The sequence below is a fragment of the Pteropus medius genome, unplaced genomic scaffold (genome assembly GCF_902729225.1).
Source record: "Pteropus medius unplaced genomic scaffold, Ma_sr-lr_union100, whole genome shotgun sequence".
NCBI lineage: Eukaryota > Metazoa > Chordata > Mammalia > Chiroptera > Pteropodidae > Pteropus > Pteropus medius.
In genome coordinates this window covers 25,232,022-25,303,958 of record NW_024349801.1, presented here as the reverse complement: position 1 = coordinate 25,303,958, position 71,937 = coordinate 25,232,022, and the positions used below count along the sequence as shown (strand labels likewise).

Below are 71,937 nucleotides of genomic sequence, written 5' to 3'. Positions count from 1 at the left end.
GAGGGCTCCTGATCTAGATGATATATGAGACTGAATCTAATTAAGGCCTCTATATAAACTTTTAAGATTCTGGCAAGTGGTTGCAGAGATCCACTTGTCTTGTGGCTGGCCAAGAGGAGCCTCGTATGTAAGTTCCCCTGCTTATTAAGTCTGCCACCTACCAATCTGGAATGATCTTTCTTCAGTCTCTCCTTGCCCTCCACTTGAGGGGGGCCAGTTACAGATTTCACCTGGGAAGTTCTGGAGTTTATGAACCAACATCTATTCAAGTCCTTTGCCCATTTTTAATTTGGGTTATCATTTTATTATTGAGTTGTAAGAGTTCTTTATATATTCTGGATACAAATCCCTTATTATATATATATTCGTAAGTATTTTCTTCCGTTCTATGGGTTGTCTTTCACTTTCTCGATGGCATTGTTTGAAACACGAAAGTATTTTAATTTCGATGTCCAATTTTTCTATTTTTCTTTTGTTTGTTGTGGTTTTGGTTTTGTAGTTAAGAAGTCTTTGCCAAATTAAAATCATGAAGATTTAGTGCTATATTTTATTTTAAGACTTTTATAGTTTTAATGTTTACATTTAGGTCTGTGATTCATTTTGAGTTAATTTTTGTATATAGTGTGATGTAGGAGTACAAATTTTTTTTTTTTTTTTGCATGTGGATTCCAGTTGTTCCAGTACTATTTGTTGAAAAGATTATTCTTTCTTCCATTGACTTGTCTTAGCAGGAATAACAACTTTATTTTTCTGATCATGTATTCTTATAAAAAATTAGACAGCATATAAATAAATAATATAAAAATAAAAGGCCCTTAGAGTGCAACCTCTAAAGATAATAACTGTTAATAGTGTAAATGAGTGTTTTTTTTTACAGTAGAAAAGAAAAATTTTATTAGAAGAGAAAATACACTTCCAGATGTGGAAGCAGACCTGAGCAAGAGAAGCGGGGCTCAAAAGGCCGCAAATGAGTGTTTTGAATAATTGATCTCTAAGAGACTTTCAAGACCCATGAGTATACAAATCTTTATTAGGTACAAATTATTTCCAGAAATACTATCTAGCATAAATTCCTATTTGAATTCTTATTTAAATACTATTTAGCATAAATTCCTATTTAGGAATGATTCCCTGAAGTACTCAAATGAAAGGCCTAGTGGCCCAGTGCTATATCATCCTGTTATCACTATATAACAGGAGAATCCACTTGAAGCTATTTATATTTTTATTAAAATATACAGACCTTTCCTAGAGTATCTATCTGTTTTTTTCTGTTTACCTTGCATTCTGCATTATGCCAAAGCAGACATGCTCATGAATGCTACTTGGACTCACACTCTCTACACTGGAGAGGGCATCACATTTCAGTAGCAGTATAAAGGAATGGCTAAGAGCACAGAGTCATGCTGTCTTGGTTTAAATTCCAATTACAGAGCTCATAGTGTGATCTTGGACCAGTTACTTAACCTGTCTGTGGTAAATGGGGATCATAGTGCCAAAATTACAGAGAAATATGAGGATTAAGGAGGGAGTACAGGCAAAGCACTTAAGAAAACACCTAGCACTTAGTTTGTGCTTAGTAAAAAAGCTATATGGTTTTATTATTATAATTACTAGCATATTCTGGTTCCTGTCACAAAATAGATGATGCATGATTGTCAAGTTAGTACTTTCTAAACTCAAATTGGGGTTATTGGTCATGGGGGAATTAGGTAGACTTAGGGAGTTCTATATTGTCTCCTATAAGACACAGAGAGTTTATGGCAGCTCCATTCCCCTGCTCTCCCAAAGAATTGGAAGAGACAAGAATCCATGAATAGCTGAAGGGAAAAAATGTATTTATCCAAAAAAAAATTATATAGTTGAGGCTTTGAACAAAAGCAGCTTTTTAAAAGCTTAATTGACAGAAATAGTTTATTTGGAGTAGTTTTTTCAGTGAACAGCATCAATGTAATAACTTTTATTTTTTCCCAAGGAAAAACTTTTCCCTTTTTTGGGAAAGATATATAGTAGAAATATTAATTATTTACCTTAAATATATCAATTACCTTAAAGGTAAGTGGACTAAATGCTTCAATTAAAAGACCACTATTGACAGTTTGGGTTTTAAAAATAATTATATATTGCTTGTAAAAGATATTTTTAAAATATATATTTATGTATTTTATACATATACACATATATGTATATAGGCATATTATCTAGAATATAAAGATCTTGAAATATTGAAAGTTAAAGAATGGAAAATGACATAGCATGCAAACACTAACCAAAAGAAAACTAGTGTAGTTATATTAATATCAGACAAAGTAAACTCTAAAGCAAAAGCATTACTAGAGATAAAGAGGAATATTTGGCAATGGTAAAAGTTATGTTCACCAGGATATATACAACTCTAAATCTGTGCTCACCTAATAACTGAGCCTCAAAATAGGTAAATCAAAAATTTACAGAACTAAAATGAGAAACAGGCAAATACAGAATCATAGTGAGAGATTTTCAATCTACCTTTCTCAGTAATTTGTAGAAAACAAACCAAAGCATTAAGGATATAGATTTGAAATACACAGTAATGAAGTTGACTTAATTGACACATACAAAACATCACATCCAAAAATTACAGTTGTTAATTTTTTTTAAATATGCATGGAACATTTAAACAATTTCATTATGTTCTGGATAATTATTGCTACATTACAAATTACCCTTAAATGTAGAGCTTAAAATAGCAACTTATTATTTCTCAAGGTTCTGTGGGTTGACGGCTCAGACGGGTGGTTTTCACTTGAGGTCTTCTATGTGACTTCAGTCAGAAACAGCTGGAACTACAGTCTAGATCTAAAGTCTTGACTAGATATCTAAGCTGGCTCCTTTAGTCACATGTTCTGACACCTTGGTGCTCTTTGGTCTTATTTTCTTTTCTCAAGATATCTCATCTTCTAGGATCTTTCCATATGGCTTAAGTCTCTCACAGCATGGTAGTCACACTTTTTACATGGTGGCCATCTTCCAAGAAGCTAGAAGCAAAAGGGGCCACGCCAGCTATTTATTTTTTCTTGGTTAGTTACAGGGCTGCCAAGATTCAAGGAGATGGAAACATAGGCTCCCCCTCTTGATGGGAAAGTGGCATAATCACTTAGCAAAGATCATGTGGCATTGCAGATATTGTGGCCATCTTTGGAAAATGTAATCTGCTACAGTCTTTGGAAAATATAACTGTTACAGACTGTATACTGAACCAGAAAGCAAATCTCAACGATTTCAAAAAATTGAAATATTCAAAGTATGTTCTCTGACCACAGTGCAATTAAGCAAGAAATCTATAAAAAACAATAACTAGAAAACCCTCATATTTGAATATTAAAGAGATACATTTCTAAATAACCCATGCATTAAAAAAAATCACAATGGAAATTAGAAAATATTTTAAACTAAATGGTAATAAAATATAAAAGCTGTGGGATGCAGCCAAAGCCATGCTTTAGGAAATTGTATAGTGTTAGATACATACTTTAGACAAGAATAATGGCTAAAAATCAATGAGCTAAGCATCCATCTCAAGAAGCTAGAAAAAAATAACCAAAAAACTCCCAGAGGAAATAGATGGAAGGAAATAATATAGATAAGAAGAGAAATTCATGAAATAGGAAACGAACTTAGAAAGGAACAACAAATCAGGAAAATGTTTCTTTGAAAAGATTAATAAAATTGATACATATTGGCAAGATTGCTCAAGAAAAAGAGAAAAAAGTATATATTACCAGTATCAGAAATTAAAAAGTGGAATACATCATAGATCCCACAGATATTAACAAAATTATAAAATAAAATTTTGACCAAATTTACGCCAATAAGTTTGAAGAGCTAAATGAACTATCCAAATTCCTAGGAAGTAATTTTTACTAAAACTGACACATACACAAAAGAAGAAATCTGAATAGTCCTATAACTATAAAAAATAATGAGTTTATGATATAAAAAACTTTCTTGTAGCTCCATGAGTTACTTACTAGCTTTGTGATCTTGGCAAGCTATGTAACCTGTTTTCCCATCTGAGAAATAAAGATAGTATGTAATATAATGTCATAGGTAATATTGTGAGGATTAAATGAGATAATGCTTGTAAAAAGTGCTTTGCACAAAGCCTAGCAGTTGTCACATGCTCAATGTATACTGGCCACTATGAATATCCTTTATAGCTCTGGATATATGTCACTGAGTGCAAAACCTATGTTCATCAGGTGCCCTTGTATGCGTGCTCTGAAAGGTAAAATACCTGGTCTGTCTTTTATCTGAAGTAAAAGTACTCAGGAGCAATAGATGTATCTGAAATTTAAAAATAAAATGGAAAGTAAATAACTCTTGTACTTAAATCAGATTCTCTCTGCTTTCATTTTATATACCTGCCTCAATGTGTCTTGGAGTTTTTCCCACTGCTGTGAGAGCAACTTTTGTCTGTATCCAGAACTACTTACATACCTTCAGGCATTAATTCTGGTTTTAGTGGCATAGAAAACGCTATCATGACTTATAATGTAGACTCCAACTGAGTTAATTGCTGTTTCCATTCTCCTTCCATCTCCTGACCCAGGGCTAATTTCCCAGGCTGGTGTCTGATTCCCTGCTGTAACTTCTCCTTTGATTTCCGGAGTATGCAGTACTGGCTAGCCAGAATATCACCCACATCTCCTGCATAAAGTAAAGTTCTTTTCAGCTTACCCGATCTCTTCTCAACCTTTCTTTGTCACTCTGGGGCTTTGCTCAAATCTGGTTGTGTAACATTCTTTAGGAGATTTCTGCTTCCTTGATCAGAGAGCTCTTCAATTCTCCAGTCCCCGCTTTTGCAGTTACGAATGTGACACAGACTTCCCTCACCTCTTCCTGGAATTCCCAACTTTGCTTTGGTGAGCTCTTCTTTTCAGTATTGCCCTTAAAAAATTAATTTTTCAATTACAGTTGACATTCAATATTATTTTATATTAGTTTCAGGTATACAGCATAGTGATTAGACATTTACATAATTAGTGTAGTACCCACCTGGCACCATATGCATTTATTACAATATTATTAATTATATTCCCTATGCTGTACTTCACATCCCTATGACTATTCTGAAACTACCAATGTGTACTTCTTACCCTCTTCACCTTTTCAACCAACCTCCCAACCCACTCCCATCTAGCAACCATATCTATGGTTCTCCGTATCTATGAATCTGTTCCTGTTTTGTTTGTTCATTTTGTTCTTTAGATTCCACATATAAATGAGATCATATGGTATTTGTCTTTCTCTGACTTATTTCACTTAGCATAATACCCTCTAAGTCCATCCATGTTGTTGCAAATGGTAAGATTTCTAGCACTGCCTTCTTAAAAAAGGGTACCTGCCAGTTTTCAGGCCTCTAATGGGGATTTGTTCCTCTGCTACCCTGTTGAGATTTCTTCCACCTTGCTCTTATCTTTGGTGTGGGTTTCATTTCCTTGTCCTAGTTAGTCTCTTCACCACACCTCCTCTGTACTGTGTTTCTTCCTCGTTCGTCAGATTTTTAAAACTTGTTTCTTTCCCTCCCTTCCCACCTGTCCTACTGTCAAGCATCATCTCAAAGGATAAGTCTGAATGAAGCCTCTTTTGTAAGTCCCTCTTCTTGCCCCATCTCCTCATAGAACTCTTTATTCCACTTACAGCACTCAGATTACTCAATTATTTATTACACAACAATTATTTGTGTACACCTATAAAGTCTCCTACTAGATATTTAGGGACTTGAGAGCAAGAATATTTCTTACTCATCTTTGCAGCCCCCCTCAGGACCCAGCATAATACCTGGAACACAGGAGTTTTTTTTAGAAACTATTTGTTGAATTCATGAGCTTAGGAACCCAGAGGATAAAGGCAAGTATTTTTTTTCAGTTTCCAGGATGAGACCAACAGTGCCCTGATTGCCTTTACTCTTTATTAGGAAATGGGTTGTATGGACCTGGAGGTGCCAGATAAAACAAAGCTTTCCATAATACATGTTCATCGATCCTGTAAGAGTTGTCTCATTCATTCATTCATTCATTCATTTATTCATTCATTCATTCTTTCATTCAATAAACATTTACTGGTCACTAAGTGCTAAACCTACTGCAGAGAGAGATGACAGAGAGTAGGACAAATGTCAGTAAGGCATTAGTAACCTAGTTTGGGAGTGTGAAACATAAACATCTGACTGTAAGGCACAGTGAAATAGGTGCTGTAATACAGAAAAAAAACAAAATTCTCTGAGAGCACTAGTCCTGATTCCAGGAGGGGAAAGAAGAGGGATACTGGAATAGCTGAGAAAGTTTCAGAAGAACAACTTCGTTCTTTTGGCTGGTGCAGAGTCAGGCCGCAGATAGGAATCTTGGTTTTCTCCTTTCTGCATTACTCCATGACTCAGGCCACAGGCACAAATGTGACAGGGAGCTGGTTTGTTTTCTGTGTTTCTTTCAAGCAGCTTCCTCGAAGACACAAGCAGCTTCTGAATGGCAAATCCAGGAGTATTCTCCTGCCTCCCTTATGATCCATTTAAAAATGAGATGAAACTACCAGATGGATTCATTTAGTTTTAATTAAGCTCTTTTACAAGAAATATGGATTAATAGACTAGCTCAAGTAATGAGAGTTTATTTTAAGATGGCATGTGGCTTAAGGAAGATAGGCAAACCACAGGAATCCAAGAACAGGAACTCTTGAATCCCAGATGGCTCTAGGAATCTCAGTGGCAGAAGTTAATACACCTTCATTGTACTATCCTGCCATTTATGTGACTCACCTATTCAGACTTTCCTTGTTGTGGGAGTTCCCCACTTCTCCCTGCTTCCTCAGCATCCATGCTATATCTTTTCTTTACCTCACTACTTTTGCATATTCATAGTTTCTGTTTCCTTATAACTTAGCCCTGCTCAAGAACTGCAACTCGCTTCAGGCCCTACCTCTTCTTCCCCTTTTACAGCTTTTTAACTTCATTTCCTGCCCCTCATTGCCTGATTCCCATTTTCCATTTTAGGTTTTAGAGAGAAATCTGCTGCTACCTTACTTTTTAGGCAGAACTTTGTTCACTAAGCTGCCTCATTAGTATCGGGTCAGCCTATGGATCTGGCTAACTTTGGCGCATCAAGCACCTATACATGGTCCAATCAACTGTGGACCAACTTGGCTGCTTAAGTTCCTTCTCAGCAGGAGTTTTAAGCATGCCGTGCACTATGATTGCCATATCCAGGACACTTTCCCTTATATCATCTCATTTGAATCCTTATGCCAATACTAACAATAGATATTCTATTTTCTACAGATGAAGAAACTGGGGAACATAGCGGTTATCCAAGGCAAAGCCAGTGTGCAATAAATAGCAAATCTGTCATCAGAAATCACTATGCAGCAGCTTCACTGAAGCTGTTAAGTGAATTCCATGTTAAGTAAATTCTCTTGAAACAAAATTACAAGGTAGAGAGATGTCAGAAGTAGGACAGCACTGCTACTGCTCCCTATTCTTCCCACAACTACATAAAGGAAAGGATTTCCTAGGAGAACATCATGGTTGATGAATGTGTGTGTGTGTGTGTGTGTGTGTGTGTGTGGTGTGTGAGAGAGAGAGAGAGAGAGAGAGAGAAGCTGTCCCTGTGGGTTCGAACCAGGGATATTACTTAGAATGAAGCCTGATAGATGAAGTCTATGACAGATCTATCTTGTACCATAACCCACTTTAATGTAAATACAGATCTATTAACCTAACTTAATATAAAAACCCAGATTTACAAAACAAGTCAATGAAAATATAAGTTTCTTTTCCCTGTTGCAACTTCTTTCCATCTTACTCTGTACCCTGGGTTATAGGATTGGTGTGGGGGTGGTTTGAGGAAAAGCTTCTAGACTTAAGCCTCTTTAGGTTCCTCCCTGTCTCAGAATAAAGTAAGTCAGGAAGATTTTACACTTGTAGGTACATTGTGTGTGTGGCGGAGCTAACTAAGGGTCGTAGATTTGTAAGTGTCTACTTACTAATACACCTCTCTGTGCTTAATGAAAAGATGGGAAAAGGTGAGAGCTAGGTGAAGAAACATACTGGAAGCCTTTAGAATAATGCCTGACTGTGTTAGTTTACTATGGCTGCTATAATAAATTACCACAAATTTAGTATCTTAAAACAACACACATTTGGAAGTGAGGTCATCAAGAGAGCATAGTAAGTAACCCCAGCCTCCATCCCCTCCCCAAAGATCAACAATTTGACAGCTATCCACCAATAAAAACAGCTCTGGAGAGCTCTGGGGTCCACTTAAGAAACTTCAGCAACACAGTTGAACAAAAAACTTGAGAATAACTGCACGAAAGGGAAGAAAGTCAGCCTTATTTTGCCTGCATCAACCCATCCTTTAGGCCAGCATAGCTCAACACCAAGAGGAAACTCCCCAGCTAGAAAGAGTTCTGTGGAGAGCGGATTGTAAACCGAGGGTCTACAAGGGCAACCAAGGGTTACCTTGTCTCCACAAACTCCTTCTGAGAGCAAGAAAGTATAAATGTAGCCTCAAGCAGGCAAACAAGCTGAAGGTCCTGATAAGATATGGCTTGGGAAAAGTAAAAGAAACAGTGTTGTTATGCCTAAGGGAAATTGCTTATGCCAACTATTATGTTCTTGTCTAAAAGCAGCTTGCAAAAATAAAACTGCGCCTCTGCTCCACCTTCAGTGGACAGTGGACCTCCTGATCCCAGCTTTCTGTCTTTTTTCTTTCCTACATCTCCCACTGTTCCCACTCAGGTATATTTTCCAGAGCTGCACTGGATGTAACGAGATTTACCACTTGCGGGATGCGGCAGACTTCCCCTCACCAGGAAGGAAAGAGTGGGGTGAGCAACCAGGTTCCCCGGCTTTTGGGGGCAGTGCACAAATGACCTGCTTTGGTTTTACCACACCCAGAGACTGGCAATGCTGAGATGTATAGAGATAGATAGGAACAAGGAAGAAAAGCAGGGTCTCCCAGTAGCAGTCATGCAGTAGGAGCAACTGCAATTCCCAGTAACCTCCTCTGCAGATGACCCTAACAGTTTTCACCGCTGAAGAAACCATCAGCCAGCACAGTTGTTGTGGACTCCCTTCAGGTCACTGGCTTTCCTCCCACAGCTAGTTGCTTTTGCTGACACCAGCCTCCTGAGTCCCATCCCTCACCCTGCAGAACCCAGGAACTGTACTTATAGCCAGCCCAGTTCTATGTAGCTGTGTGAGTGCAAGATGCTACCCCAGACTCCTGTGGCTGACTCCAACCACTGTACCTGTGCTTGGGGTTAGCCCCTCTACCTGTGCACTTGCATGTCACTGGCCTGATGCCTGCCACCAGACTTCACTACTGTGAGCATTTGTGTGGGGACACTATGCAGCCATGAGAGAACACAACAGCTTTGGACTCTGCACCTGCTTGTGGACCTGGATCAGTCTCTGTCTTCTGTCACTGGCCTACGTCACTGTGCTCATCTACAGCTAGCTCCTCCAGCTGTGCACCTGTACCCCTTGGCCTGACTCCTGTCAATGGCCTCCACTGCCATGCGCCCATGGTGAAACCCCGCAACCATGATAGTGCACACTGAGAGCCAGGGCCCCCACAACTGCAAGTGCGTACGCATTTGTCCCTAGCCCTTGCTGCCTGCCCTAGACCCCACCACTACATGTATGTTTGTAACCAGTCCCTGCAGCTGGGCATGTGCATAACACCAGCTCCAGTCACCATTGCTGATTGCCATGGTCCCTAGCTGCTGGACCAGAGGTGTTGCTGAGGACCTCAACAGCCTTTGAAGCCTCTGTAGATGCCCCATAGCACTTGCCAAGGACCATTGTCAACAATGTGGACTCCCAACAGCATGAGCTGAAGAGTCACCATGACCCCTGGACCTTGTGCTGCCAAAGGATGTTCATCACCACTATACCTCCCTTACGAGAAATGCTAAAAGGGAGTTCTTCAAGCTGAAACAAAAAGATGCTAACTAGTAACATGAAAACATATGAAAAGAAACAACATACTGGTCAAGAGAAGTAGTCAGATTCAGAATACTCTAATGTTGTAATATGGTGGTGTGTTAACCACTAACTCTAATAGAGAGATTGAAAGAATAAAGTATTAGAAATAACTATAACTATAATAATTTGTTAATGAATATGCGTTAAAAAGATGTAAAGTGTATATCAAAAGCACAATGTGTGTGTAGGGTGAATAAAAGTGTAAAGTTTTTGTATGCCATTGAAGTTATCAACTTGAAATAGACTATAATATCTATAAGATGTTTCAAGTAAGTCTCATATTAATCACAAAACAAGAGCATATAGTAGATACACACAAGATAAAGAGAAGGGAATCATAATATGCCACTATAGGAAATTAACAATTCACAAAAGAAGACAGCAGGTCAGGAAAAAATGAACAAAGGAACTACAAAACAGCCAGAAGACAAGGAACAAGAGAGCAATAGTAAGTCCTCGCCTATCAATTACTTTAAGTGTAAATGGGTTAAATGTTCCAATCGAAAGGCATAGAGTGCCTGAATGGATAAAAATAAAACAAGACTCAACTATAAGAGACTCATTTCAGTTTCAAGGTGACATGTAAGCTCAAAGTGAAGGGACAGAAAAAGACATTCCATACAAGCGAAAAAGAGAGTAGGGGTAGGTATACTTAAATATCAGACAAAATAGACTTTAAGTCAAGAACTGTAACAAGAGACAATGAAGTTTATTATTGTAAATATACACGCACTCATCGTTGGAGCACCTAAATATATTAAGTAAATACTAAAGATCTGAAGGAAGTAATAGACAACAATACAACAACAGTAATGAACTTCAAAACCCCACTTTTAATAATGGATAGATAGATCATCCAGACAGAAAATCAATAAGGAAACGTTAGACTTGATTAAATAAGTCAGAGAAAGACAAATACTGTATGATCTCACTTAAATGTGAAATTTAAAAACATTAAATTCATAGAAATGGTGGCTACCTAGGGCCGAGGGGTGGGAGAAAGGGAACGATAGTGGTCAAAGGGTACAAACTTTCCGTTATACAAAGAATAAGTTCCAAGGATCTAATGCACAACATAGTGACTATAGTTAATACTGTATTGAATACTTGAAAGTTGCTATGAGAGTAGAACTTAATGTTTTTCCCCTTACGACAACAAAACGGTAACTGTGTGACCTGAAGGATGTAACCCACCTTATTGTGGTAAACATCTGACAATATATATGTGTATCAGATCATCCCATTGTATACTTTAAACTTACACAATGTTATATGTCGATTATATCTCAATAAAGCTGGAAACAACAACAATGCACATTTATTCTCTTACAGTTCTAGAGGATGGAAATTTGAAATATTTCAGCAGGCCAAAATTAAGGTGTCTACAAGGCCACATTCCCTCCTGAGCTTCTAGAGAAGAATATGTTTCCTTGTGTTTTCCAGCATCTAGAGCTGCATTCTTTGGTGGCATCTTTCTCCATCTTGAAAGCCAGCAGTGTAGCATCTTGCTTCAGTCATCACATTGCCTTCTTCCGTAGTAAAGTTTCCCTCTGCCTCCCTCTTATAAAGACACTTATGATCACATTTAGGATCCACCAATTTAATCCAGGATAATCTTCCCATCTCGAGATTTTTAATTTAATTACATCTGTAAAGTCATATAAGTTAATATTACCATATAAGTTAACATTCATAGGTTTAAGGGATTAGCACCTGGAATCTTTGGGGCCATTATGCAGCCTGCCACATTGGCTAAAGTAAATGCTTAGGAAACATTAGCTATTATTATTACTGTACTAAGCATTTCATTGTATTATCTAATTTAATCCTCACTAAAACCCTCTGAGGTAGAAACTATATTTATCTCTACCTTACAGAGAAGAGATTTGATAGCTTAAGCAGTAGTATATAATCAGATGGTAAATGGGATTCCAACTCAAGAGACCAATTCCAGAGCCCATGCTCTTAGCGCCTAGTACAGACTGGCTTTAGGGAGCACACCTGTTACTTCCCTTGTGGTAATAGTGAAGCTCCATTTTACTTTTCTATTTGACTCATTTGAGTTGATGTATGTTTTCTTGGGGAGGGGAGGTCCTTCCCCACAGATTGTCATCTCTTTCAGGACTGGGAGCATGTCATGCACTTCCCTTATGGTTTGGTGCTCCGCGCGTACTGAAAATGAATCAATGTTGTTGATTTAACTGTCGAAGCTAAAGACCATAAAGATAATTAAGTGCAAACAATATGGGTAAACAGAACAGAATCTACATCCAACTCTTAGAGGATGACATAGTGAGAAGGGTGAGTTGAGCAAGAGAAGTTTAGTTTCACCTTCTAAAGGTCAGTTGGTCTATTGGTCTGGGACATGTAGAGAGTAGAACCACTACTCTTGAGGAAAACATCTTATTTTGTTCCATGAAGAATAAATAGTGCTTTGTTAATGCAGCATGTTCCAGTCTTTCTGGCATGATGGGACTGTGGTTAAACCCAATATACCAAGTGGATGGGTAGGAGATGGACATCATTCAACAGGAGAAAGTTAAACCAGGAAATAAACTGTGAGGAGAGGTATCCACAAGGTTAAAGTGATAAGCTTTCTGGGTGATGGCGGGGAAAAGCTGTGCGAGGGAAAATAAAGGTGATGGAAGTATGTGATGGTGGTACTGCCTTCTTGGGAAATAATGAAACATGATAGAAGAGAAGAAAAGAAGAAAACAGAGGCTCAGAACTAGTCAAGAAGAAGGTGTTTGACTAATACAAGATTTTCTCTAAAACATGAAAGAACCAGAAGTGCTCATATAAAAATTAAACTGTCTCATAATGAACATATTTTTCTTCAGAAGGGGTAAGTACTGTATTTGATAAGACTGAGAAATCATCATCACAGCCTTGTCTTTGATGAATTGTGTAGCAGCCACCAGAGAAACCTGAATCACCAAAGCCTCATTTTCTTTCCTTATTGACACACAACCTAACTAGATTAGGGTGGTAGGAAAGGATGGGGATTACAATAAGTAACCAAGTATCCTCACTAGCATCTCTGAGGCACTAGGGAAGGTGAAAGGACCAAGGTCCTGGATTGAGGGCTTTTAGATTTCCACCCATCCAGCACTAAGGGAATAGAATGGATGTGCTGTTGGTGCATCTTGTGAGCAAACCTGTGTAGAAGTCACCCCATCCTAGAAGTTTGCCCAGGACGAAAGCAGGAGGTATGTGTGTTGGCGGTGGGGGAGAGATGGAGGGGTGGGTTGCTAGAAAAGCACAGGCTGATGATGCCCTGCTTTGGTTGGTCTGATTCTTCCATGTCTGTATCGGGATGTCTCCATTGTAAGGACTAGCTCCTCATGACCTTAGACCAGAGAATTGTCTTTCCAGGATGACTTTGGAGACCAAGTATCCTTTCTGCAAGCACATATTTTCTTCCTACGCTACTATGGAATTAATTAGGTTTATACCTAAGCTAATCTAGTCCTGTCCAATCCATATTTTCCTGAGATGACAATATATCCATGTCACTTTAATTTGATCTGGATGTTCCTGAGACTGATCTATTACACATTCACAAATAATCCCTTTGGCTGCATCATTTCTACTGGTGTCTGATCTCATCCCTTTTATTTGAGTCTTATTGATTTTATTCTAAATGTGAGGATACTTTGGGGTGTCAGCTCAGCATATTGACCATATAAATACTGTCTTATTAATTCCACAAATGAACATTCTGGAGTAGCTAGTGTCATTCTCATTTTAAAGCTGAAAAGTTGACAGTAAGGCTTGTCTGAACTTAATAGCTGGTAAATTGGTAAAGTAGTGGTTCCATCCCAGATCAGTCTGATTTCAAAGTTCAGCTTCTTCTTACATAATACTGACGTGACTATGAAAATTCAAGCTTCCGAACTGACATTTCAGTTGAGAATTTACTATTATATTTTCTGATGATGCCATCAGAAAATACAACAAGCTTTCAAACCTAACTGCATATCAACTCATGTTATTGAACTTTGAAAAACCACACATGTTTTAAATGTATTACTGTAATTAGATTTGCTAATATTTTGTTTAAAATTTCTGTATCTATATTGATGAGAGAGATTGGCTTGTAATTTTCTTTTCTTATAATGTCCTTGTCTGGTTTGGGTGTATTGGTTATGCTGATCTCATAAAACAAGTTAGGAAAAAAAATATATATATGTATATGTATGTATATATATATATAAATACATATATATGTGTATATATATATATATATACATACATATACATATATATATATATATTTTTTTTAGATGAGGCAACCCTTGGTTGACCTCACAGATTGCAAGGAACTTGTCAGCTTACAATCCTTTATTTTTTATTTTTTATGCCTACAGCACTTGATCTTCCTAGGTGGTCTCCCTAAATTTTTTTTACTGCCTTGAGTTTAGATGTTATCTGTACTATCTGTACCATTTGTACTTTACAGAGATTTTCTTTTTGATCTAATATAGAGTCAGTTTTTGTGAATTATTTATGGATATTTAAAAGAAAGTGTATTCTCTTTTTAGAATGCCAAGTTTTATCTAATTATTAATCATGCAATTTAGACCTTCTATGTCTTTAAGACACCTATTATAGCAATCTCCCCTTGTCCACAGTTTCACTTCCCACAGTTTCTTACCCCTGTCCTCCGGGGAGCTGAATGCTGAATCAATTACCAGTAGCCAGTGATTTAATCAGTCATGACTACGTAATGAAGCCTCCGTAAAACCCCAAAAGGACAGGGTTTGAAGAGCTTCCTGGTTGGTGAACAAGTGGAGGTACTAGGAGAGTGGCATGCTTAGAAAGGGCACGGAAGCGCCACATCCTTTCCTACATACTTGTGATGTGTCCCTTCGTCTGGGAATACTTACTTACTTTCTGGCCCAGTAACATCTACCAGGTTCATCTTGTACTTTTCCTGTCCCAGCTTTAGATTAAGTAATTTCTTCAAGGAAACCTAGTTCCTTTTCCTGGAGAATGGTATTTAGAAACCAAGATTTGAGTGCTAGATATTCTCTTTGCTATCAGGTATAGCAAAGAGAATATGTTCCTAAGCTCTTTCAGTAGACAGAGTATATGTGAATACATACAGATATTTATGCCTATATTTATTTGTATGTCTATCTATATTGAAAACCACAAGTTTACACTGATCTCTTCTTCAATTTTATGCAACACCATTCGGGCTTCATTCTGTTTTTTTCTCTTTCCATATTTGTATCTCCCTTTTCCAACAATGAGAAACCCCTATCCCCTCACTCTTCATATATTCACTTATTTTATCAATCCCCCTATATGTACCAATCTCCTATCTCTATTGTTGCCTTCTCATCTAAACAAATGTTGTCCCCAGCTTACCCAGGTGCCTACACCCCACACTGGCCCTTCCCTGTGGTTATCCTCTTCATCATACTCAGTCTCCTTCACCTTACACCCACCCATATGGATGCCTCCTCACCCTTCAAAGGCTTTGACACCCCCTATTACTACCACTGCCCTGTGAGGATGCACCTCTCATCCCACTCAGGTTCTCACACCTCAGTTGCCCCACCCCAACTCCCACATTGGCCCTCTCCTTTCCCTTAGTGTGGAATGCCTCCACACTGGATGCTCTCTACAATTTTATGGCAGACTGTTCAATCACAAATTTTACTTGCTCCTCGGCAATATATTTCTGGTGAATGTTCTTTGTCTGCATTTCTTTTCCTCTTCTTTTCTTTCTTTTCTTTTTTTTCTGTATCATGTTTGTACCGTTCCTGTTCTGGTCTTTTATTGATAACTAATTTCTAAATGAGGTAAATTATTCCTGAACCAGCTATTTGCAGACATAACACGAAGGGAAGAGGACAGAACTGAGTTGGAGGCTAACAGGAATCTCCCCCATAACCCAGGATGTCTATAAAGAGCTCTCTTAGCTCCTACTTCTCCCGGACATAAAGGTAGGCAGCTATCGGGCTGTTTATGACACAATCTACCTGCTCCTCTCCATTGCCTCCTGCAAGTAGGGCTTGTCAATGGGATTCTTATTCAATCCTATCTTCCTTGATTCTCAGAACCAAATCAATTCTGGAAGCTTCCACCACTCAACTTTTTCCCTAGGATATTTAGCCACAAGAATTTTCGCTACATTTCTTTTTGCATACTTACATATCCAAAAATGTGAAACACTAGAAGACCTATGTACACCCCTGGGTTGAGTCCTTTTGTTCGCCGTATCCCTGCCACACTACTGACTTTTAATGATGGTCTTCACCCCTCTAGGATTCCGTGTGTGGTTCCTTCAGCCTGGCACATACTCTCTCCCCCTTGTCTCACTGCTGTGACTACTCAAAACTTTCAAGTACAGTTTATACATCCCTTCCCTCGCTTTTAAGCTGGACAGGGTTCCCTTGTTACACAGTTTCATGGTATCCTTACCTTTTTTTTATAGCTCTTATCATAATTATATTTGTCATTAAATCACTTATTCAATGGCTTCCTCTCCCTGGAATAGGGATTGTATCTGTTTTGTTCATTGCATCCCCAACACCTTGTACCTGGCATGTCATAGATACTTATTATGTATTTGCTAAATGAATGGATGAATGATCCCAACCTAACATGTCTCCTCATACCTTTATACCAAAACTCTTTTCCATGATCACCAATGACCTCCTTGTTGCTAAATCCACTAGATACTTTTTGATTTCCATCAGTACTCAATAGTTGGCTGCCTTTTTTCTTAAAACACTGTCTTTTCATGTTATGCCTTCACTTATTCTCCTCATCTTTTGCAGGTTTCTCTTCCTTTTCCTGGTCCTTTTAATGTTGGATGCTCAGAGCTTAGATCTGAGGCGTCTCCTTTTTCATTCTACACTCTCTCTTTAGATCATTTCATTCTCTCTTGTTGCTTTAAATACAGTTTATATACCAATGATTTCCAAATTTAGTCTAGACTTTTCAAGCTTAGACTTTGCCAGATCCTTATATCAAACACACCCTTATATCACTTGGTCATTTTGCTTACCACATAGGCATCTAGAAGGTGGCATATCCAAAATTACTTGCCTGACCTTTCCTCCTAATCTACTTCTGTTCCCTCAGTGCTGCTCATATCAGATAATAGCATTTCATCCATTCAGCTAATCACATCAGAAATTGGGGAGTTAACATTTCCACTATCTTCTCCATTCCTATAAGCCAATCCAATCCCTTATCAAGTCCCTTGGTATTTATCTTGGGATTTATCTCTGAAATAAATCTTGAATCTATCCACTTTACTCCGTCTCCACTCTCACCACTCATCCATGTGCAAGTCACCATCCTCAGCTGGCACGTAGCAGTATCCTTTAACTGCTCCATTTGCTTTCATTCTTCTGAGCCATCAGAACTGCTACTGCTACCACCAGGTGCCTCTCTCCCCTGGATAGATTTAGACTGAAATTGCTGTTCTCTGACTCCCTTTTTCTAACCCTTCTTAACACTTTCTTGAGATTTGTTAATGGCATACATGTTATTTGTCCCTTAGAGGAGTCCATTAATCTCATCCGTTGCATATGGATTTTACTCTTTTAACTCTCACTGTTAACCTTATTTTCAAGATCTGCAAAAAATTTCATGGTTGTTTTGTTTGTTTGTTTGCTTTTGTTTATTTATTTCTTTTGTTGTAAATATCCAGGTTTGAGTAACCGAATAGTTAATGACTAAATGGAGAAATCTAGAAAACAAGATTTTACAACTGGAGTATAGCCTTCCTGGCTGGAAACCGGCCCCTCCCTTCGGGGCCTACTATCTTATCTCTTTACCTCCAAAGTTCCACAGGGCTTCAGCCTTCCCTAGTGTGGCCCATCTCTTTATGGAATGTATTTTCAATAAATCTTACTTTTTCTCAAAAAAAAAAAAAAAAAAGATTTTGCAACTGTTCTGACATTCGGAACACCAAGGCCTTGTGTCACACTGACTTTTCTTGTTAGTACAGACCTGAAGTAACCCAGTATCTGTGATAAGATGTTTCCTGGGCTAAAATCTCCCTTCTTCTAGATATGTGACCCCAGAGGGGTAGGCATCCTGTGAATTAATTTCTAAATTTTAAATAAGTTTTCACAGCAGAAATTTAGCAACAATTTATTGAAGTTGTAGTCAGTGGAGAGAGTCCCTCAAAGTGCTGTGCTGTTTGGGAATGTCAGGCAGGAACCCAGAGAAGCTTTGCCAAGCAGGCCACCAGCAAAGGCAAAGCCAGCATTTTATCCCTTATTCAGTAAAATGCCTAGAAAAATCTGTTCCTCACCACTGTGAATGCTGGTCTCTGTTAGGAGAGTATGTAGAAATGTCACAAGTTAAATATTATAATAACAACTTACTTTTTTATTAAAAAAAAAAATTCAGTTTCTTAAGAATCCTATTAACTCACCCTTTTAGTGAGGGGCCTGGAGGGAGGGGCCTGTATGAATTTAGGCCTGTCCAGAGGGCAGCTCTCTCACCTTAGAGTAAAACTTCACTGTTACTGAGGGGAGAGACACTTGAAGGAAAAATTTGGGCAGAGGTCCTGCTTCTATCATAAGCAGCAGAGCCGATTAAGGGAAAAAGAGGTTCACAGATTACATTTCACAACTTCTTTATACTAATGCTCCACTAATTCATTCATTCACTACTACTTTGCTGGATGCTGGGGACACAGGGCCAACATGGACGCTGCATCAGCGTAGCGCCTGCTCCTCAAAGTGTAGACAGTGCTCCACTGGCATCTTTTGCATTCCCAATGCTAATAATACAGACACTCAGGTCTCTCCTCAAACCTAGATTTACCCTATTAGCATCTCAGTGCTGTCCTGAGAATCAGCCCCACATTGCTAATCCCTATTCTTTTGCAGCTAAAGTTCGAGAACCCTGGTCTGGTGGTTGTTGCCTCTGCAAGCTGCTTTCAAGGCAGCGATGTTTGCTCGGCTGTGAGGCGGACAGAAACGCTGTGTGACAGATGAAGGAGGCGGACCTGCCTTGCCTACCCCTAGGGCTCGCGCCCGGGTGGGAGCGGGTCAGCCCCGCCCCGCCCCGCCCGGCTGGCAGGGAGGGGAAGCCCCGCCCCCGGGCGGGTGCGCGCCGCCTAGCCCAAGCTGGGCCTCCAGTCTTTAACTCTGCTCCTTCGGAGGGGAAGCCACCAGACCACCACACGTCTTGCAGACTGCAGCTTCTTCCCGGGAACGAAGCGTGACATGGCGGCGGCCAAGCCCGAGAACCTCTCCCTGGTGGTACACGGACCCGGGGACCTGCGCCTGGTAAAACGGGAAGAGGGGTTGGGGAGCCTAGTGCCACCCCACTGGCCGCGGTGCCCCCTGGGCAGTTCCAGCCCTGCTCCAGACCCCGCACCTCGCGGAGTCTGGCCACTCACATCCTAGATGATTACCATGTTGGGGGCAGGGGGCGAATGTCTTTTGTCGTTTGGTGCCAAGGTGCTAAGGGCAGGGTTCTTGTCGCATGCCTCCCGGAACCTAGTCTAAGGCCGGCACGTGGCTGGCGCCCAGGAAGGTTTCAAGCGGAATGGTCGAAGCGTTCTCCTTGCTTTTCCAGCCGCTGATTTGTAGTCCAGTCTCTGTCATGGCACTTTTCAGAAGAGATACCAGCGAGGCTGCTTGATTTAGGCCATGACCTGAACTTCTCTCCAAAGACAGTGCAGGGCAGAAAGAGGGGCCAGAGATTTAAAAGCTGTAAAACTCGTATTTAATTTCTCTTACTCGGGGCTGATAAAACCTCCCTTGCAGGATTATTATGATCAGGAGAGCACCCAGCACTTAATAGGTACTCAGAAAGTGCCCGCTCCTTCCTCCTTTCCTTCCGGCACATGCCACCATCACCAGGATTCCTGGCGTTCCCTGTGCTTGTGCCAGACTTCTGGATCTTAGGAGTCTCCATCTCTATAAAGCTTTCCTCCTTACCTCCCTTAGTCCACATCTGGTTCACTTTTCCAGCCTTTTTCCTTTCTGATCCTGCTCCCCTGCCCCTTTAAGAGCATTATGTATGTGTCTCCTTCACCCTAGACTTTGCCCCTCTCTGCTCCCTGGCTCCTGAGGCCAAGTTTAGTAAGCTGCAGTGTCAGTCCTGGGGTTGTGCCAGAGCTCCCTTAACAAAGTTCATGTCAGATGGTCCCGGGATGGCAGTGGGTGTGTGGGATGAGTGCCAGCTCTCTCTGCTGCTCCCTAGCACTTCCTTCTCTCTCGAAGAGAACATGCATCACCAGGATCTAGACTGCAGAGACTCCAATCCAGAGATGATCCAGATTAGCAGTTCTTGACTCATTGAGAATCTGTGGTCTCTCTCCACATGGAATGCAACAATTTCAAAGAGAGTGGACTTCCTTTAAGCCTCTCCATAGATTCTCTAGAGTCTGAACCCCAGACTAAAAAATCCTGTTTTTAGCCAACTCTCCATTTTCTCAGCTGAAGAAAGTTTTATTCCTAAGGTGTTAGGCTTGATTCGTTAACAGAGCCCAGACAAGAAATCAGAGGTTCTGACTCCCATTCCAGTGTTCTTGCTATCGGAGAGTGGGGATCCTCTCCCGGTGCGATATCCAGGTTCTTGATGTCTCGAACAAAGAATTGAGCAAGACCTGAAATACAGCAGAAAAAAGCTTTATTGGAAGGGAAAGTATACTTCCAGACATGGAAGGGGGCCTGAGCAAGAGAAGCATGGCTCAAAAGGTCTGGTAACAAAGCCTTTGGGGTTTTTAATTCCTATTTGCTGTGAGTGGTTACTTTTAGAGAGGTGGGCTTCCTTGATTGATAACTAAGATTGACAGGCCTTGGTGATTCATCATTTGCTTTCCACACATATTCGTTCCCAGAATTCAGTCTGTTATAATGATATTAATGAACTTCTGGGCATATGCATCATGTTATAATGATGGTATAATGAGGCTCAGGTGAGGTGAAGGTCTTTGGGGTCTTTAAGCAGGAGGGAGTGGCTGACTTAAACTGGTACCTAACCCTCTGCTTACTTGTTTCTTTGTGGAAGTTACTTTTAGCCTAAAAATGCCTTCTGGCTTGCTTAAGTGTGGGAGGATTAGGACAGACCCCTTCTAGGATAGGATGACCTCAGTATCTTTGCAGGGAGACCTGAAAGCCCCTAACTTTTCCTGCCTAACTCTTTTCTAAGAGTCATGAACCCCCTTATTATTAGTATGGATGTTGAGGGATGAGAGATCTCTTCTTTTGTGTCTTGATTCCTGCTGAGAAGGGTCATAGTCCCTGCCTATTGGGGTTTCATGTAGCTCTTTCCCTTTCTGCCTTAGTCAGGGCGGGGTCTTGGGTTTCCTGCTGAAGTGCCACCTCAGTCCCTAGACAAGGAAAAGAAGATACAAACTTGTTATTTAAATCATATCTATTAATTTCTATTATTGATTTGCCTATTCAGTGAGTAAAAGGAAACAGGCTTGGTTAATATATTTCTTAAAGGGCTTAAAAAAGACCTTTGTTCTAAAGTCTCCTTTCCTCTCAGATTCTAAGGACCCTGTTTGGCCTAACACCATTTCTGCTAACAAATGGACCAATGACGCTTATCAATAGCCAGAGGATCTGAGTCACCAGTTTGGGGGCAATTATCAGGATTCGAGAAAGAGGGTCTTTTTCTTAAAGAAAGGAGGGAGAAAACTTAACTAGGTTTACTAAAAAGATTAAGAATTCTGCAAGAGATGTCCCTTATTTCCTGTTAAAAGATCAAGGATTTTACAAGTGATGTCCTGGATCACTCTCCATCTTGTGACCTCAACCCAAGGTCCTGAATGAACGTGACACTATTAGTTTTTAATGGTACCAACACCAGATGGTATTATGAGAACGTGAAAGTGGTATAGCTCTACACAGCTTAGGGTGATTTCAAACTTAGACTTTTACCCCACAAACATTTACTTCATGGGAGAGTGCCTTCCATGTGCCAAGCACTGAGCTAGCAGTTGAGGCCCCAAAGAGGAGAGGAGGATAGCCCATAACCCCAAACTGCTCTAGGGAGTCAGATAAACAAAACAGTATGAAGCTTTAGTGGAGGCCACAGAGTAAAGTCCTCACAGGAAGGGGCCTTTGGCCCAGGGAGAGTCACAAGAGTTGGTTTTGGAAGGCTTCGACTTACGAAATAGCCAAACCTGTAGAGAATTTTCATGTTTATTTGATCCAAACTGACGACATGTACTGGGGAGCAAGATCTAAAATGCTCCGAACAATAACAGTTTTATGGATTCTTTTATACATCTGAAATTGAAAAGGAAACTTACAGAAGATTACATAAAGGTGGAAACGAGCAAGGTGGGGATCTGATTATAGGATAGTTAACAAGATTATGTGCTTTTGAGGGTGGTCTTTAGAAGGAGGATTCTGAAAGGCATTTCAAGGGTGTGTTAACCTAGATGCATGGAAACAATGGACAGGGCTTGCTTAATGCAAAGATAACCTTTTGCTAAAGAAATTATATGTTTGGGAAGTGCTACTCACCAGGACCTGCCCAGTTAGAAATTTATAATCACATTGCCCTGTGAGTTACTTTCCATAGAGTTCTCTTTTCATTCACAGTTCCTTCTTTTGGTCGTAAATCAATCCAAAGGATGCATTGATGACAAACCTTTTGGTCCAATAGTGTGGTCTCACAGTGCTAGGAAGGCTCATTCCTAGGAAGTCTCGATATCGATGTCATCTTGTTGACCTTTGGGGATGGGGCAATACAGTAACTATGGGATGCGAGTTCAGGCTGAGTGTTCCAAAAAGGAAGGGCAGGTAAATGAAAGGCAGTCAGGTCTTCATTTCGAAAAAACACTCCAGATCATTTTTATCCTTTGGACTATCATGATCCGAGTTTTGCCTTCTCATTTTTCTGTATTTGGCATCTTGTATAGCATTTACATAATACATGAAAAGAGTATTAAGTTATCTTATACATGTTCAGTAGTTATAAACAGTTGGACTATATATAGAAAAACCTAAAGAATGAGTAACTATTTTTATGACTAATATCTTTAGCAAACAGGTAAAGACATTCAAACAAAATGGATTCTGAGTTCAATATCAGTACATAGGTATACAGGCCTTGCCGATGTCTTAGTTTAGCTCTCTACCTCTGATGTCCACAGCTTCTCATCCTTGGAGTCTTTGATGTCCATCGTAGGTGGAGGTGAGTGTCAGGTAGATGTCCATTTGTGGTTAGGCATCTGATAAGGTTTCTTCCAACGAGGTTGGAGAATGTCTTTTATTTGATATTCTTTCCAAAAAACAATATCTGAAGTTTGTGTCCTGGAAGTCTGCTGTGAAAGGAAGCAGTTACGAAGTTGGCATTTTCTTGAATTGACTTTATCAAATCTTGGCAATGGTGTAAGATGTCTTTCAATAGTGTCAGTTCATAAGTTCCTTTATCTAATTTATATCTAATTTAAGTCCCTCTTAAATGCACTAATGATGCATGAAAGAATGCAAAAACTGAAAAATGAGAAGCCAGGGAGCAGGGAAGAACCAAGAGGCCATTTGGAGTTTCCCATGGCCTCAACTATTTTTTTTTTAATTTAACCTCTAGAAATATATTTCATAGATATGTCAGTTATTAACATGTACTTATTTTTGTAAAACCCAGATGAAATAAAGACAAGTCTATTTTACTTAAAGCAACAAACTTTAGCTTTTATTTACTGAGGATTAATCTTAGATCATGTGAACTTAAAAAACAAGTTAGTTTCCATATTCTGAGAATTTTAGAATACCCAATCCTTACAAGCCTTTGCCTTTAAATTAATTTTAACGATATTACAACATACATATATAAACTGATACAGACATAGAGAACAGTTGGATCCAAATTTTGTTTTGGAGGCATTTACAATTTACATTTGTCCAAGTTACAAATTATCTTCCCTCTTTGAAAATAAGGACTGTCATTTTTAATACCTCAGAATTAGGTTGACACCTAAACAACATCATAGGTTCATCCATTTATCTAGATTCTATCTTTTTTTTTTTGTAAATCCTTTTATATAGTTTCATTTTGGCTTAGGGGAGAAGTCTTTAAGTTCTGAGAGAGTAATAGCTTTGTTTCTCCATTTCATTCAGCCTAATTTTGTAGCCAGCTTTTTCTAATTGTGCACGCAAAAAGATTAATTTGCTAGTATCAAAAGATCCTCATTTAGGCCACTTTAGTATTAATGCGAGACTGTCCTGGGGCTTGCCAGCCCTGGAGGCACAATTTCTCATGTTACTTTTGAGATCTGTAGAGTTTGAACAAACTTCTAGGGGAAAACCAGTCTTTACATGCACATCTCCTGGTGAGCCAAATGTAGTGAATATCCCCTGTGGGACTGCTTTATGTCCTAGAGGCACTCTTTCCTTGGGCAACCCTACAAAGATTCTTAGTCACTTAAGAATACCCGAGTAAGGGCCAGTGAGAGCTTACTGGACACCTCCATAACTGATGCTTTTCAAGGCATGGGCCCCTCTCTCAAGGTGAATCCATTCCAGGGCACCCTGCCCTTCTCTCCAGGGTTCTCACCAGCTTCTCCGGGTGGTGAAGCTGGAGAGGCGGACAGGACCTGCCTCTCCATCTTCTCAAGGCCCACTTTAAAGTCATGTACCTAGTTAGTAGCAGAAATAGAATTACAACCCCAGGTTCTGCTTTGCCTTAACTCCTAAACTTATGCTCTATGCACAGCCAAACTACCTCTGTTAACGGTGGCTATCTAGAACAAAGCCTTGAAGATTGGAGGGCAGGGAAGCTCACCTTGAAATTGATCTTATCAGCTTTACCTTAGAATCCACTCTGATCTAGAGAGGGGTTGGGATGGGTGTATTCTAATGGCTCTAGAAAATGGTATGGGCTAGAGAATGTAGTCTGTGGCTGTGAGGTTGTTACCCTAACTGGGAAGGATTCAGGGAGGATACAGGAGGACCTCAGGTCTGTTGAGAGTGGGAAGTAGTGGGGTCATTCACTACATAAAGAATAGATTAAAATGACAGATCAGGTTTGAGTTTAAGATGTTTCTGGGACAGGACATCAATGTGTCTTTCAGAAATTACGTTGGTTTTAAGGGTCTGGAGTGCAGGGATGATTTTTGGGCTATAGATGTAAATTCAGTAGCCATTTCTCTATTGGGCAATGCTGCACCCCCTCCCCAGGGGGCATTTGGGAATGTGTAAGGGCAGGTTGGTTGTCACATTGACTGAGGGGCAGACTTCATTTAGTTCACAGCAATGTCCTGCACAACAAAGTATTGTCCTGCCCAAAGTAGTGCCCTAGTGGTAAATTGTGGATGGATGAGCTTGCCGAGGCTGAACAGGAAATCTAAGAGTAAGAAGACAAGAAGTGGAGGATATTATCCTAGAGAGAGTCTCACCACTACAGGGGAAGAAGCAGAAAGCTCTTGGCTGAGGAGAGTGACCAGGGAGGCCAGTGTTGCCTCAGACACCTGCAACCCAACACACACTCTCTTGGGCCCTTGCCATTCCCTCCTAAGCACAGTTGTATCCCAGCACCTCCAAGGGAACCCCATCCAGTGGGATATCTCTGCCCTTCTATCCCCTTCCTTAAGGCAGATAGACTAAGTGGTTTGGGGTTGAGGTCTGTTACTAGTCGTCCTCTCCCAGCGCATTGTCCAGGTTCTTGATGTCTCGAACAAAGAATTGACAACAAAATACAGCAGAAAAGAAAAGCTTTATTAGAGCGGAAAGTACACTTCCAGATGTGGAAGGGGGCCTGAGCAAGAGAAGCATGGCTCAAAAGGTCTGGTAACAAAGCCTTTGAGGTTTTTCATTCCTCTTTGCTGTGGGTGATTACTTTTCTTAGAGGGGTGGGCTTCCTTGATTGACAGCTAAGATTGACAGGACTCAGTGATTCATCATTTGCTTTCCACACATATTCGTTCCCAGAATTCAGTCTGTTATAATAATGATATTAATGAACTTCTGGGCATATGCGTCATATTATAATGATGGTACAATGAGGCTCAGGTGAGGTGAAGGTCTTTGGGGTCTTTGAGCAGGAGAGAGTGATTGACTTAAAGGGTTAAAAAAAAGACCTTCGGCCTAAAGTTCCCTCCCCTCTCAGACTCTAAGGGCCCTGTCTGGCCTAACACCATTTCTGCTAACAATGGGCTGATGACCCTTATCAATAGCCAGAGGATCTGAGTCATCAGTTTTGGGGCAATTATCGGGATTTGAGGGTGAGGGCCTTTTTCCTAAAGAAAAGAAGGAAGAAAACTTAACTAGGTTTACTAAAAGGATTAAGAATTCTGCAAGAGATGTCCCATATCATTTCCTGTTAAAAGATTAAGAATTTTACAAGTGATATCCCGAATCAGTAGTAAATCAGAGTAATAGGGAAGAACAGCCCTGCCTGGGGAAGCTTTGACGGGGGAACACTGGTTCTTTCTGTGGTAGAACCAAAATGAAACCCAAGATTTCCTGGGCACAGCAGGCTATGGCCATTTGAGCTGACCAAGGACAGGGTCCACTGTCAAAAATGGTTCATGCCTCAGGAACTCTTGTGAAGGTTGTTGTCTGAGGAAAGGCCCAGTCCTAAAATCTGAAGCAGGATTCTGAAGGGTTCTGAAGCACGAAGTGAGGGCTTCTACCCTTTCCAGTGCTGCCATCCTGCTTCAGGTGAGGCCAGGGACCAGCCAGCATCCAGGGCAATGGTTCTGAGGGAAAATGTGACCTGGGGCACTTGAAACTCATTCCCCATTTGCCAGGAAGGAAACCTGACACCCATTTTACAGAATAGAAAGAACATGAATTTTATAAATCTGGTTACCAGAGGACCTGAGAATAAAATATTTGAACCTCAACCAAAGGAGGGAGATTTGGAGTAGAGAGGACTCACCACTGGCATCCTGGAGCTGTAAGGGAGGTGACAGAGCACAAAGGCTTAAGCTGGTACCTTGCTTGAATCCAACAGCTTCACTAGAATGGAAGTGAAAGGTAGGAGAAATCTTTAGATCCCACTCCTGATACCATAAATGTCAACCAAGCTTAAATAAATCAAGAGGCTTTGTTAGAATTAAATGACAAGGTTTTATTCAAGGGTCTTAGGATTTGAAAATTGTGAAATACTACTAGGTAACCCAGACTGATCGAAAGAAAAAAAGTTTAGAATTATAGTAAAAAGTACATTTTGAGAAGATAAGTCTTGCATTCTTAGCTTATGGGTAATGGATGTCAGGTAGTCTGGACTCGTGAACATTCTTTCCTAAGTTCTTCAGGGTTATCTATAGGATTGATATACATGCACACACACACACACACACACATATGTATATATATATGATTGATATACATATGTGTGCATGTATGTGTATATATACATATATAAAATCTCCAAACATTGATGCACAACTGAAAAGTTCAAAAGCTTAATTCCTTAATTTATTGTAATATAAAATTTCTCACATTTCATTATTTTTTAATTTTTTTAAGAGAGGCAACTCTTGATTGACCTCATAGATTGCAAGGATCTTGTCAGCTTACAATCCCTTTTTTTATTTTTTATGCCTATAGCACCTGGTCTTTCTAGGCAGTCTCTCGTCGAAGTACTAACCAGGCCCGACCCTGCTTAGCTTCCAAGATAAGACGGAATTGGCCTTGTTCAGGGTAACATGGCCATAGACTAAAATTTCTCATGTTTCAGCCCATTCTATTTTAAATAATTTTATTAGCTTGGCTATGGTAATTGTTTCTTCACTCCTTCCTCACATGGGATGGTGCATGTAAAAGGCCTGGTACAGCTGATGGCTTGTGTTAAGCAGGAGGCTATGGCCCATGAGAGTCTGACATTTAAACCATTTCAGCATTAGAAGAGATGGATCAAGACCAAGACCTTCAAAAATATAGAGAATTCTTTCCTGTGTTCTGTGGATAATTCTTAATCATATTATTATAATGTGGGCCCAGATAGTAATCTTGTATTCAACTGTTTTTACCAGTTTAATTACTTTATGTCTCTTTAGTCAATCTTGAGAAATTCAGAAGTTGCTTTTAATTGGAAAATGAATTCTTTCCCTGAACTACTAGTTCACGAAGTTGAGATATAAAACAGTCAAATTAATTTTTCTCCACAGAAGCGATTTTTAGGGGTAGAGAGATGGCTTTCTTTTTTTCCCCAACATTCTAAGATTCACATGAATAGTAAGGGAAATGAACGGAATTAACATGTTGAGTGCCTACCACATTCCACGCATGTACTGGATACTTTGATACAGTGCTTCACAAACTATCTGAGATGAAAAACCAATTGTATTTTTATTCCCAATTGTCTGTAGACCAATATATTTGTATTGCTGCATTTGGATTATATAGCAATGTCAATGCCGTAAGCATTTTTAAATGCTCTTGTTAAGTTTATTTACGTATTGCATCAGTAATAGTCCATTGACCATACTGAGTACACTTTATCTCCCTTATTCCCTATAGCCAGCTCTACCAGATTTCAGGCACAAGCATCTGGATGGGGAGAACAAGAATAAGAGTCCCTAAGACCATGAAGGGGGTGTAGTCTGATTTTTGTTTTGTGATTAGCTGTATGAGGAGAAAACAAGTTCAAGGGAAAGTAATTTTGGAATAATGGGTTAATGTTTAATTATAAAGATCAGAGAAAGTAATGTGTCAGGATCCAGTTTAAATATTAAGCAGAGTTCCATAAAGATATTTCTTGTGTTTTTGCCCTTTGAGGCAATATATTATACCCTAGGTCAAAGAATTGCTTTGAACCTGTAATATTTTTTAAAGTAATATAATTCTATATCTGTAATGCAACAACTCAAAATGTCCCCTTCCTTGCAGATATACTTTATTAAGAGTTTTAGGTGAGGAGTGGGGGGATTGTAGAAAGAGAGAGCCTTGAACACCTGCAACCCAAGTGGTCTTGAGCATTATATATCCTTGGTAGTTTTACCCAGCTGGCAGAGCCAGCAGCTTTTATGTGATCAAATTTAAAGGGCCCTTCTAGACTTTAAGGAGAAGCATTTACTGAGTGAAGAAATACAGGTACTTAATCTTTAATATTTGAGCTAGATGTACCAGTCAGAGGCAGTGGAGACTGAAAATGGAATCTAGAACTCAGAAAAAGAGAAAATTGGGTGGTAGTAAATAGTCCAAAAAAATACCTTCTTTCCCTTTATCTTATGTTCCAGCATTAAAATAAAACCCAAACCAGATAAACAGGAAATTAAATCCAGCAAATACTGCCATTTCTGCCAATCGCTAATGGAAAAGCAGTGCCTTTGTCTGCAAAAGACCAAGAACTATCGTTTACTGCTCTTTCTGCTTTTAGATGAAAGCTAATATTTTCATCTAAAAGCAGAAAGAGCAGTAAACAATATTAGAAATGGATTTTAACATTTTATGTAATAAGTCCTAGTACTACTAAGAAATATGGTAAAGTAGCCTTATTCTGAGAGGAAAAACTAGAATTATGGGTGTGAGGAAAGTTTCTCTTTTAAAATTGCATGACAGAAATTGAGAAGTATATACTGACATATACAGTATTGGTATCCACTTGATAAATCTTTTAGTGTAGCTATTAAAGCTCATGGTTTTCCCCCAAACCAAGTTTAAACTAAAAACATTAGTAACTGGAGAAAATATATTCAGATTTTACGAAGTGATATTCAGTTAAATAATTTTTAAATTTAAAAATTGCGAACGTTCGGTTTCATAGACTTGAACACAATGAGTGCTTATTCAGTATTACTAACAGACTAAAGCATCAGGCAAACTTTAGAGACTTCATATTTTTGCTTAAAATAGAAAGACCATCTAATAGGTTCATATATGGTTATATTTATGCGTTTTGAATTAGAAGGAATTTTTTGAAAGTTTTTTTTATCATGGCTGAGAATTAAATAACCCTTTAACCATCCTGTACAGATTGAATTCCAGGTGCCAGGGAAGCTCAAAGGAGATGCAGGGTTTACCTTCCCAGCCTGTTGAGGACAGAGAAGTCTTCTTGCTTTGTTCTGTGTTCATGATTCATGTTTATGAGTCTCTATTCCTGACCCATGCCTGAGCACCAGTTCCAGGAATATAACGGCCTATTGGACAGCCCCACCTGAATGTCCCTAGACTCCTCAATCCCAACACATTCAAACCTAAATATCCCTGAGTTCCCACAGGAATTAGCAAGTCATCCCAGATGGCTCCCTTTTTCTCACTTCCTGTCTCATGTAGGATCTTGAAGAAGGAGATGGATTGGCCAGAGGAGAAATGGCCCCCTAGGAGGTGCGGGAGTGAATGCAGAATAGGTTTGAGAAGGTTTGCAGGGCAGCAGGATTGGAGCCCTGAGATCCTGGGCTGGAGACTGGCTGAGTGGACTTTGAGAGAGTGTTTGACCCTTTTATTACTCTGTGTTTGCCAGGAACAACACCAAGAATAAAGTGTCTTATGACCAAACAGTTAACTGGGAAACCTTTGGATTTTCCTCCCACCCTCAAGCACTCAGGGGAGGTGGAAAGTTGAAGAGGGAGGGAAGCAAAGATAAGGTCTCCTGCTGTGCTGTCCTTAAGTGCAGGCCAGTCAGCCAACTGATTGACAGGAGACCTGGCAGGCAGGGACCCGAGGCAAAAGTGGGATTTGAGGACCTGAGGCATGGATGGCCACTTTCTCCAAGCCCTGCCTGCTGTCACTCACTCTTAGGCAGAGGATGTGGCTTTACACTCCTATCCACAGCTGATAGAATCAAGCATAAAATATTACTAGAATTCTACTTCTTTTCTTCCACATTCCAGCCTTTAAAGGAGCAGTCAAGTTCTCCTAATATTGACATGAAAAAAAGGGAAATACATCTTTTCTCCAAAACGATTTTAAAACTTTACCCTTTCAAAAGGAAAAAGACAACATTGCCCAGAGCTGGTTCAATCGTACTGTGAGCTAATTATTGGAAAACTTTGATTTTATTTCTTTTGTAATAAGAGCTAACTTATTTACTGAGTCGGGATCTCTCTTTTATGATTATCTTCGTTAAACAAAGAGGAAATTGAGGGCAGGAGGGTTATGTAATCATCCCAAGATCACACAGCATGTGGACAGGCAGTTCCAGGGGTTGAGTTCTTTACCACTGCACCATTAAGGATGGCTGGAGGAGGGGAAAGGCATCTTTCGATTTCTTATATTGAGGCCAGTTCTATGGTCCATGCAAGATGTATTGAGGGCATTAACTCAGATGTGCAGGTGGAAGTAGAGGAAAGGAGACCATTAGGATATGTTTAGGAAATAATTATTTAGGCTAATTTGAGAAAATATGTTTGGGAAAGGCAAGATGACATTTAGGATGCTAGAGACATCTGAGATCATCCCATGTTCCTGCAGTTTTTCCTGAAGTATTTCCATGATTTGTTCAGAATTGGGAGGGAGGGAACCTCATGAGAATAGGAAGGAGAATATATATGTGAAGGATTTCTGACTTGAATTGAAAAATACTGAGAAATTGACATAACTACAATAAAGAACAGTTGCTCAACTCTTTATCCTCTTGTTATTATCACTCACAGATAAGAAATCCTGTTCAGGAAACCTTAAAAATGCCTGATTGGGTCATCAGGATAAAAGCAAACATTCCAGATCTCAGAGGAACTAATAAACTTTGATAAATGAGAAATAATAAATAAATATCACCACTGAAACCTGAGACAGAAAAGAAGATTAAGTAAATGAGAGAATTGTAGCCAATGTCACACAAAAGAACCACAAATGAAAAACAAGATTTTTCTTAGGAGCCATGCTGTGATAATTTTCTAAAACATTGTGAGAGCTCCACGGCTGTGCTTAGAATAATATTTATAATCTTAAGGGCTGATCTTAACATGGTCTTGTGCTCAGGTGGCATGTCTCTTGCAGAGGGGAGTCAGGAGCCAGGCTGAGTTTTAAGGGCGACTGGAGTCAGCAAGAAAAATAGAAAAGGAAAATTGGTTTGTGGGGAGAGGTATTTAATTTCTTCATAATAATGTGTTCTTTTACTAATGAAAAACCAGGCTATTGGCACAGCACCCTCTAGTGTCTGGGAAAGTCACTGCTTTGTCTCTCTGGGAAAGTCAAAGCTGGTCCCCTCTGTTAACTCCAGCAAATATGTACACTAGTAATCTCTAGTGACCCAGGGCCTACTTGGTGTGCCCAACAGTTGCTTTTTGCTGGAATCTTACCTTCTCTCCATCACCAAAGGGGTTGTTCAGGGTTGGCCTAGTTGGAGGCACACAATGGAGAATATACTGTGGAATTCTCTCTCAGTGCCTGGGAAGTTGCCTACTAGGACCTTTAGTGGGGAAGGTGGGGTGCTGTTCTGTGTTTGAAATAAAGGCCTGTTTTAACCTAACATTTAAAATTTCACCCAGTACAACAGAAGCATACCTGTACAGTAGTCCCTGATGTGTATAATGTCAGATGTGGGACCAACAACTTTTTTGAGGAAGATTTTGGTGACAGTCAGCTATCCTGTGTTGCCTATGATCACTCTGGAGACCAGAAGTTCAAATTAGCATTGAGCTATTTCCAACAGAAAGATCTGGTAATCTGAGATGAGTGAGAACCTCAGACCTTCATGCAAGCACTATTATGGGGAGTGGTTATTTAACCAGTACAAACCCACTGGGTTTGGGGCATATAGGAGAGTACTGTACTTGGTGTCAGAGAGACTGAAGGCATGGTCTTTGGCATTAAGGTTATTAGTTAGTAAAATCGCCCCAGTGTGGTTTATTGCTACCTGTAAAAATACCTTGGGGAGGCTTTCAGGAGGAGGCAATCTTTGAATAGTGCCTCCCAGAGTGCTCTGCATGAGGCCCAGCTCAGACATTCTCATCACCTGATTGGCTGCTTCTTGCATCACCTCTGAAAGAGAAATGGAATATTCCACTTTGGGGATGCAGTGGGATGTAGGGAGGCAAACTTGGGAGCAGACACATCTGGGTTTAGCCTTGGTTTATCCACTCTCTGTTGGTATGAACTTGGCCAAGTCAATGAACTTTCTAGCCTCAGGTTTAACATCTGCAAACTGGGCTCTGTGGTGACAACCATGTACCATGCACACTGTCTGGCAAATAGTAGGTGCTGTGAACATTTTGCATCTTTCTTCCTCTTCTTGGCTGCCTTTAAAGAATTAATAAAATGAACACTTGGATTTGGCTACTCACCGTCCTTCCTTATCTCTTCACTAGGAATTTCCTAGCCAGTTAGCATCAGGAAAAAAAGCTTGGTAAATAAGTAATAATAATAATAATAATAATAATAATAATAATAATAATAGCAGCTGTGGACACCAGAATAGCGCAGATTGCTTTCTGAACCTGTGACAGTGGCCAAAATGCGGGTTCTGTGTGTTCCCAAGGTTACTTCTAAAACTCCACATGGGAGGTTTTGGAAGAGAGAATCAAGTGTTGGTCTGTGCTCTGCAGAAGGCAAAGAGCAGCATTACACACACTTTCTCTAACCTGTCTGGAGGAAAAAACCCGTGCAGCTGCTGGAAACACCCTCATCCTTTCCTTCTGAGTTTGCTAGAGCAAACAAATCTGTATCTAACAATGTGTCCTTTCAGGAGAGAGGAAGATCTGATAGGGAAGGCAGATCTAGGGAAGCAGCCCAAACATCCTTTCTATTTTGGGGTGCTTGTAGCTTACTCTTTTCTTAGTCCTGGGCAAAGTGCACTGCTAGGTGGGGTGAGGACAGCAATTAGAGTCAGCACTATACAGTATAGCCCCTCAGGCATCCATGTAACAGCAGTATGGCCTGAGCCTGTGTTAATTCTAAGAAGAAATATTTGAATGAATTCCACTTTAAAATTTTTTTTAAATGTTCATAAGGTAAATTTATTATGCATACTAAATGATTTTTTTTCTGTTTTGCTCTCTTTAGGAGAACTATCCTATCCCTGAACCAGGCCCAAACGGTAGGTCCTTGGATTATTCAGTTTACATTTTCTTATTTCCTCTTGTTTCTCCTGGAGACACATGTACATTGCCCCCTTACACCTTCTTCTGCTACAGTATATCACTTTTGCCTCGTTAAAAACTGCTTTTGTTAGGCTTTCCACTTAGTCTACTGTGCACAGCATGATGAGATAGACTCCACTTGGCTGCTACATGCAATAAAAGAAACAGTGATAGAATGAGAATAGTTATTATATCAGACTGCTGGCTTGTCCCAAAGTTTTCGGCATAAAATGTCTTCAATTTATGGACCAGAGGCAGAATTGTTCCTCTTTTGACCTTGCAACAGAGTTAGGTTACTCTATCTACTATAAGCCACTGTTTAGTAGCCAAATCATGTCCTAACCCTAACCCAAACCTTGAAAAGAAGTGAGTCTGCAGACCTTAATCTCTTAGTTAGAAAAGAAAGTGTCATGCCAGGAAGACCAGGACCTTCTGTCTGCTGGGAATGGGAGGGGCTGCATGGAACCCTGCCCCACTGCTCTAATCAACCAGGTGCAGAAAGTAGGTGAGCACACTGGGGCAGGGTTCCCGCCACCTTTGCTGCACTCCTGGTCTCTCACTGGGCGAGCCTGAGTCTGAGCTAGCACGTTTCCTGGCTGTACCTGGAGAGATAATGCCACCCTATTGGCTAAGGCAGATCTCTGTTGACAGTTTTCCAGTCTCTCCCATCCCTAGAGTCCCACTTCTTGATCTTCAGGACCCTGAAGTGAGGCTGAGAGCAAGGGGCAGAGTGTCTAGATAGCTCATCCTATACCCAGCTGCTCAGATCCCCTTTCTTTCTGTCCTTGATGGGTTGGGGATATGCTTTCCTACCTTACCCTACAACTGTGACTTCCGTGTGAACATCAGATTGAAGGCAGCTTTCCTATGGCCTCCAGAGCTTTGTAACTCAAAGGTTAGCTGGGTTATTTATTTGTAGTGATAAGAATACAGATAAGAGATGTTCCTGTCAGTATTTAGCAAGTAATGTATATTTAGGGCTTACACATTTTCACCAAGATATCATTCGGAGAAGTAAAGGAGGCAGCTCACTGTGTCCTGAAAAGTCGATGTGGATCCCAGAGACGGCCAAACAAGGGCTAGCTTGGACTCAAAGGATCTTGATACTGCTTCTGTCTCTGAAGCAGCATTCTGCTCACATTTTCTTGTCTCTTGCTGTCCTTGAATTAGAAGGGAAAACAGTGGTAAACTTCAAAGAGAGTTTTAGCGAGTCAAATTTAACCTCTAATTACAAATTGGTAAATTCAAGAGAGGAAACCCTGAGATATTTTTTCTAACTCAAATAACTTTCCCTGCCTTTGATCTCAGAACTCATCCTGCCATTTCTTACTCTGTTCACCAAAACCAAGGATGGAGAAAGTTCTACAGAGCCACACCTGGCAGATCGCCCATGGTTTGTGGCAATTGTTTGTGTAAGATACCTGAATGCATAGCAGAGCTTTGGGCCTCTTTGTCTTTCTAAGGCAGAGCTTTTTCTCAGGGAGATACTTGTAACGTGTTCATCTCAGTCAGACTAGGCTAGTAATCTTTTAAGACTTACTTTAGCAAAGAGCCTCACTAGGATCATTTTTTAAACTTGGAAAACTGACAACAACAATACCACCAAATATCACTATATTCAGACCTGTGAATGGGGAAATGCTGGTTGAAATCTTTTGGTGGTTTAAATTAATGCTGCACTTTGTAACAAAACAACAGGCATGACAATGCAGCCCGATAGCTCACAAAGTGTTGCCAAGCCTGGATTCTGCCAGTCTCCCCTACATGAGTAGACAACAGTGTGGCACATCACATTGTCTGGAAAGTTTTCTTCTAGAGAAGTTCTCTCACGGGTTTAATATATTTCTTCCTACTAATATCTTGTTTATGCAGTGTATTCAAGTTCTCCGGAGAAACAGAACTGAGAGAAAGATTTATTATAGATTTATTTATATATAGATTTATCATACATGTATATGTAGAGAGGGCAGGAGAGAGATTTTAAGGAATTGGCTCACGGGATTGTAGGGATTGACGAGTCTGAAATTTAGAGGGCTGAACAGCAGTTTGGAAATTCAGATAAAAATCGATGTTGCAGTCTTGAGAATTCCTTCTTTAAGGAAATCTAAGTCTTGTCTTTTAAGGACTTCGACAGATGGGATGAGACTTTGTTATAAAGGGTAATCTGCTTTACTCAAAGTCTTATTATTTAAATGTCTTTTTTAATTGAGGCACAGTTGACATGCCATGTTATGTTTCAAGTACACAGCATAATGATTTGATATTTGCATTGTGAAATGATCACCACAATAAGCCTAGTTAATATCTGTCCCCTTACGTAATTATAAAACTTTTTCTTGTGATGAGAACTTTAAAGATCTCTAAGCAGATTGTCAAATATACAATACAGTTTTATTTACTATAGTTTACATGCTGTTCATTACATCCTCATGATTTATTTGTTTTATAACTGGAAGTTTGTACCTTTTGACCCTCTTAACCCATTTCATCCAGCACCACCCCCAGACTCAGGCAACTACCAATCTGTTCTCCCTACCTGTGAGGTTGGTTTTTTCTTTTTGTTGTTCTTATTTAATTTTTTTGGACTCTACATATTAGTGAGGTCATATGGCATTTGTCTTTATCTGACTTATTTCACTTAGCATAATGTCCTCAAGGTCCATCCATGTTGTTGCAAATGGCAAGATTTCCTTTTTTATGGCTGAATAATATTCTGTTGTACATATACCACATTTTCTTTATCCATTTATCCATTCATGGACACTCAGGCTTCCATATCTTGTCTATTGTAAATAATGCTGTAGTGAACATTTGAAAAATCTTCACAGCAACATCTAGCATTTGACCAAATAACTGGGCACCTGAGCCTAGCCAAGCTGACACACAGAATTCACCCTCACGTGCAGTTATATTGCTCTGTGGAAGCTTTCTTGCCTTGCAAGACTTAATCAGTGTGGCTGTATAGCTTGTTTTCTTCTATGGTCTAAATTTTTTAACTGGCCTTTGAAACCAAGCCCTCTCCTTCATCCAGAAGAGAATCACCAGGGTGTCTCAGGGTGCTAGAGACACATCGTTCCCTCCCTCACTTGTTTTCTCCTTCTCCTTTCTCTTATCAGAGGTGCTGCTGAAGATGCATTCCGTTGGAATCTGCGGCTCAGATGTCCACTACTGGCAGCATGGTCGAATTGGGGATTTTGTTGTGAAAAAGCCAATGGTGCTGGGCCATGAAGCTTCAGGAACAGTCATAAAAGTGGGATCGTTGGTAAAGCACTTAAAACCAGGTCAGCAAAGCCCTTCGGCTAATGGATCTATTTATTCATTCGACATCAATGTTTGTGCAAGCTCTCTGTTAAACACTGGGGACGCAGTAGTCAGTGCGACAGTCTGAGCTCCTACACACATTGATCTTACATTCTGCAGGGGGAGCCAGAGCTGGAACTCACAGATAGTTACTTAATTACAATTGTGTTGAGGGTAGCAGGGAAGAATACAGGGTGTGTTTGGTGTCTTCTCCCCAGACCCCTGACTAGTCTGAAGAAGGGACAATGAAGTCAATACCAGCAGGCAAGTAAGAAATAAACCAGGTAAAGGGGTGGGGAAAACGTTCCAGGCACAGTAGCCACATTCTGAGAACCAGGACCTTTGAAACAGTCTTTGATTTTATTAGATTGCTAGGAAACCAATATTCTAGATTTGCTTAATTCATTCTCCTGGAGGGAGGAATTCTTAGCTATGACAGATCATGATGTTCCCCAACGTGGTGAATTAAATCCAAACTGTCTTGGCATAGCTAGCCGTTGGCTTTAACCTTCCTTAGCTTTTGAGGCTACTGCACAGCCTGGAGATGGCATCAGATTATTTGGGGGAAGGAGAAGGTTGGCAGGACGTGTCATCCTGTGTTAGTTAGAAGGCTCTCTAAGCACAGTTACATGGGGAAGGATCGACCAGCAGCTCTGAAGATAGATATGTATCTCATTTAGGAATGTTAAGTCAGGCCCTCTATTCATCACTAGTAAAATTGAGAAAGCCCCTGAGGTTTTGCAGGGTTTTCCCAAAGTGGAAGGTTCATGTAGCTTCCAACAGCCACTGATTGGTTCTTACCTGTGGGACAAAGTCTCTAAATATATATCATAACAAGGAGTGGGGTTCTCTAAATTTAAGTTATAACAGGTGCTTAGTCAGCATCGACAATGGGTCAAGCCTGTGCCAGGTGCTTTGAGGAATATAGAAAATTGAGATGATGTGATCCTTAGATGCTTCGATCTAGTTGGGGAGACCAGACATCAGAACATAATATAAATATCCACAGTTAGGGAACAAGACCACACGGTACAATCAGTAAAGAATAGGTTCAAAAAGTTCAAAGAAAGAACCTTTTAAGAAGGTTCATGGAGTAGATAGGTCTTTGAGCTAGACATTTAACAATAATAATTATAAGAAGAAAAAGAAGGCAAAGAAACATTTATTGATTTACTAATTGTTAGTCTTCATGTTAAACACTAATATATAATTATTTACTTCATTCTTGAAACAACTCTACAAGATAGGCATTATTTTCCTTGTTAACAGATGAAGAAAGTGAAGCCTGGAGATTGCCTAGGACAGAATAATAAAATTACAGAGATGGTAGTTACATATTTGGGTTGCTAATAAATCTCTATGCTGCTTGGAGCAGAGGTTCTATGTTGGGGAGTTAGTGGAGATAAGAATGCATACTCTACAAAAGTCACTCCTTGAAAAGCACCATACAACTGAGGTATTGTAATATTATATTCGATCTAGTTGGGGAGACCAGACATCAAGACATAATATAAATATCAACAGTTAGGGAACAATATATTATTATATAATATATAATAATGTATTATAATATATATCCTAATATATTATGATATAATAATTAGAAGACAAAACAATAATATGAACACCTAATATGGAGGATCTTGAATGCTAAGTTGAAGAACTCATTCTCAATGGTAGAAGCTTAGCTTGGAGAAAATTCATAGGGCAGCAGAGAAGGTAGAGGAGGTAGAAGGAAAAAATACAGGTAAAGGAACACATTTTTGTGGTCACAGGGATTTGGTAGGTACTTTTAGAATACAAAAGTTTTACTGAGGTGTTAAATTGCTAGCTTTAGACTTAAAGTTCTAATCAACTAATCCAGAAAGGAAATAACCACTCATTGAATTCTTAATATTTGTTTATAAAATTTAAACATAAATCTTAAGACTCAGTAAATCCAAGGCATGGAAAAAGTCCCAGTTTATATACCATCTGGCCATATATCTTATAGTTTGAATTTCTTCTACAATAATACCAGCTCAGATAATTATAATAACAATGAACATAATAAAAAGTTAATGCTGTTATGTATTACTACTACTACTACTGTCAACATCACCACCACTACTTTAAATGAGCACTAGCGACATACCAGGACTCTACTCTTATGTGGGTAGTTTTAACACAAAAGACATCAAAAATAGCCTAACATGTCTCTCCTTAGTTAAGGGCACACCTCCTAGGGTTCTTCTTAGGCCGCCAAGATAGTCTTCAGGCTCAGGAGGGCCCTAATGCCACTAGAGCATCCTTCTGGGGTGGGGCCGTGAAATGATAGGAAAGAACACAAGAATGAAATGTCCAAGGTAGTGGTAATGTTCTGTATCTTGTTAGGGGTTTATGTCACACAAGTGAATGTGTTTATCAAAATTAATCCAAGAACCCACTTAAGATTTGTATATTTCATCAATATCAGAATTTTACCTTGACAAAGAATCATAAACAAGTATTGAACTCTGGTTGATAATGTGCAGGATGAAGTATTTAAAAATGAAGTGTACTAATGTCTGCAACCTACTTTGAAATGCATTAGAAAAGATGGATTGATGGATAGAAGAGAGATGGATGGATGGATATGTGATAAAGTAAATGTAGCTAAATGTTAATTGAATATAGGTAGACAATATCATTCCCTCCCAGAGTGAGTCTGTGCTGTGTCCTGTGTTTCCTTTGGAAGCACTAATGGGCTGGGCTTGCCTAGGACACCTAGGGTTCCCAGAAAGGGAGGTTGCTCATTCTGCCAGATTCCCCAGCTGGTATCTTTCCAGGAGCCTACATCCCCTCACAGCAACTCTATCCCATTTGTGTCTCCCTCTCCAGGTGATCGTGTGGCTATCGAGCCTGGGGCTCCCCGAGAAACGGATGAATTCTGCAAGATTGGCCGATACAACCTGTCACCGTCCATCTTCTTTTGTGCCACGCCCCCCGATGATGGGAACCTCTGCCGGTTCTATAAGCATAACGCCAACTTCTGCTACAAGTTAGTGCCCAACCCAGCAGTGCCACCGGGGACCCTTCCCCCTCCATTTGTTTGGTGTTCTTCTAGTTTCCCGTGGTGACTTCTTTGTTCTTTTCAGCTCATAATTCCTGACATGAAGAATCCCCTAGGCGGGCCTAACCTTGGTGGTGTGGAGGGAGCGTAGTCTGATCCGGGCTAAGACTGACTTGCAGTCCTTGGTTTTAGTCTTTCAGTTTAACTTTCCCTCACCCAGAGTAGCAATAGAAAATCGTTGCTGCAGTCCCACTTCTCCAGCCATCCTGGAGATAATTTGTGGTTTGTCCTCCATTAATGGTTTTCGCTGCAGCAACAGGAATGAGAACTTATAACAGCAGTGACCTTGATGACAACAGCAATAACTGGGGTTTACTGAGGAGGTGTGGAGTCAAGTATGAGCGGTGGGACCCTGGACCCTGACTCCCTTCTAGCAAGTCACTTTGAGGAAATGACCTAACATTCCTGGTTAAGGCAATGCATGTGAAGTCACAATTGTTAATACTATGTGCCTGGCCTTGTGCTAGTGAGTGTTTTGTATGCTTTATCTTTTTTAACCTTCATAAGATTAATGGTGAGTTGGGCACCAGTAGTACAGTTTTGTGCAAGGATTTGCAGGAGAAGGCAGAGCAGAGCCAGGAGTCAAGCTGGGGTAACTATAATTCTCAAGCTCTTACCCTGTGTTCATGGCCCTATCCCAACTCTCAGTGCTTTTGGGGTGAGAAGTTGTGTCTAGAAGAAGCAAAGTGCTATACCTCCTGCATGGCCCCCAGCCCATGGAGCTTGAGTGCTGACGTGCTACTTTCCTTTTGACCCGACCAGGCACGGTTTCCTCCCACTCTGACCTGGCACCAGTGGTGCCTCTGTCAGCCAGGATCGGGCTGATGGAGGCTAGGTGCCAGTCACAGGGGCAGTCTAGCAGATCGGAGTTTTCTAGTGCCCACTGGAAGCCTTGAGAGGAGTCACAGGCCAGAGGCCTCGTGAGGAGTTTAAGTCAATACCCAAACCTGCTCTAGAAGAAAGCAGGTTGTGTGGGCAGAGTCTACCTTTCACAAGTGGTTCCTCAACCAGCCCACCTTTCCTGGGCCCTCTCCAAGTCAAGATGCCAAACAAGGTTTTCATGGGAAGCAGAAGAACAGAGTGGTAAATAGCAAGACTGACTACTGGTCTCTGGCATTTACCAACAGTGTGACTTTGAGAAAATTAAACTTTGTAACCTCAATATCTCTGCCTGTAAAATGGAGATGGTAATAGCACCAATATGATGGAATGCATAGATTTATTGACGAGATTCAAGGAGAAAGGCATAACAAGTACTTAGCACAAATAGTAAATAGAAGGTGCTCAGTAAATGATGCTATCATATGTCACAGCTGTGGCCTTGTTGAGGATGGTACAGGGTTAGGCATGAAAGGGATCCTTACACTGGGGAGTGGAGGGATTGTAGGGAATACTGTAGGAGGTGTTCTGGCTGGCAGTGGAGATGAGAGGACTGAGGAGGGCCTCTAGGGGACATGCAACCCCCACCTCCTCTCCTTACAGGGAGCTTTCTGCCTGTGTCTCCAGCCCAGGCCAGCCCTGGCCCAAGGCCTCCTCTCTGGTTTCTCTTTGTGGGGATTTCTACACTACCGCAGCCTCTTTTATTTTCCTGTCCACCTTATTTTTGTTTGATCTTCCTACTTCCTTCTTGGCTTCTTGATTATTCTTTAACCCTTTTTCCTGTTCCCTGAACCCTATTGTGAAAACCACCAAGGTGCCTTGTCATCCTCTGGTGTAAATAAAATCAGATTAGGGCTGAGAAGAAACTTAGTCCTCTCAACCACCACTGAACGAGGTTGGGTAAAGAAGACCCAGTAACTCTCCCAAGGTCAATGGCAAAGGGGTTGGGCACCTGGACTCTGCCTGATGCTCCTGCTTCCTCACCAGCTGCCCTCCTATGCTGCTGGCTATGGCTGCATATGTGATAAGGCAAAATCTGCTTTAATCAGTAGAATGATCTCCTAGATAACAATCCTTAGCACTAGCCCAATCCCCTTTCTCCTTGGTGTTCTTATTACAAGGGGAAGTCAGCAAAAGGGAGAGGAGCACACAATTTCTGACCAAAGGCCACTCTTAGCTTAGAGCCAGTGCAAGCTCTGGGGGAGGCCCAAATGGGAAGGGGCAAGTATGGTTGGGAGTCTTTGAGAGTTTGGGAGTCTTATTTCAATTCAATTTTTTTCCTTTATATAGAGTCGATAGGGTACTTGGGTGGGTAGAAGGGATGATGACAGCAATCAGAGCAGGATGGATTGGGGTAGGGGAAATGATGTGAGAGAAGCAGAGGAGAGGGGTGAAAGGAGGAGGGGTGGTGGGCAGCAGCCAGGCTGACTGCAGGCCTTGTTATTTATTCTTTGGGGATTGTGAACAGTGACAGAAGGATCATGGGAATGAACATATGGTTTGGCTGCCATTTTTCTCTTTGGAACTTGAAGGTTTTCATGTGGAGATTTTGAGGGCACTGAATAGATACTGGACAGTTAGGAACTAGCAAAAATTAGATGTTAACTGCAGGGCTACTTATACCAAGAGGCAGCTAATATGGGACAGTCAGAATGTGGAATAGAGATCTGGGTTAAAGCTTTGCTTTTCCTTTCACTAGCCCTGTAACCTTGGGCATGTATCTCAATGTCATGGAGCTTCAGTTTCCTCTTGTAGAATAAAGCCTGCCCACCCCAACTGAAAAAGTCATAGTGATTAAGTGAGATAATGGAAGAGAAAGCTCTCTAATCTATAAAACCTTATGCAAATGTTTGCATTCATCATCAGTAGGAGAGTTAATAGGATAAGATGCCAGTGGACTTGGAAGTGAAAACCTAGAACCCAGTGGTTAAGGTGACACAGCATTTAATCAGCTATGTGAAAGACAGATCCTTTCCCATCTTAACTAGTCCTGTGACAGCCAGGCAACTGCTGCCATCAGATGTGGTTTTTCTGGAACGTGTAATTGGGTGCATGTGCATGTGTGTGTGTGACAACTGAACAGAGTGATGCCAGCTTCTAAATCACTGGTTTTGCAAAGCTGCTGCTGGTTGGGATTATTTACTAAAGGGAAACCATAAAAGCTATCAGTTTGAGAAACAGAAGAGATGTTGAAATATGGTTATGTTAACCCTTTGTTAAATGAACTTTTCATTTATTTTGATAGCCACACCATACCTTAGGTTGGAGAGCATATTAAAGAAAACGAAATGTGTTCACATTCACTGAAGTGATTTCTCCAAAGAAGACCATCTGCTGAGAGAGGCAGTGTGTCTTGGGTTCTGGAATCAGACATATATGGTTTCCACTTAAAATCCTTTGAGCCCCTCAGTAGTTTAGGACCTTTGGAGCAAGTCACTTAATCCTCCAAGCTTTGGTTTTCTAGTCTGCCAAATGTGAATAATAGTACCTACCACAGAACTGTTCCAAGGACTTACATGAGTGAATATATGGAAATTGCTTAGCACAATGCCTGGCACATAAATAAGTGCTCAATAGATATTAGCTATTGTTATTATTGTTAACCCAGAGTGACTGAGTGTGTTGAATGCCTCCCCAGGCTTCCTGACAATGTCACCTTTGAGGAAGGGGCCCTGATCGAGCCATTGTCTGTGGGGATCCATGCTTGCCAGCGAGCTGGAATCACGCTGGGGAACAAAGTCTTCGTGTGTGGAGCTGGTAAGAAACAGATGTCACCTGGTTATGATTTTATTAAAGGGGAGTGTGGGGGCCTCTCTGTGCCCACCTCATTCCCCCTCCAAAGGCTGAAATTGGTATTAGGACCTTTCTGGGTAGGAGATGAATAGTGTTCTATTCCTTCGGTGACTAGCTCTTTGCTAAATGAACTAATAACTGCAGACATTCATAGTAACTGCTATTATTCCCTAGGCAACAACCCTTTTATTCATTGAAAGAATGTAACTTGGGATTATTTTTCAATGCTTGATAGGAAACTAGGGAAATATTTTTGATAGTAAAGAGAAGAGCAACTTTTAGAAATTTCAAATCATATCAAGAAAGTGGTCTTCTGGTCCATCCAGAAATGAGGTAGGCCCTGCTCAGGGCTAGTGGAAGGAGTGGAGTCCAGCCCAACATGAGCCAGTACTCTATCTGCATTGGGATTACAGCTGGCTGACTTCGCTCCTCCACCCGAACAAACCCTAGCAGCCTCACACCAAATTATTCTAGGCTTCTAACTTCAGCTGACACAGACAGCATTCTCACACGCTTGTGTATGTGATTTGGTTTTCCTCATACACATTTTTTTTTGAGGTATAGACATATATTTCAGGTACACAAAATTATTTGATATTTGTATGTACAGTTAAACCTTGAAAAACCCCAGGATTAGGAGAGCCAACCCCCTGTGCAGTCAAAATTTACATATAACTTTTGACTCTTCCCAAACTTAACTAATAGCCTACTCTTGACCAAAAGCTTTACTGACAAATGTATTATATACTGTATTCTTTTACTAAAGGAAGGTAGATAAAAGAAAATGTTATTAAGAATATCATAAGGAAGAGAAAATACATTTATAGTACTATACATATTTATTGGAAAAAAATCCGCATATTCATGTTCAAGGGTCAACTGTATTGCAAAAAGACCACCACAATAAGTCTAGTTAACATCCATCACCATAATATTTACAGAATTTCACTTTTTTCCTGATAAATATTCAGAAGTGGAGCTGCTAGATTATATGGCAGTTCTATTTTTAGTTTTTTGAGGAATCTCCATACTGTTTTCAATAGCTGCACCAATTTACATCCCCTCCAACAGTGCATGAGGGTTCCGTTTTCTCCATATCTTCGCCAGTACTTGTTATTTCTTTCTTTTTGATAATAGCCATTCAAAGAAGTCTGAGTTGGTTTCGATTTGTTTGCATTTCCCTGATGGTGAGCGGGGCTGAGCTCCTTTTCATGCATCTGTTGGCTATCTGTATATCTTTGGAAAAGGGTCTATTCAGATCCTCTGCCCATTTTTAAATAAGGTCCCCTGGTTTTTTGCTATTCAGTTATATGACTTCTTTATATGTTTTTGATATTAACCCCTTAACAAATGTATGATTTGCAAATATTTTCTCTCATTTATTAGGTTGCCTTTTTCATTTTGTTGGTTTCCTTTGCTGTGCAGAAGTTTTTTATAGTCTCACTCGTTTATTTTTGCTTTTACTGCCTTTCCTTTTGGTGTCATCCAAAAAGTCTAGCCAAGACTTAATGTCAAAGAGCTTACTGCTTATGTTTTCTTTGAGGAGTTTTATGTTTTCGGGTCTCATGTTCAAGTCTTTAATTCAAAAGATAAGTCATACACACCACGTGCACACACACACAGAAATTCACCCATAACCCCATCAGCCTGAAGAATCACTGTTAACATTTTGGTGTAGAATCTTGCAGGTTTTTTTTTTTTTTTTTTTTTTAGTGAGATCATGCTAAATATACTTTGTTTTTTTTACCTACTTTTTTTTAATAACACATGTACATTTTTTCATGTCAGTAGATAAGTTATGATGTAATTTTTAATAGCTGTGTAGTATTCCACTGTAGTTTATTTAACTAATCATCCCTTTGTTGATAATTTTCCAGTGTTTTGCTTTCTTGGGGAACTCACAATTATTTTCAAGGGAAGTGTCCAAAAAGGAAATCTCCCCAAATATTCTGCACAGCCTTATTTTGTGGGTGTGGTTTCAGAGTTGAAACCATCATGTCTAGCATGCAGATACCATGGAAGGAAACAGGTGGTCCCTGGGCTGATTCTCAATCACCTGACCATCATGGAGCTTCCTGAACAGCTGCCTCAACCCAGGAAGCCAGCTCACTTAAGGACACCCTCCAGGTGGTCCTCAGAGGTCATCTAAAACAAAATATCTCTCCTTGGGAGGAGGTGTGATAGGTTCTAAGACGGTAGGGGTCAAAGAGAACAGAAAAATGTATCTGGACCTTCTAAGACTTCTCTGCACAAATACATGTTTCCTTGAGCTCTCTGACTCTTTGACATTATCCCCAAGCAGTGCCCAAGAGTAAGTGGATGATGTTTCATATTTCACAAATGTCTCCCATTTCCTGCTTTATTTAGGGCCAATTGGACTGGTCACTTTGCTTGTGGCCAAGGCAATGGGCGCAGCTCAAGTGGTGGTGACTGGTAAGGAGGTTTTCTTTTTAATTCTCCCTGAGGAGAAAACTGCTGGGCCTATCGTTTGGGGTATGAGACATATTCCCTTCCTGGAGTATTGGGTTTTTCAAGGGGCTCCTCTTGTTTTCTCTTGGTTCCAGGGTTGAAAAGCCCACTCAGGAGGTGACCAAGTCAGGGCTCAGAAGGAGACTCTTTTCTGAGGCTGCTGGGAGAGGGTGGCTGCTGTGCAGAGGGAGACCTGGCTCTTTATGTATGGCTATGAGATGCCCATACTGCTTGCTTGGTCCCAAGAGGAGTCTCAGCCTTTGGTTTGTTTGTCCAAGTCTAGGAGACAAAGAGAATGTGTTTGTGTGTATGTGCTGTGGAGTTAGTGCATGTTTATGTATGAGATGCATACTATGGGTAAGAGACGTGAGTGTCTGTGTGTGTGAGGAGAGATTATCTGTGACAGCATGTGTGGGTGTGTGTGTGGGTGTTGTGGTATGTATGGAAAGCATGCGGGGTATCAAAGGGTGTGTATGTGGAGAAGGCATCTGAGAATGTGTGTGTGTAGAAGGTATCTGAGTGTGCGTATGTGTGAGGAGAGGTTATTTGAGTGTGTGTGGGTGAGTGTGTAGAGTTCTGTGGTATGTGGGTGTGTGTGGATGTATGATGGAATGGGGATATAGAAGAGTGTGAGTGTGCGTTTTGTATGGGGAGATATCAGAGTATCTACAGAAGGTATCTGTGAAAGTGTGCATGTATGTGAAGAGAATCTATCAGAGTGTTTGTGGGAGTGTGTGATGGTACAGTGAGAATGTGCACTGGGTTCAGCGACACCACCCACTATACCGGAACTTCGTTGCCATCAGAACCTGCACCTGCATTTTTATTTTCTAGTTATCACCTAGTTTCTCAGTTTGAAAGAAACTTTTTTTTTCAACTTTAGATCTGTCTGCTTCTCGGTTGTCTAAAGCCAAGGAAGTTGGGGCCACTTTCGTCCTCCAGATCTCCAAGGAGAGCCCTCAGGAAGTTGCCCGTAAAGTGGAAAGTCTCCTGGGTTGTAAGCCAGAGGTCACCATTGAGTGCACAGGGGCAGAGTCTGCCATCCAGGCCGGCATCTACGTGAGTGGGATGAGGGCAGCTGAAACCGGTGGGCAGCTCTGGGGAATCGGCACAGGGTAGCTAACTGAGCAGAAGTCCAGGTTCATAGGATCAAGTTTCTCCACTGACTTGCTCTGTGGCCCTTCTTCCCCCCAGCAAAATTAAGTGATCTCTTTGTAGCTTTGTTTTCTTCTCATTTGTGGAAATAGTGACACTTGCTTCACATTTTAATTGAGTCATTGTGAGGTTTAAACAAAGTAACATATACACAGGCCTTGAAAGATATTAAGCGACCCACACCTTTAGGATAGGGTTGCTGTTGTAATCATCACCTATAATCATAAAAGTTGTGCTCTTGAATAAATATCTACAGGAGGAACAGGGAACCATGTCTTGGTCTAAGTGTGGGAAGTCCCTGCCTCGTTTTATTGAGGAAAACTGGTCTTTGAGTCATTCACACAAAGTGACAGCCATTAATTCAGTTTGTCACAAAGGGGAGGTGATTTTCAGGGTCACAGTCGGCTACTGCTGTCCTCTCCCAAAAATAAGAACAGATTTGCCCCTCAGCAACACACCAGTAATATATGAGAAGTGGGCAGGGCGGTGGGGAGGAGGAGTGGCGTTGACAAATCAAAGTATGAGGAAAAGAGAGGGGAGAAAGAATATCTTCTAGGTTCCAAGCCCTTCTGCTGGGTGCTTTATAAACGTGATGCCTGATCTGCACAATAGCCAGAAATTAGTCATCATTTCCCACATTTTACTATGAGAGGCCCACTGACATGCCTTGAGCACACTGCTCCAGTGTTTGCCCTTTTCCTACTCTGTCCACTGCTTAGGAGAGGAAGGGAAGGAAGAGACAAGGAGCCAGTGGGCAGCTGCCCTTGAGTGAGTGGTGGCGACAGTTGTCACCACTGGGCACTCCTGCTCTGCCTGACAGACAGCTTCCCCATAGCAGTTCAGGCTTCCTTCTTCCTTCTGAGTCAGAGCTGGGTCATGCACAAGGGCACTTTGCACCATGCAAGACATTCTAGGGAAAGCTGACCCCTAGAGCTATGTGGCACAGCCCGCAGACCTGACACCCTAGCAGAGCTGCCTTGCCCTCCTTCTACCAAGATGTCCTTCGCATCAAGGGCAAAGGAAGCAGCAGGAGGATGGAGGAGCAGGAGGCACCTTTATCCTGGGGCAGAGAAAACCCAAAACTCAGAGAGTGATGGATTTACATGTGATCCAACGGCCCATGACCTATCTTGGGCATCTTGAGGGCTATGACAACAAGTAGGGTGTGTCTACTGTCTTCAGGTTGTTGGCCGCTGAGTGACCCCCGTCATTTCACAGAGGTAGTAAAAGACGTGGCTTCACAATGTAAGGCTTTTCTTTGTCTTCTCTTCCGCCTGGAGAGTGTCTGGGAACAGCTGTCATCTCCAGCCGTTGATGGTGGAGGCTTGGTTGTCAGGATGCCAGGTGGATGTAGAGGTAAAAATGACCCAAGATTCTCCTCAGGCCTGAAGCTGCGGCCTCTCTTGAGTTGGGAGTGGAGCCATCATGCATGACAGGTGCTATAGAATGCTATAGGCCACCCCTCCAACAGGATAGGTGGAGGCACCTTACCTGGACATACCTGAGTCACTTTCTTGCTGATCATGACTAGATAATATTCATGAAAAGAAGTGGCAAACACTCAGGGTAGAATTGATGTCATCTCCTTGGTGCAGAGGTCACTCCCACAAAACTGGTCAAGTAGTTAGTTTGAGCATTCCTTTACCTGTGACCAGCGAAGTGCTGGCCTCCTGGCAGCTTGGGATGGCCAGTTTGACAGTGTCCCTCCTCCTTTCCACCAGGTGGAGAAGAAATGCTGATGGGGAAACATTTTCCTAGGAAATTTCTCAGTCGAAGTTTTCTGTGGCTCGTCCACGTCTTTGATGTTTCTCCCCCTTACCAACAGTGTTCATGTCACAGGTGGTTTTTAAGTGACTACATTACAATAAAAAACAGAAAAAATGCCAAACAATGAGCCCATCCTCATGCCAAGCACTGTGACTGGTAACCCCAACAACTCTGCCGGGGTGGCATCAACCTGTTTTTACACAGGAGGAAACTGTCTGAGAGAGCACTGTCCAGGGTCCTACAGCTCAAAAGTGCAAATGCCAGAGTCAGCACCCTGTTGCCTGCCTCTTTCTGTGGTGTGTCTTTCCCTTCAGAGAGAGGCTTGGAATGAATTGTCCGTTTTTTGGTCTCTTACAATATTGAGCACAGTGATTCCCAGAAATCTCTGGAGCAGGTACAACACTCAGGAGGATTTATAGAGAGATTGTCAAAAGAAACTTCACTCTCTGGCCCACTCCAAGGCAGATAGGTATTCAAGGAAGCAAAATCCATTATGAGCCATACTATCGGGATGAATGTCTGTAGAATAAAAATATTTCTAAAATGCCAGCTTGCAAGTATAATGCAGTTTTTAAACCACAAAGTTCAAGTAGCTCTCCCCATTTGTATAGTGCTTAGTAGTTTTCTCACCGAGAGGGTGGTTCCTTAGAGGCTTGACAAAAGTCCTATCTTGTGGGATGGGTACTCTGGGGGAGGAACGGGTGCTGAGATGAAGAATAGGCTAAAGCCAACATCTGAGACTGCTGGAGATTAGTGTTGTTTTGTAGAGGAGATTCTCACTGAGGTCTGGACAACATTGGCTATTTCCTGGGATGCTGTGGACAGCGGAGGATGCTCCCACTATACATGGTCCTCCACTGCGGAGGTGTTATTTCAGGATCTTTAAAGATGATAATGTTTACTTTGCTGCTCTGTTGAGTAGTCACCATGCTGAGTTCAGCAGTACAGAAAGAATCATGTTCCCCACAATTTTGGGATGGAATCAGAAGATATTTGTGTGATGACAGTGTTACGGTGAATGGGATCTGCATTCTCTTCTGAGTTTTCTTGTTCTTACTTCCTCTTCAGGCCACGCGTTCTGGTGGGACCCTGGTGCTTGTGGGACTGGGTTCTGAGATGACCAATGTGCCCCTAGTGAACGCAGCCACCCGGGAAGTGGATATCAAGGGAGTGTTTCGATATTGCAACACGTGAGTATGTTGTGGGTGAATGGGATGGCTAGTGGCCAGCAGGACATGGGCAGGCCTCTGAGATTGAGTCTGCCTATTTATTCATGAAGGGCGCTCCCTGGCCACATGGGCAGCCAGGAGATATGATGGGGTTTTCCCCCTTTAAAAGGAAAAAGGAAAAGGATGACACCAGCTACTCCACAGCATGTTCTGTGCCCCCACCTCTCCCCTTCCAGTGAACTCTGTCTAGGACCACCTTCCCCACCATGGTCCCTTATGCTCACCTTTCTATCAGCAGTGCTGATTTTCCAGTGAACTGCCAAGCTGCTGAAGGGTGTGATAGGATTATCCTGGGCTGTCTCCTGAGGCTTATCTGCCTTTTCACAGTGGCCTCCATAGGCCTTATGACTTTGTGCCAAAGGACTTCTAAGCTTCATGACAGACATGGCAGAGGGACCAGGCGGCATTTGGAAACGGGGGCTATACTCCCAAATTACAAGTCATAAGATCATTTCCACCATTGTTGGTCTGTAGAATTGACCTTGCAGAACCACAGTGCTAGAAATACGGCCAACCTGATGTTGTGCTAGGTAGTCTTAAGGGCCTGGCTGTTTCCTCCTGAAGGTTGAATATAATGCTTGTGATCTTTTACAGGTGGCCGGTGGCGATTTCAATGCTTGAGTCCAAGTCCGTGAATGTAAAGTCCTTAGTGACCCATAGGTTTCCTCTGGAGAAAGCTCTGGAAGCCTTCGAAGCATCCAGAAAGGGATTGGGGTTGAAAGTCATGATCAAGTGCGACCCCAGTGACCAGAATCCCTGATGTTAATTGGGCTCTGCCCTCATCCCCACCCTCTTAGCATCTCTGAGCTAAAGGGCTGGACTTTGATGCAGAAGTTTCTTTTAAATAGTGAGAATAATTAAAGCAATTCATTATAAGCAAAGAGCCTTACACAGAGGAGTTGGTGTGCCTTAAAACTTTACAAGCAGGGATATTTTGGGGGAACTTCTAGCCCGAATGACGTGTTCATGTGGAGCAAAGTTCAGCAAGTAGAGCAGAGCTTTGCAGGCAGGTGCTGGGAGCTCACTTCTTCCTGGAGTGCCTTAGTTGAGTAAGGGAAGAAATATGTCCCTTGGGTTCCTGGTTCCACTGTGACTGGCCAGATGGGGGTTGGGGACTGAGCTGTGAAGAGACAACTTTAACAAGTGTTAACTGGCCTGGAAGCTGTTTTAGAGCACAGTGTTTCTAGACATTGGTGTTATTTGGTATGATGACAAAAGGAGAATAAGAGACTGATCTTCCTAGGTCTAGGGTGGTTTTAAAATTAACCGAAATCCCACATGAGGTCAAACCAGCTTGCATTCCCCAAGTGTAGAAGTAGTCAGGGAACTTCTCAATACTGCTGGAAGATTGCTTCTTTTTCAGCCCCTGAGGATTCTGTGTAATTTACTTTACAAGGTGAAGAACTGCCTTCCTAACGCTCCCCACTCACCACCCTTCCGCTGTCCAGGGACAGCCAGCGAAGACTCCTTTGTCAGAGGGCAACCAGGAGACACCTACCTAAGGAGAGTCATGAGCATTACTCATGGGTGACCTTAAAATGCACCTCTGATTTAGCCCAGGAGGTTTTGGTCAGTGCGCCTGTCTTCATTTCACAAGGATACCATCCTTTTCTACGCTCAAACTCACTCATGATTATTATGAAATTCCATGTAATGCTGGTAATTATAAATGGAAAACCTTTCCCTTTCTCATAGCCAGTTAAAACTTTTGGTGTCTTTTTCTGTTTGAATGATATCTCTGGCCTTATTAAAATTGTGACCTTAATTTTCCCGTGTAAGAGTTGGATCCAATTGCATTATACCCAGTTGTGACTTTAAGATTATTAGTCAAGAATGAGGATAGAGTAGCCAGGACAAAACGGGCTGCAGCCTTTAATACCTTACTTCAGCTGGGGGCCTTTGAGAGCGGCTTTGTATTAATGATCTCTAATCCTCAAAGCAAGCCAAATATCTAGGACTATTTTACAACTGAGGCAATAGAGAAATCAGTTAATTTGTTCAAGGTCACACACTGCTTTTCCTATGTCATCTCTGGAGGAGGGTGGGATCTTGAGATTTCTGTCTACACACAACACATGCACACACTCAGCAGCCATGCAGCCCACTGTTTTTACTTCTCTGAGTCTAGTTTAGCTCCAGGGCCAGACTTGCCAGCTGCCTTCTCTCAAAACTCTTCTTCCAGCTCAGTGGTGCCCAAAGTGCCTTGAATGTGGAGTGAGTAAGTCTTCCCTTTTTAGTTCTAGATAGAAGACTTCCAATGGAAATGCCCCTGAAGGAGGTGGGCTCATAGTGTTAAGTTCACGGGTAGCCAGTTTTCCTCTGATCATGGTTTGGTGGAGGTAGGAGACCTCTGAACTTGAAAGGGACTTAGCTGCAGAGGGGACCCCTGGTAGGACTACCAAGGACAAAGACATGTCACAATGTTGACTGGGTTGGATCTAAAACAATGTCTTGGAACCTCCTTTGCTTGGTCTGTTAAATGAGCTTCATGATGACTGCCATGTGGACAATTGCAAAGAGTGAATGGGGCTGATTGAAAGTAGTTCAGGGAATATTTCCCATTTCCAAATCCCTCCAGAGCTCTCAAGGTATTCTGTTTCACAGCTTCCCAAATGGGCAGAGAGGGTGGCAGGAGAGTAGGTGATGTGCGTGGGCCACCAAGTTCGTATTCCTGAGCTGGTGCCGGGACTCCCTCATCTCCACATCCTTGTTGAAGTGTTCTCCTTTCTGTTTGGAAGGGGCTGCAGGAAGCCCAGAAGTTCATTCCTCCACTAAGTACTCATTAAATATTAATTGATTGAGTGAATCAGTCTTGGAACCAAGAATGTGAGTTCCCCACAAGTTGCTCAAGCTTGGGTGGCACTGTCAACGGTGCCCAGCACCTGTTTCACTTACAATCAACACTGAGGACCCCACCCAGCAGGCACTCCCAGCATTGGGTGGGGTGTAAGGGTGGGTAGCTGAGAAGAAGGACCCTGCTGGCAAACTAGAGGATGGAAGGCAGAGGCCTTGGAAGGCCCCGTGGAAGGCCCTGTGGACCTTGGAAGGCGACTGAGCTCCAGCACGTCTCACTTGCCATCCACCTTTGCTACAGCAGGTGCTGACATAGCCACTTCTGGTCTCCCAGTCCCTTTCTGTGTAGCACAGTCCTGCATCTTCCTTCCTGGCTTCTATTTTGCTCCCTTTGGGAAAGCAAAGGGGGCCTCTGGGAAAAGTTGGTTGGGCCAGGGGTTAGGATTGAGGGAGGCAGATAGGATTGTTGGATATTTGCCTTTTCCCAGAACTGTCCCCTGCATATGATCTCAGTCTAGGTTTGGAGTACAGAAGCCAAACTACAGGGCAGGCAGGTCACCATCCCTGTCCCACTCCACACCGTGAGGTCCTCGAGGGGTCGGAGGAAGAGCAGGATGCAAAAGGCAGTGGTGAAGTGGCTTGGCTATGGGTTTGTCACGGGAGCCTTCAAGACAGCAGCAGGTCTTCTCTGGTGTCACTGCCGCCATGTTGAAGCAGCACAGCAGTGCACCCACACCCCCAGCTTTCATCTTTTCTTAAAGCCCTGGCTGAGCCAGACATTGCGGTCTTTCCCGGGCCACCTGAAAGTGGCACAGAATGTGGATGGTGTTCCTGCCAAGAGAACTCAGTGGGAGCTTACCATCAGTGGGGGTACTGGCATGGGAAGAAACCTCTGTCCTCTGGTCTTGGACCCACAAAGACTGTGAGAGGCAGATGTAAAGGATTTGATGCCAGGAGTCCTGAGTTCTGTCTAATGCCAGGCCCGCCACTAATTCATTGTGTGATTTGGCCAAAGTCACTTTCTCAATTCAAGTCTTGGTCTCCTCCCTTCTTTCTGGCAGGGTTGGGCTAGATGATTTTAAGGTCTCTTCCAGGACTGATACTTCCCATTATCCTGAGGCTCTGGGGAGTGAGAACCCCTTTGGGAGTTTCCCTCAGGATTGAGGTGTTAGGGGCCTTCTTGAGTTTCAGTTCTAATCTCGTGCACGCATGTGTGTGTGAGTGTAAAAGGCAATGTGTGCGTGTGTGTGTGTGTGTGTGTGTGTGTGTGTGTGTGTGTGTGTGTGTGTGTGTGTAGTGGTGGCCTGGGGCGAAGGGGCTGCCAGTGGAAACACCTGTGTCCTAGGCATCACTTTTTTCTGCTCCTTAGCCTCAGGCCCCCAGGTATGGTCCTGAAAGGCTCCACACAGCCCAGAGCCGGGCCTGGGGAGCTCTGCCCTGATCACTCACTTCCCTGCTGGTAGTCACTGATTAGCCTTTCTGCACTCCACATAGGACTGGAGGTAGAGGCACAGCCCAGCCCGGGTAGGGGTGTGGGTGGGGATGGGACAGCCATCCATCCATAGTGAGGTGGGATCTGTGAGAAGGTGGACCTGGGCCAGAAGGTGGGCCAGTTCTGGATTCAGCACCACTGAGGCACAGTGCAGGCCATCGGCCAGCTCCAGGCTTCAGGTGGGCGGTGCTGAAGCTCCATGGGTCCTGCCTGAACTTACAGACTTTATGTGCACTGGGCCACCAGCTTCCAGCTGCTTGGGCCTCCTGGGTCCCAGAGGCCTCTCCCACAAGCCTGCCTCAGTTCCTCCTCCCTGGCAGGTTCCTTAGTTCAGCTGTTTGCAGTGCCCTGGTTACCAGGAGATAATGGTGACTGTACTTTTTACTTATCACACAAGTTTGTATATTGTTAAGAAAATAAAGGCAGATAAAAGGAGAGAATATCAGCCATAATCTGTTCTCCAAGGGTGCTAATAAGTTGGAGTACTTCCTTCTAGCTTTTCCCCACGCATTTCTATACATATAAATCGTATACATGCTATAATCAGAAATGGGAATTTCTTTTCCTACTCATTTTCCATTTTCACTCATGACAGATAAGTACTTTTTAAAGACAAAATTGCCATTAACGAAAGTAACTAATCCTTCATATCATCTAATATCCTATTAATCCAAGTCCGATTTTTCCTAATTATCTAAAAAAAAAAATTGACTTTTTTACACTTGGTTTGTTTAAATCAAGATCCAAACACATTGCATGTGGTTATGTCTCATTTTTAAGGTATTATAATTCCCCCTTCATTTTTGTTTACATACCATTATTATGTTGAAGAAATTGGGTTATTTGTCCTCTATATGCTGTTTGCTTTTGTTTTCATTTAATTTCATTTAATATTTTTAAGCTCTTAAATTCTTTTCTATGTCAATAATTATACACATCATTTTAAAGTACCATATCCCATTCTATGGATGTACTATCATTTATAAAGCAAATCACAATATTTTGAGTATTCGGATAGTGTATCAGGGTTGGTCTTATGATAAAGCTATGATGACTATCCTTGTGCATATGATTTTGTACTCTTATTATTTTCTGAAGTTATATTTTAGAATGAAAATAGTTAGATCGAAGAGTATATACATTTTAAAGGTGACTTGTTTAGACAAGAAAACGAAACATTGGTATCAAGACTATATAAGAAACTCTGAGATTGGGGGTGCCTCAGGCCGTGTGTAATGTGGGAGGACTCTGAGGTCTGGGGCACCTTTCAGGGGCTGCTGTAAACAGGGCCATGAAGCCGCCTGGCTCTCTGGCTTCAGGTCAACCTTGGGAAAGCTGGAGGCTTGGACCTCATCATCTTATAAATCTAAACAGGTCAACACTTTGGGCCTCAGTTTCCTTATGAGTAAACTCAGTGCTCCCTTCCAACTCTGGGACTACTGCCAGGACACGACAACCAACAGCCTCCGTTAAGGGGTGACATAGGATTTATAGGGAACCGCGTCTGGGTTACTGTGGAGCAGAGAACCGTGTCAGTGAACTTGTACTGGATGACTCTCCCCACTCTGTCAAATGTCAATGCCAGGGGACTCTGGATACCAGTCACTGAACTTTAATAAGTTACTAAAAGGAAATGAGAGTGGTGTGCATAGAATGTTTCTTTTTGTGTCTGACTTTTTTTTTTTTTTTAGTATATATGCTGCAGAAGCAAGCACTGACCTCTCTTAAGTAGATGCAAATCCCTGTGACATAGAATGAACTGGAGTGGTTATTACGATGCAAATTTTGGACTCATAGATCCCAAGAGATTGGCAATTTGTAGGATTCTTAAGGAACTTTGTCTTCTGAGTGAGTGATTCAAATACAATTGTCACATTTCTATTTTAATCTCTTGTCACATATATATTTAATGCTGTGCTTATATGGCCTAACGATACAGATTTTCTAGTGTTCTTGCGTGTCTGTGCTGTGTGCTTGCAGGAATATTAAAGTAAGTGATCTCATTAGTCACCCAATATGAAGGTTTTATGATTCTAAGGAATTAGGTGAATGACTCCCAGGAAAAACTTATCAGTAAACAGAATGGAAGATGACATCACCTGAGACTGTACAGATAGATAAAGAGGAGCTGAGAGGAGAAGGAACTAGTAATCCGGATGAGGAAAGTGCCTCAGCTGGGGCCTTTGGAGACTGGGGCTGCTGCCTCTGGGGAGCATTTGGGCTTTCAGCATAGAGACAGGCCTCGTCAGAGCTTTCCTGGGCCAACCCCAGATTTGGCTTCCCCTGGTACCACATACCAAAGTCCCACATCTTACTGCACACCAAACAAAGCTAGAACCTGAGGAATACCCATTGCCCTGTTCAGTGGACCCCTAAAGCCATGCTGCCTTCTCCCAGAATAGGGCTCCAGAGGGAGCTGGGTTTCCAAGGGAAAGTCATATACTGCTGTTGATTGGGGAAGAGTTTCTGTCATCCGACATATGTCTTGTCATGGGCCAGACTGGAGGAAAAGCTCTCCTGCACTTGGAAGAGATAAAAGAGGAGGCCAGTGGAATGTTTGGATGTCTTGGGCTCCCTCTATTTCCTTATAACGTTGAGCAACTCAAGATTTTCAAGCCTCAGGTTTCTCATTTTTTAAGTAGGAAAAATAATACTTAACCTCGGGGTTGTCATAGGGACAGAATGAAGCAATTTAGAAGTCCTTAGCACTGTGAACGGCACCTATAATTGTGCATAATGAGTGCTTGTGCCCCTGCCCCTCTCTCACCGAACCTTATCTCCACCTGGTCAATGAGCAAGGTGAATGATCCCCAGGACTTCCAGCTCTGAGCCTGGAGTCTGCAGAGGTGCTTGGAAGAATGTGAGAAGTTCCTGGGATGGCAGAAAAGGCCTCAGCTCTGAGCCATTGCCATCCCAACAGTCAGTCGGAGCTGACCCCAGAGTGGATGGGAATCCTCAGCATGACTTACTGTGTAGAAGGGAAAGCCAAACCCCAATGACCAGGAGGTACGTGTCCAGAGACCACAGCAAGAAGGGGGCTCACCTAGGCATAGACCCATCAGAGATAGCTGGGGGTCCAAAAGAAATGATGTAACTGAACTAGATCTCACTGAAAGACAAGGAGTGGGACCAGCTTCCCCCTGCATGCTTCTTTGGCTTTAAGGGGGATTATGGGGAACTCTGTGGTGTGGTAAGAGCAATACTGGACCAGAAGCAGAATCCTGGGTTCTAGGCCCAGCCCTCCACTAATTTTAGTAGAGCTATTTAATTTGTATGTGTTCTAGGATATATGTGATGAGGTCAGTAAAACCTCTCTCAGTATCTTCATCTATGCAATAGAATACTAAGCTACTGTGAAAAAGAATGAGGGAATAATCAGAACAGCTAATCTCAAGTGCCTGCTATGAGCCAGACACTTTTCTGAGAATGCTAGATACCTTAACTCGTTTCACCCTAAAAATAGCCCTATGGGATTGATATCATTTCCCGCCATCTTAAAGTTGAGAAAACTGAGGTACAGAGGTTAAATAAATTGTCCCAGGTCTCCCCACACATTTATACATGTGTTTGGAGATATGTGGGGAAAAACGTGTAGAATGATAGACACCAAGCTGTTGATAGCCGTTAACTCTGGAGGAGAGGATTTTGGGGTTTTGAGGTGAGGGAAACAAACTTTTATTGTTTACTATATACTTCTGTCGACTGAAAATTTTTTTTAACCATGATCATATATCATTTTTGTAGTTTAAGGAAATGACTAAGGGTGTCATAACTCACTGTGACTTTCAGACTCAAATGCAGAAGAGCATAAGTGGTGGCATGGGGCTCCCAAGACAGAGGATACTCTTCATGCCCAGAAAGCCTTTGGCGGCAGCCAGTTCTCAGGAGCAGGGAGGTGAAAGCCAGCCACTCAAACATTACAACCCCACCCCTGACCTCGAGCAGACCTTGGCAGAGTAGTCTGTTATGTCAAGGGCCCGAGAGTTACTCAGTGAGGCCTGAAGGACTATGGGATGGAAATACTGTTTCTGAGAAGTCAGCTGTTGCCATACTTCAGCCACGATGCTGTATTCTTGTGCTATTTTTTCGTCTTTTTAATTAATCATCTTTATCTGATGACAAGCCCAGTAACTGCTCACAGTGGGGCAGTCCTGAGCACCTCTCTTTAGTTCTTGCATGCCTGCATCTTTGGACTTTGCTATATTTGTGAATTCCATGGCACTGAGTTTTGTTCTTGAATCATTTTCAGAGGAATTCATTATGGCTGCGATTACGGTGTCTGTGTTTTCTTCATCCCTCAGTTTGCCTTGGTTACTTCCTTCTTTTGCTCCAACCCCACCCTGTCTTGTGATTTCTGTGGAAAACTGTGTTTTCTGGGTTCTTTTAAATTAGGTCAGAACAGAACATTACTTCATTTTTCTAGTTCTTTAAACTAGTTTTTACCATAAGAAGCTTTAACAGAATATTTTTTATCCTTTTTGCTAATTTCTATAAACGATTAAGTTACATTTTAATCTCGCTTTAGAGAAATATGGGTTTAAGTGTTTCTTCCCCAGCGTTACTCAGACTTTGGTGTTAAATTGTCTAAAAACCCTGTCAAATATTTACTGTCCTAGTAGTTCTCACAATATCATAGCTGATACACCATGCCATTAGATGCGAACTCAGCCTTTCAAATCACTTCTCTGTGTTCATGTCCCCACTGTTTCTAATGATTACAGCTGATGATTTCTGTTGATGAATTCTTTAAAGTCTTCCATTTCTTGAAATATCCTCCCGAAGAGGAAAATCAAGTGGGATCCTTATCTTCTGTTGATAATTCCTTTTCCTTCAGGTTGTGGGACCTTTCCTTCAGGCTCTTCTCTTTTCCCAGGCTTGAGAAGTGAGGTTCACAAAAATTTTATTCTAACTTCTTAAAGAAATCTTTTTCCAGTCCCCTCTAACCACTCGCCAAGTCCTATTTGATCTCATCTCTGAAATTAGAGTTGATAAGTAGATGTGGAGGGTTGCATTGCTCTGAGCTTTAAAACTATCTCATTTCGCCCTCACATTTGGCAAGAAATTGAGGCTCAGAGCAGCGATGGAACCTAAGTGCAAATAACTGACACATGGCAATTTGAGCTCTAAAGACTATTATTCCCTAAACACAGTGATGCTTTCTTCATGATATTTTCTTCATGATATTCTTGGCCACCATGTTGCCCTTGTATCTTGTTATTTTCTTAGTTGCTAAGCTCATGGTGGTGGAGGGTGGGTGGGGTGTGGGGTGTGGTGGAAGGGATGGAGGGTGGGGGAAGGGATGGGGAGGTGCATTTTAATCAACTCTGTCTAATTTGGTTGTGTTTAAGTTTTCCATGCTAGCATCCTGACATTGCTAATTATTTGCTCTCCTCTACAATGGAGATTTAACTCAGCTGATAAATAATGTCCCTACCTTACCTCGATCCCCTTTTTCTTGGAAGCCTCCATTGTTAATAATTTGGAATATATCCTTATAAATGCATACACACTATATATATATAATACATACATAGATTTAATTTTACGAAAAAGGGTCATATCCTGGTTATATATATTTCCATGCCAGCACATGTAGATTATATTCACTCTTTTTAATGCTAACATTATTGCATTGCATGGATTCCCATATATTATCATATATCATTTATCATTCTCCTGTTCGTGGGCATTTAGGTTTCTTCTAATATGTTGCTATTCTGAACAATTTCTTTGCACACATATCTTTCTACATAAATACATAAAATATTTCTGTAGAATTCTTAGAAGTAGGATTTCCATGCTGAAGGATATTAATACAATTTTTAAGCATCACCCATATGTTTTCTTAGGGAGGCAAAAATATTTTCCTTTTTTTTCTGATCAATTGGATATTTGTAATGCTTCAGCCTTTCTCCCATAGTTTATTTCTTCTTCAGGTCTCTTTTCCCTTTTGGTGGTAGAATTGTGTGTGTGTGTGTGTGTGTGTGTGTGTGAACTAGGCATTCATTCTATTCCAAGAACAATTCGAAGAAGTGAATAAGACAGACATGGAGTTCACATTTAATCGAGATGATGACTGGGAGGAAAGAGATGATAAATATAACCTTGTGAGTTGAGACGTTATATAAAGTAAAATAAACAGGTTAAGGTGTTAGAGCATATTCCAGTTTTTGATTGCTGCACACACACACACACAAATACATGTTTAGTGGGTTAAAACAGAAACATTGAATTAAAAAAATTTTTTTGACACGTCAACCATAATAAAAATTTTGATTTGACAACAGCCATCACTATATCATATCAACTTTGAATTTTTCTGTACTGGCTGCCAGTCCTTGCATATATGTAATTATAATTAAAAAATATGTCTATTTTTATATGTCAACTATAATTTAAAAACATAAAAATTAAAAATAAGTAAAAATAAAAAAATCTTCTTTATGATCATGAAAGTAATATATACTTGTTATAAAAAATCACAGAAATGTATAAGATAGAAAATGAAAGTCACTCTTAGTTCTACCCAGGGATAAGCACTGTTAACAATTTATAAATAAATATTTTCATAGTCACCATAGAAACACAGCTACAATTTATTTTCACTTAATAGTAAATCTTAACCATTTTATATGCTAACAAAATCTTTGTAATTATAGTTTTTCCAAAAAGACTTTTGTTTGGACTGGTTTTTGTAAAATGTTTTTCTAATGGTTCACTTTTAGTCTTTCCCCCTCTTATTACAAATATTTTGCATTTTTGAACAATGTAAAAAATTATAAGGAGGAAAATATGATTAACCATAATGTCATCACCTAGAGAAAGCCACTGTAACCATTTTGGTGCATTTTCATTTATTAAATGTGAATCTTTGTCCAAGTATCTGATTATTTTCTTGGGATAAGAGGAATTAGTGGAAAAGGGACCTTAAATATTTTAAGACTCTTGAGATATTTTGCCAGATTTCCTGAGTATGAGATTGCCCATCTAATAATTTTCATTGTGAATGGTTACATAATATTCCAGTTGGTTGTGTAGTTTACTTAAGTATTCTCTTACTATCGGACATCCAAATGATTATGGCTGACACATTGGGTTGCTGAGAGAATTAAATGGCAGAGCATATTAGAGAACCAGCCCTGTGCCTGACTCAGAGGAGAAATCCATTACTTTGTATGCCTTCTCTCTCTCTCCTTCAAACACTCCAGGTAATGGCATTCCTGTCTCCCAGAAAACTCAGCCCTAACTTCCTCCCTTCCCCATCTGGGGGCCACTCCAGCTCATCCTCCAAAGCCTGTGTCTTTTGAAGGTGTCAACATCTCCTGAACCCAGACCAGGCAAGACTCTTGTTTCCCCTAAAGTGATGTGCTAAGGTGACAACCCTTGGGGCTTGGTGCTTCCCTAGAGAGTAGGGCAGGCCTCCTCTTCCTTCTTCTTAGGAGATGAGAAGGGAGGGTGGTGATCAGCTCAGGGCAGGTCTGGAAGAGGAACAATTCACTTAATATGACTCAAGCCCCAAATACTCCTTAGAATATGGAGCTCTGTCTTCCAGAGCCTCAACTTCTCAGTAATAGTAACAATAGCAACAATACTGCTAGGTCCCAGGCACAGTTAAGGACTCTCCATACACTGTTTGCCTGAACACTTGCAGTCTGCTTTTGAGAGGCAAGATAAAGTGGTAGTTAAGGATCTGATCTCTCGTTAAAACTTTCAGGCCTCAAATCTAGCCTCTCACATTCTAGATAACTTTGGGTAAGTTGTCTAAGTCTCTTTGTGCTGCAGTTTCTGTGATACTGTGATGTATAATAAGAAATATATATTTGGTCTTCATCCCTGCTTCTGGCATAGAGCTCCCAAAACACTTGAAATTTCCTAAGTGATGAGAATAATAGCAGTGTCTTGTGTTAATGAGGTAGGTGGCTTTTGGACCCCATCCAAGTATGGGGACTGGTTGCCAAGAGAATCAACCTGTGATTAGAGGTTTAGAACTCTCTCTCTTTTTTTTTCTTTATTGAAATATAATAGACAATTTGTTGCTTGTATTTACATTGTACAATTCGATGAGTTTTTTTTCAATTATAGTTGGCATACAATAATATACTAGTTTCAGTTGTATAGGATAGTGATCAGAGATCCATATAACTCGCAAAGTGATCACCCCACTAAATCTAGTACAACATCATTAACTATCTTCCCCATGCTACACTCTACATCTCCATGTCTATTCTGCAACTATCCATTTGTAAGAGGTTTAGAACTTTCAATTTCACCTCCCAACATACACATACCTGTAACCACTGATCTCTGGGGAGAGGAGAGGGGCAAGGGGCTGATGATTGAGTTCAATGGCCAATGACCAATGACTTTCATGACCGTGTAAATCATGACCATAAAAACCCAGGAGGACCGTTTGTTGGTCCTCTTCGTCAGGGAGCTTCCACCTTGGTGAACAAGAGCACTTCCACATTCCACCTTGCTGGGCCCCAACCTCCACGAAGACAGAAGCTCTTCTGTTTGAGACCTGGCTCTATGTATCTCTTCATCTGGCTGTTGATTTGTATCCTTTAATATCCTTTGTAATAAATCAGTAATCTAGTGAGTAAACAGATTTTTCTGAGTTCTATGAGCCACTATAGCAAATTAATCGAATTCAAGGAGGAGGCTGTGGGAACCTCTGATTTGTAGCCAGTCAGTCAGAAGTACAGGTAACGAACTGGGCTTGGGAATGGCATCTGAAGTGGAGGGTGGTCCTGTGGGACTGTGAAGACTGATTTTGTCTCTGGATAGATACTGTCAGAAATGAGTTGAATTCTTGGACACCCTTCTTGTGTCCAAAAATTGCTTGTTGGTGTGGAGAAGCCTCTATACGCATTGGATTGAATCTGGGAAACTTTTTCATCTTCCTTATCTGTAAAACGAGGAGAAAGGGTTGCACTTACCTCATAGGTTGTTCTAAAAACTGAGTTAATACATCTAAAGACTTATGATAGCCCTGAGCACACAGCAAACTCTGTGTGCATTAGTTGTTATAATCTTGTAGTTACCTTCTCAGGGGTCTTCCTTTAATCATCTTTTCTAAAGAGTCCCTCTTAGTAACTCACTATCATATTACATATTCTGTTTTATGATCTTCAAAGCTCTGTATCATAATCTGTAATTACTTTTTTTTTCTTTTTTACTTGTTTCTTGTCTGTGTGCTCCCACTAATGTGTAAGTTTCATAGGAGCTGGGCCTGTACCTAGGACGCTCAGCACATATTTGTTGGGTTAAATTGAATTATGGTATTGGATTTTCCAAAATTCTATGAAGCAGATATTCTTTTATGGAAGAGCAAACAGGCACCAAAAGTTTCCTTTGTCCATGCAAGTTCACCTAGCTGGGATGCAAACCTAATTTGCCTCAAGAGCCCTTAATCTTAACTACTATGCTTGCTTGGCTCCTCTTACTTGAAAATTCTTAGCAAGTGGGTGGGAAGATTGCCACATCTTGTCAACTTTCTTCCCTCTCCAGAAGCTGGGTGTGTTGGAAAAAGCTGGAAAGTTGGGAAAAGAGGCAAAGAGCTAGTCTTCATTCCTCTCCTATGGCGCTCAGCCTCAGCACCTCCCTGTCCTTGTCCACTCCCTTCCTACCCAGGCTGAAGCCCTGGCATCCAATCTCATCCTCATCTTCTCCATCCCCAATCCCATCACCATCCAATCCCATCTTATTCTTTCTTCATCTCTGTTCCATTCTCATCCTAGTCCCTACCCCTGTGAGGCAGGGCTTGGGCTGGGCTTTGTCCCAGGGCCTGAGACCAACATCTGTGACCTGAGATAGAAAAGGTTTGCTTTCTTTACACTGTCAATATAAAAGTTTCCATGAATTTTCTGAGTCATCCTTCCCCAGTCCTCTTTTTCTGAAATCTTTTTTTATGTGCATGTCCTTCCTTGTTCACATATTTTCCGGAGTCTAATTAACCTCTTCCCTACACCCACTTGTGTAGTCAGTGACCTAATTTTTCTCAGCCCAAAAGCACATCACCTGATGGCTGCCTGATCCTGCATTCCAGTCCACGTCCGAAGGAGAGTTAATCACAAAGCCCCAGGAAAGGTGGGCCAGTTGAGGGTCCTGGCGAATGCCTAGACTGAAGATATTTCTACCCCTCTGCAAGTCCTTGACTTTTATCCCAGCAATTAGTGGCTTTCTGGGAATCTGAGCAAGGGTAGACAGAGCAGCCAGATCACATGAATACGTGCCTCCATCTAGAACCTGGCTGGGGTGTAGAGTCAAGACTGAGGCCAGGCAGGCCAAGTACCTCCTGAGGCTACTCTAGATCATGATGGCACATTCCTCTGTCCAGCTGACATGCGCTTGGCATTGTCTGGCATCTGGGCAAGCGTCATCACGATATCTTCAGGCCCTAGCATGGCAGGGAGGGCAAGACTGAACAGAGTATTATGGATAATCATGGCAGCCATGTTAACAACATACTCTAGCCAACAAAGATAAGTGAATTAAGATGAGACACATAGATCTTTTGAGCAGACCTTAGAAAGGAATAAGGAAGTCACTAATGGGCCAGATGTGGGAATAAAAGCAAGGCCAAGACTTAAGGGGCTGGTGTCTAGGATTAACAACAGGTTGTATACCTGGTGAGGCACAGTAAAGCTGGAAGCCCGTTGGCATGATGTTATTAATAAGTGTATTAATAATCATCGCACATTGCCAATTGTACAAAAAATTTTCATACTGTAGTGTAAGCCCTGACAGATGTGTTTTTTGTTTTCCTTTCTTTTTTGGGGGTGGGGATGCAAATGTCTGACTTAAGCTTTGATTGGCATCCACTTCAAAGATGACTATCTCGAATAAAGATATTGCCAGCCACACCAATAGATAAAGAGCCAGGCCATGAGTCAGTTGATTTCAGTAACTGACCTTTTGGGCCACTTGTTTTTTTCTTTCTGAGCTTTAAATTCCCACTCTTAGGTTTTAAGTTTACCTATAGTGATCTTGTGGAAACCCTAGGCCACCACCCTCAACCCTAATAAAAACAACCCAGGTTCTCTCTCTCTCTCTCTCTACCCATGACCTCATGGTGTGGCCCTCGGTGTGCTATGTAACTCCCAGGACCTGTAAATATTAAATCTTGTCTCTTTCAAAGTTTCCTGATGGTTATTACAGAGGGTGTCTTGCAATCACAATAAGAAACATAAGGGCTGGTTTAGCCACAACACTGATTGTCAATAGGCGGAGATCAGCACACAACACATATATTTTCTCATCTGTATAATTTCCCAAACTAGTATTACTATCTGACTTCCTTACACCCAGACAGACATTTTAATACATGAAGAAACAGGCCCAGAAAAGGTAAGGGATTTTCCTCTGTAGCTACGTAGGGTAAAGTTGGCACTAGAGTCCAGGTCTTGTGCCTCCTTACCCAGTGCCCTTCTAGTTCTGTCAGAGAAATTCTTTCAGTACAGAGGGTTGGGAGCCAAAGGCATTTGGCCTATCAGAAGAGGTAAGCTAGGACCAACAAGGAGAGGATCCGGGGTCAGGGATGCGGAGATGGCCCAAAACTCCCTCCCACTGGTCTTATCGGTTGGACAATTCCATGACCCAGCAATTCCGCTTTTAGATGTAAACCCAAGAGGAATGAGTGCATTATTTCCACCAAAAGGCAGGTATAAGCATGTACAAACAGCTTTATTCTTAATTGTGAAAAACAAAAAACAACCCAAATGCCCATCAACAGAAGAACGGAAGAACAAACTGGTACATTTCAACACTGTGACACAACTCAGCAATGAAAATAAAAAACTATTGGTACACACAACAACATGGATGAATCACAAAGACCTTGGGCTGTGTGAAAGAGGTCTCGAAAGACTATATTCGGTATGAGCAAAACTAATCTGGAGTAACGGAAATCACAGCAGTAGTCGCTTCTAGGGGTTAGGAGAGACTGACTGGAAGGGGTACAAGGGAAGTTCCTGGGGTGATGGAAATGTAGTTGTAACCCATATACATGGTAACTTTAAGATTTATACACTTTGCTGTATGCACATTATACCTAAATTTGAAAATTTTTAAAGCTCAGCTTTATAGGAAAGAGCCAGTTGAAGAAGAAAAAGGAAGGGTCTTAAAGAGCTGAGTATGGAGGTGATGTTCCAGGTTGATTCCTGTGTAAGGTGACCAAATGTCCTGATTTGCCTGGGTCTGTGGGGTTTCCTAGGACAAGAGACTTTCGATGTTAAAACACGGAGAATGCTGGACAAACCAGGACAGCAGGTCGCCCAACCGCTGTGTAAGTTGGGGACTGAGAGGGAGTTTTGGATGTCTGGCAGACAGGCTGGATGGACTCCCTTGGTCTCGCAGCCCCAGGGCTGCTCCAGTGGGCTCAGAGAGGGCTGCCAAGAGTTCAGGACAGCGGGCATTGCTGGCTGACATCAGGAACATCAGGGCTGGGGAGGCATCTTTGTCCCCATTATTCCTCAGGATTCCTGACCCTCTAGGAGCAGAAAAGGGAAGGGGCAGAGCTGGAGGAAAATGGCCTCAGAGACTGAATTGAGGCAGTTGGGCGGTCCAGGTTCTAAGCATCACAGCTGAGCTGAGCTCTGAGGAGATGTTCACTCAGCCTTCTCTTCGCATCAGGTATTCCTACCCCATCCTCCCTCAAATGCCTAGGTGAAGAAAATACCAATGCAGTGCATTGATTTTGTGGAAGTAAAACAGACACGGGGACCTACTGGAGGCCAATGGTACTGCCACCTCCACAGCTGATATAAGACAGGGGCTGTCTCCTCCCCACTTGGTCTGTCACAACCTGCGGTGACTTGAGCTAGAGGGCTTCTCCTCTATCTTCTCAGAGCATGGGACATAGGGGGCAATGAGGAAGAGGCCAGAGGTGTCACAGAAGGGAAGGAAGAACCAGGTAGGGCAAGCTCAGAAGTTCTCGTAGTGATGTATGAAGTGGGCCTGGTCCTGCCTGTTGATGAGCTGACAGGCCTTCTCTACATTCTTGGTCATTCCTGGTGGGCCACAGCTGAATACTCCAAACTTTCGTACCTGTCGAGTTTGCGGGGGGAGAGTGGTTGCAGAGAGAAGGAGAGGCTTGAGGGGATCGCTTCCCAGGAGAAAACTGCTTCTCAAGCCTGGCTGAAATGACCAGGGCATCAATCCCAGGCCCTGAGGAGAGGGCTTGAGCTGGGGGTTGGGGATAGAGTTGAAGCCTTCCTCCAACGCTTGACCCCGTCCTGGGGCCAGGGTTGGGGGGTTCTCCATTCAAAATAGATGAGGGCCAGGAAATCCAGACAGAGGAAGGTCAGAGTCTGAGGATGGGCAGGGGTAGGACTAACCTTTGGGTGAACCTCCTGCAGGGAATTAAAGAAGGGTTCAAAGGGAGGCCGGCCAAAGTGAGTGATGGAGCGCAGGCCCGTGAACAGACTCCGGTTCAGCACTTTCTGGAAGTGCCGCTCGCAGATGTACTGGGGGAGGGAATGGAGGAGGAAGGGCAGAGCCGGGCAGAGCCAGGGTCAGCTCCTAGCCCAGATGGTGGTCCACCCAAACCGCTTGGTTGTCCCTGACATACCAGCATGGTGGTCCTGAGGTCGAACTTCTCAGCCAGCTGGGTGATGTAGATGTGCACGGACACCAGGTCCTGGCAGTCATTCTCCTCCACCTCCCGGATGATGTCAGCCAGCCACTCGAACTGCCGCTGGGTCCGTGTTACCCAGATGAAGTAGATCTGGGGACACATGGCTAGAGCTCAAAACTCAGCTCAGCTCATGGTTCCTCCCTAGATACCTTCACCTGAAAGGCTGGGAAGCCCAGACCACCCACAGACACCAAACCTCTAGCAGAACCCACAAACCCGAGTCAAGGTTTCTAACCAATAGATCCCAGCAGAGCCCCTTCTGGCTCTACCTCCTACCATTCCTCAAACATTTGGCATCCAAAAAACCAGGTATGTATGGCCCCCGTAGACCCAGTGCTTATGAACCAGGGGCTTTTTCTCATGCTACTCTGCTATAATGTGGGGACACAATCAGGCCATCTGTTCCCACTCCTTCCAAGAATGGGAGATGCTCACCTTTTTACAGAGCATTTGGCTGCCTAAGGATGACTTGAAGACCAGGTCTTTGAGGATAGAGGCAAAGGGGGTGACCCCAATGCCCCCTCCAACCAGCACCGACACCTCAAACTTATGCCACTCCTGGTGGCCCTCTCCAAAAGGTCCATCGAGGTACAGCTGCCAAAAGAAAGGTGGATGAGATAAACCTGGCTCTTCCTCAGCTCTGGGGCTAGCAATAAAGGGATAGGGAGAAGGAGATGGGAGCATCCTAGCTTCTTCTGAGGCGCCCAGCCCTTTCCTAACCTGCCCTTGGAGTGTCTGGAGATTCTAATCTTAGGGTGGGGGAGGGCGGGGACCTTCTGCCAATGCTGGAGTCTCTAAAGTGGTTCCCAGCAATGGGCACCTTTGGGTATCTAGCACAGCTGTCCGTCGGGGGTGAGTAGATCTCCCTGAGGCGAGTGGTCCAGGGCCCCACTGCCCGGATGTGCAGGCTGAGCGTGTCCTCATGGGGTGCGGAAGTCAGCGTGAAGGGGTGGTACTCGGTGGTCCCCAGAGCCAGGCAGGCAATCCGCACCCACTGTCCTGACTTGTACTCAAAGCCTTGGGGCCGCTGGAACTGCAGGTGGGTTACTCCTGAGGGTCATGGGCAGAGAAGGGCAGGGATCAGAAGGCTTGCTCCTGGTTCCTGAGGACTGGCAGGCACCTGTCCTCTCCACACACCTGAGGCACAGGGAGCATGGTCTGAGCAAGTAGGGCTCCTGGGGCTGGGAGTCGGAGGACCCCCTCCTCTGTTTCCTGGGCATCCTGAGAGCTGGGCTTCTCTACTCCCCTGTTCCAGCCATTCTCCTCCTCTCAGCAACCTCTCCCACAAAGGGCTCAGACCCATTACCATTGTCTTGGATATCAGCCAACAGGGTCAGGGGACCTTGGGTTCCCCAGGGACCATCTCAGTGTTTGACAAACCTCCACCATTTGAGGGTTATCTCTGTGATGGGCTGTATCTACATACCTCCTGCATTATCGTTTATCTAATATTTTTCTTTAAGTTGATTTAGTTTTTCAATTTGATTTACCTTGACAAGAACCTTTAGATTACTAAGGTAGGTGGTAAGTATAATGTGCTGTAAATAGAAGGTACTGTGTTTTATCAAATTTTAGCCCGATGCTGTTTGTGGCCTAAGCACAGCTGTGCCTCTGGCTTGCTCTCTTTGTTAAAAATGGAGAGTCACAAGTAAAGTTGAAGTGAAGTTAATTTTCTTAATATGTGAGTCCTGAAGTTTCGATGGTCCCATGACACCTAAAATCATCTTCCACCATCCTCTACAGAGATGCAAATCCCTACTTTGGCCAACACTGATGCTTGCAATCAGGGCCATTTGTCTATCTCTGAAGCAGGATTATTCTGTAACAAGGAGTGGGAAAGGGCTATATGGGTCCCTGCCTTGTACTCAGGCCACACATGTGTGTGCGTAGGGGGGTCTTTCTTGTCCTTAAACCCCTGTCTACACTTTCAGTTGCTTTTTCTCATAGTCACTTCTCACTGTCTGCAAGTCCTCCTGGGGGCTAAGCACAGCCCTTCCTGGGGCTGCGTTGCATGAGGAAAGCTGCAGGTGTCTCCAAGGCTATCAGAAGCCAAGATGGAGGCCAGGAGGCCTGGAGAGCTGTCTTCTCATGTCCCTTGAGTCAACTTCCAGTGCTCCCCACCCAGAGCCAGGCCAGGCCTGGTACCTGAAGGCAGCAGCTCCACTTTCACCACACTGATCTCCACCTTCTTCCGGCTCAGGCTCACCAGCTTGTCTCCACCATAGATTAGTGCAGGGACCAGGAAGAAGATGTGGAAACGGGGCAGCTGGATCAGGGCGAAGCTGCCATGGATGATGAGCTAGAGACATACATGGCCAGTTAGTACGGCTTAGGTCCAGCCAGGTCCCCTTCCTGCATGCCCCTTACCCAGAAGCTTCCTGCCTGGGCCCTGGGCTGGCATCGGCTTCAGGGACTGAGGTCTCAGATCTCAGGGTCTCAGTCTGAGATCTTGGGTTCAATTCAGTGTGTTCCTTCCACCCATCATGAGTGCTTATCCATGCCCCATAGCTTTGCCCTGCCTGGAGGAGTCCCTCACCAGGATGTAAAGCAGGATGTAGAGGTGGTGGGTCAGCCAGAAGCCCCGGAAGCTGCGGCGGCGGAAGTGGTGGGAGGCGAAGACATACATGATGGCCAGGACCAAGAGCAGAAGCACCCCTGTCATACCTGGGGTTATGGGAGACAGGGTCAGAGTCTCAGGACCTCAGCCTGGGCTGAGAATACAACAGAGCACTGCCCCCCTACCCCACTCTGCCCTCCTTCCCTGACTTCCCTCATCCCTCCCTGCTCCCCAGGACAGGTTGCTACTAGACAGCCTGCAGCTGGGGCTTGCCCTGGAGGGTAGAAAGGAAACCTATAACCACTATGACTAGACAAGTGCCTGTTCATAGGAAGATGAAGACAAAAGCATAAGTCCTCAGACAGAATCCCCAAACCCCACACACAGCCCTACTCCCTACCTGGGACTGTCTGGAAGAACCACCAGTAGAACTTCTGGGGAAGCTGGGACCTGTGGGGCAAAGGCACATGGAGCCTCTGGCTGGGGCAGGAGGGGCTCCATCACTGTCACAATGTGATTCTGATCCTGCCAGCCCTGATGGCTGAATTGGAACTCCACCCAGAAAGTCAAGGATCCTTCCAAGAAACATGACACCCAGCCTCCCACAGTTACACCCTCTGCTCTCAGCTCTTCTGAAATCTCCTTCTTGGTTGACCTTTGCTTGCTTGGTTCATGTTCTGTATGCTCTATGAGGGCAGGAGTGTGTGTTTTACTCACTGGCCTGTCCCTAAGCTCAGACAATGCCAGGCACATAGTAAATGCCCAGTAAATATCTGCTGAGTGATTGCGTGTATCTTGGCAGCCCTACTCTTTGGCTTCTGGATGGACACAT

General features: G+C 42.2%; 2 protein-coding genes across 2 annotated transcripts in view; one reads left to right on the top strand and one right to left on the bottom strand.

Moving 5' to 3' along the window:
* Positions 1 to 19,106: 19,106 nt before the first annotated feature.
* SORD (sorbitol dehydrogenase) lies at positions 19,107 to 52,392 on the top strand. The gene is made up of 9 exons (XM_039888256.1): positions 19,107 to 19,296; positions 33,868 to 33,901; positions 37,061 to 37,225; positions 40,104 to 40,263; positions 43,853 to 43,971; positions 46,375 to 46,440; positions 47,360 to 47,535; positions 50,467 to 50,588; positions 51,222 to 52,392. Exons 1-9 carry the CDS (start codon positions 19,234 to 19,236, stop codon positions 51,385 to 51,387), a joined length of 1,071 nt encoding a protein of 356 aa, XP_039744190.1. The 5' UTR covers positions 19,107 to 19,233; the 3' UTR covers positions 51,388 to 52,392.
* Positions 52,393 to 66,633: 14,241 nt separating this feature from the next.
* DUOX2 (dual oxidase 2) overlaps positions 66,634 to 71,937 on the bottom strand; it is a 19,474-nt gene continuing 14,170 nt past the window's right edge. The window contains exons 27-34 of the mRNA XM_039888255.1: positions 71,506 to 71,555; positions 71,085 to 71,212; positions 70,694 to 70,847; positions 69,369 to 69,598; positions 68,984 to 69,142; positions 68,483 to 68,638; positions 68,250 to 68,378; positions 66,634 to 67,959 (exon numbers count right to left, since the gene is read on the bottom strand). Coding sequence (XP_039744189.1) covers positions 67,837 to 67,959; positions 68,250 to 68,378; positions 68,483 to 68,638; positions 68,984 to 69,142; positions 69,369 to 69,598; positions 70,694 to 70,847; positions 71,085 to 71,212; positions 71,506 to 71,555 — 1,129 coding nt within the window. The 3' untranslated portion in view covers positions 66,634 to 67,836. The remainder of the gene's footprint in view (positions 67,960 to 68,249; positions 68,379 to 68,482; positions 68,639 to 68,983; positions 69,143 to 69,368; positions 69,599 to 70,693; positions 70,848 to 71,084; positions 71,213 to 71,505; positions 71,556 to 71,937) is intronic.

Coding starts and splice junctions, on each gene's coding strand:
- SORD (XM_039888256.1), top strand. CDS start 19,234: ATGGCGGCGGCCAAGCCCGAGAACCTCTCCCTGGTGGTACACGGACCC. Junction 19,297..33,867: donor GACCCGGGGACCTGCGCCTG/GTAAAACGGGAA, acceptor TGCTCTCTTTAG/GAGAACTATCCTATCCCTGA. Junction 43,972..46,374: donor AGTCTTCGTGTGTGGAGCTG/GTAAGAAACAGA, acceptor TGCTTTATTTAG/GGCCAATTGGACTGGTCACT.